The sequence below is a fragment of the Nicotiana attenuata genome, chromosome 4 (assembly GCF_001879085.1).
Source record: "Nicotiana attenuata strain UT chromosome 4, NIATTr2, whole genome shotgun sequence".
NCBI classification, from domain to species: domain Eukaryota; kingdom Viridiplantae; phylum Streptophyta; class Magnoliopsida; order Solanales; family Solanaceae; genus Nicotiana; species Nicotiana attenuata.
Window position 1 is genome coordinate 10248523 of NC_031992.1, and position 55116 is coordinate 10303638.

General features: G+C 36.7%; 3 protein-coding genes across 3 annotated transcripts; all 3 read right to left on the reverse strand.

Moving 5' to 3' along the window:
- Positions 16286-20246, reverse strand: LOC109224969. Its single transcript, XM_019389550.1, has 4 exons — positions 18772-20246; positions 18382-18577; positions 17569-17651; positions 16286-16651 (listed from the first exon to the last, which is right to left on the reverse strand). Exons 1-4 carry the CDS (start codon positions 19591-19593, stop codon positions 16577-16579), a joined length of 1176 nt encoding a protein of 391 aa, XP_019245095.1. The 5' UTR covers positions 19594-20246; the 3' UTR covers positions 16286-16576.
- On the reverse strand, positions 30904-35252 carry LOC109224970 (40S ribosomal protein S13). The gene is made up of 5 exons (XM_019389551.1): positions 35129-35252; positions 34983-35055; positions 34757-34895; positions 34228-34414; positions 30904-31285 (listed from the first exon to the last, which is right to left on the reverse strand). Exons 1-5 carry the CDS (start codon positions 35149-35151, stop codon positions 31252-31254), a joined length of 456 nt encoding a protein of 151 aa, XP_019245096.1. The 5' UTR covers positions 35152-35252; the 3' UTR covers positions 30904-31251.
- On the reverse strand, positions 37994-42382 carry LOC109224971 (probable calcium-binding protein CML13). Its single transcript, XM_019389552.1, has 2 exons — positions 41787-42382; positions 37994-38333 (listed from the first exon to the last, which is right to left on the reverse strand). The coding sequence occupies exon 1, from the start codon at positions 42237-42239 to the stop codon at positions 41796-41798; it is 444 nt and encodes a 147-aa protein (XP_019245097.1). The 5' UTR covers positions 42240-42382; the 3' UTR covers positions 37994-38333; positions 41787-41795.

The following is a 55116-nucleotide window of genomic DNA, read 5'->3' on the forward strand; positions in this document are numbered from 1 at the left end:
CTGTGAGCACGTGATTTTTGCCCTATATGAATTACTCTCAGAAACTCAAACAAAATGATTTCTTTCATTATTTTGCAATTTTGTGGATTTTTGTGACATGTTGCAGTAATTGTTTGCATTTTATTTGTGCATGATAATTCATATTAAAAATACAAAAAATACGCATTTGCATTTAGGAATTTAATTTCACATTTTTAGGTATTAATTTGTTTTAGAACGAAACATGAAAATCACAAAAAATAGTTCACTTTATGTTTTTTTTTTATTTATTGTTTAACTATGAAATTGTCGCAAAATAGTTATTAAATAAATTTTAGGCATTAATTAGTTTTAGCTTAATTGTTAGTTTAATTTTGCATCTTCGTAAAACTTAGAAAAATAAATACAAAATTACAACAAAAAAAACGAATTAAAAAGAAAATAAAAATACAAAGAGAGTGGTTTGAATTAAAGACCAAATTTGGGCCATTTTTGCACCCAACCCGCCAAGCGGTCCAGGCCCAGGCGAATGCCCAACCCGGTCCGGTCCCAAGAGGGACCAAACGACATCGTTTTGTGATCTATTAATCACGACCGTTGGATCTTATCAATCCAACGGTCCAGAACTGACTATGATGTTGGGTATATTAATGTCGGATAGCCCCCCCTACCCCTCAATTATCTCTCAGAATCCCTAATGCACGTCGGCGTAACGCCACCGTCTCCGCCGCTCTCCGTCGCCCGCCGCCGGCCGGAAATCGTCTCCGCCGGCGGCGTTCATCCAAATCACCTGAAAATTACACCACCTCTTCATCTCATCTTCTTCTTCACGAATCTAGCCTTGTTTTTCCTTGAACCCCACCCCAAAGCTTCGAATATTCGATCGAAGTTTTCCGGCCATGACACAACTCCGTCCAAACCATCCCAAATTAACACCCTGATACCCTCTCTTCTTCCTTTATCCAACCCCCATGGTATTCTACCTCGAATCTGTCCGGAGCGTCTCGAATATTGAATTGAAATTTTCCGGCCAAAGTCCAAAGTAACCCAATCGAGCCCAGATTAACACCATAAGACCGCCTGGTCTTCCCCTATCAGACCCCCATGGGCGCTTGGCTCAAATGTAACCGGAACAGTTCGAATATCGATTTCAAGTTTTCCGGCGGAACCCTAGATAAGTTTCTCTTCAACGTTTTCCTTTCTTTGTTTAATTTTTGTCTTTTTATGCATGTGTTTTTTCGTGTTCAGTCCAATTTCAACAATTTTTAGTCATCGATTGTTTTCTTGGTTGGTTGTTTTCTTCTTTTAATCAATCTCCTGTTCTTTTCTTTGTTAGTCCCAATACCTCTTAACTATAGTATAGCCATGGTTTGATAATTCTGACTTTTAATGTAGCAATTAGGTTAGTTTTAGTGGCAATGGTGCATAATTCTAATTTGGCTAATTCTAGGAGTTTTAAATTTTCTTTGCTTCATCATCCTTGATTGATTTGGTTTTGATTTTCTAGTTTAATTGTCACTATTTTAATCTTGATCTGATTTTGTTAAATGTTTAAATGATAGCTTAAGTAATAGAACTTTCTGTTATTTGATTAGTTTTAGTAATAATAATAATTTGTTCATGATCTAAACTTGTTAGAATTAGGATCTCTAATTGTTTTTATTAGATGCCAATTTGTTAGTTTAATTTCTGTTTGTTTTGTTAGTTTAATTTTGTTTTTCCTGATTAGAATTATAGGAATCCATTAATTGTTTTGATGTAGCTGATCCTTAATTAGGTTTAGGGGACTGCTGGATTTGGATAGTAATTCCTAGATGTTTTAAGGGTATTTTGGAAAGGGAAAAGGGTAGTTTAATCAGGTTTGGTAATTTCTGAAATGAGGTAAGGGTATTATAGGAATTGTAATGGGTATACAACCTTCTAGAATGGGCTGTAGTACAGATTTCAACAAAATAGGTGTAGTTACTTGTGTAACAAGCAAGAAAATAAGGGGTAAAAAATAGAATTAAAATGGGGACTAATGGGAAAGGTGAAAATCTGAAATTGGACCCTAAGTTTGCCTATAAATAAGCATTCATTTGCCTTGTATGCAAAAAGTTTTTTGGGAGCCCAAAATCCCCCCCCAAAAAATCCCTCTTCAAGTTTCAGATCTGAGAATTCAAATCTGAGATCAAAGTCTTCTTTTAATTCTTAGTTAAAACAAAAATAAAAAAAAAATGCAACAAAAATAAAAAAATAAACACTGTTACATTGATCTTTGGTTAATTTTGATCAACTCTCTGCTCTTCTGATTGCTGAGGTTCCTCTGAGGTTTACTGATTGGGTTTTCGAGTGGTTTTGGGTTTATTCAAATTGATTTTGAGTTTCTGTGGGTGTGTTCAAGCTGGTTTTCGAAATTGTTCTTGAATCTGCTGGTTTTTGAAATCATTTCTGGACTGCTGGTGTATTTTCTGAGCTGTTCTAAGCATCAGTGTGCTGCTGCCTATTATTCTGTTGCTGATCTCCTATTCTTCTGTTGTGATTCAATTCTCAGGTACACATTTTGAAACTGCCCCAATGTAACTTACGAGTTTGTGGAGATGAGTGAAATGCAGCATAGTTCCTGATAATTTTGTGTTATATCTCATGTAATCTCATGAATTTCAGTAGATCATGGTTTGTAATTAAGACTGAACTGTTATTTTGGACTATTTCGGATGGTTTGGACTATTTCACACTTTAGTATAACAAATGTAGTACAAATAGATTTAACGAAGTTGGAGTTGATTGTTTAAATCTCATTGTAGTCAAGTAGTTTCTAAGTTTCAGCATGTTGATGCAAAAAATGATACAATCAGATTATTAGTCAGTATGTGTATTGTAAATGTGTTTGATTCTATGATTCAGGCTTCAAAGTTTTTTTTAGTAATCACCTATAGCTTCCATATAAAATCAGGAAACATGCAAATAGCTGAATTAACAAATTCCCTTGTTAAATTGAATTGTCATTAGTGACTGTTTAGGTTGAATTCTCACAACTGAATGGGCTTGAATTTCAGAACGTCTATTGACTGAGTTAAACTATAAGTTGTCAAGGGATTGTGCCTTACTGGGCTCGACTGCCAGGTCCAAACGGCTGTCTGCAATTACACATTTCAGTCCAGGCCCATAATTGGCCTGCCCTTTGGGCGTATCTGATTAATAGTTTTTTATGAGGATTGCTTGCAAGGCCCAACTTGATAAGGATCTGTTTTCATGAGGGCACATGGACCCAAGTACAATAATTCTTAAACAATGTTAAAATAGGACTTTTCTTTTATTGATAGAGACGAAGCCCAATAGAAAATCATAGCCGTTTTAGGATTGACCTTTAAATAAATGATGAGACGAGCCTCGCCAAATAAAAATATAAATTGCGGGGCCCTCAATAAATGCTATAAAAATACTTAGAATTCGGGTGAACCGTTTAGCGAATTTCACGGTTTTTCCCAAAGATAATAAACGCGCAGTTGCTTTAGGAGCGTATTTTAATATTACCTTCCTAAAAGTGGGTGGACATTTATGTGACCCAAATCCAAATCTCAACGAAGTCGAAATGTGTGAACAATCACGGGTGCACTGGTGCGACGTGGTTCAAGATGCATTTTCACGACGTTGCAATTCTTATAAAAAATAAAAAAATAATAAAAGCGGTTTACTAATAAAAGCATATGAGTTTGGACATGTTTTGAAATCAGATAAAATCAAATACAACAGTTGAGCGACCGTGCTAGAACCACGGAACCCGGGAATGCCTAACACCTTCTCCCGGGTTAACAGAATTTCTTACTCGAATTTCTGGTTCGCGTACTGTTAACAGAGTCATAATTTCCTCGGATCGGGATCCAACCGGTGACTTGGGACACCATTAATCTCCCAAGTGGCGACTCTGAATATTAATAATAAATCCCGTTCCGATTGTCCTTTAATTGAAAAAACTCCTTTACACCCTTGCGGGTGTAGTAAAAAGGAGGTGTGACAGGACCTAAAGAGTACAATAAGTCTCTACCTGCGACACTACAAAGGAAATATGGGGATCTTTGCAAACAGCTCATGAGGGAACTACACAAGTAAAACAGTCTGAAGATAAACCAAATACTGGTGATAGTTCCATGATGGCAGTTGAAGGCGAGGAGATTGGATATGACTCAAATTTTGCTTTGATGGCTCAATCAGATGATGATGAAGACAATGGCAACAAAGAGGTAAACTTCAGGGATGTTCAGAGAAATCTGAAATCTTATTCTCCAAAAAAACTCATGTGCTTAGCTGATGTTTTAATCACTGCCTTTTGTAGTCTTGCGGAGGATAGGGATTCTTTGAGTTTAGAATTAGAAGAATCTGAACATACTGGAGACGACTTAGTGGCTGTAGTTACTGACCAAAAGAAAACCATTGAGATCCTTAGAAAAGAAAAGAGTGATTTGTCGGCAGAAATTGCAGACCAAAGGGAAACAATAGTGAAGCCATGGACTAAGTCAAAACCTGAAAGTTTTGAAAAAGGAAAGGAGATAGAAAGTGAGTAATACATTAGGCTTGAAAATGAGGTGAAAGCTATAAAATTTAGGATGTGTGCTAAAATTGAGAAAAACGAGCTTCTCCAAACCAATCTAGAAAGAGTAATGAATGATCTTGAAAAGTCTCTAAAGTGGACTTGGTTCTCAGAAGCTACCACTGCCTTGCTTACTAATGATTGTGAAAAAAGGCAGGGAGCAGGGTTCCAAAGGGAGAAAACTCCTCACAACCCTCACAGTAAGTACGTCACTATCTCTGATAACTGGCCTCACACCCGACGTGGGAACACTGGGCGCTTCAAGGAAGGTGTCCAGGCCAAGAATCAATCAGTTCAGAAAGACAAAGTGGTTGCTAAAACCGTGACTACAAAAGAGGTACCAGGTTCCACTCACAAAAAACGCACATTACCTGCATGGACTAAGAGAGCTCTTATTCATCCTCTTGCTTACTACAAGGGACCCAAACTTGCTTGGGTTCCTAAAACTAACTCATAATCTCTTGTGCAGGGAACAATGAAAGGAAGCGGTCAACAATGGTTCATGGATAGTGGGTGTTCGAAATACATGACTGGGAACACCACAGACTTTCTCTCACTAAAAGCCCTGCAAGGAGGGAGTGTACCCTTTGGCAATGGTAAAAAGGGATACATTCTTGGAGCTGGAAAAATTGGAAAGTCACTCACTCATTCTATTGAAAATGTGTACTATGTCAATGGGCTTAAGTACAGTCTCCTGAGTGTTTCTCAAATCTGTGATAAAGGAAACAAGGTGGAATTCTTGTCCAAAGTATGTACAGTCACTGACCTTGTGACCGTTGAAATCGTACTGGTGGCCAAAAAATACAAGAACATCTATGTTGCTGATCTTGAATCTTTACAGAGTGGTGATCTTAGTGGTCTGAAAGCTGTTGACGATGATGCTGAACTATGGCACAGAAGACTAGGCCATGCAAGCTTTTCCCTTCTGAACAAACTAATTCAGAAGGACCTGGTCCATGGTCTACCTATGTCACAATTCAAGATGCAAAAAGTCTGTGATGCCTGTGCTAGAGGAAAACATGTGAAGTCCTCCTTTAAGTCCAAAAGGGATGTGAGCACCTCAAAGCCGCTTGAGCTTCTGCATATGGATCTGTGCGGACCTATGAGGGTGCAAAGCAGAGGAGGAAAAAGATACATTTTCGTAACTGTGGATGACTACTCCAAATTCACATGGACTCTGTTTCTCAGAACAAAAGATGAAACTGTTGAAGTGTTTGTGGCCTTTGTGAAGAAAATCCAGGTGAAGATGGAGTCTAGAGTTGTATGCATTAGATCAGATCATGGGACAGAATTCGACAATGTCAAATTTGATGAATTCTGTAATGAAAATGGCATCACTCATAACTTCTCAGCTCCCAGAACTCCCCAGCAAAATGGAATAGTAGAAAGGAAGAACAGAACTCTGGAAGAAATGGCAAGAACAATGCTGATTGACAGTGGTATTGCAAAGAACTTCTGGGCTGAAGCTATCAACACTGCCTGCTACTTAGTGAACAGGTGCATGATCAGATCACTTCTGAACAAGACCCCGTATGAATTGTTGAATGGAAGAAAACCCAAGCTGACTCACCTAAGAACATTTGGATGCAAATGTTATGTTCTCAACAATGGAAAGGATCAGCTTGGTAAATTCGATGCCAAGAGTGACGAAGGAATATTTCTTGGTTACTCTTCTCAAAGCAAGGCTTACAAGATTTATAACAAGCGGATTCAATGCGTTGAGGAAAGTGTCCATGTTATTTTTGATAAATCTCATCCATCAGTTGAGAAGAGTGCTGAGGAAGATCAAGATGGAGAACCCTTACTCATCCCTGGTGAAGTCATTAACATGACAAACGGAAAGGCAGATATGATGAGTCAAGTAAAGGACCTAAATGAAGACAACGCTGCCTCATCATCAACAGAACCAAGCATTTCAATTACAACCGTTGAAGCTGAAGAAAGAGTGGTTGATGCAGTTCAGGGAACTCCACTAGCACCTGAGAGAAGGATAGAGGAAAATCAGCCAAACATACCTTCCTCCTCTCAGAATGAACCTCAGGCGTCGAACTGGAGAGATCAAAGCTCTCACCCTATAGACAACATCATCACTCCTCTAGATTCCGGAGTACAAACCAGGTCAAGTGCCAGAAATTCACTTGCCTTCTCAGCCTTTCTCTCTCAGATAGAACCCAAAAACATCAAGGAAGCCTTGAAAGATGCAGATTGGATTACAGCTATGCAAGACGAGCTGCATCAGTTTGAGAGAAACAATGTGTGGCACCTGGTACCTAGACCCCCAGATCGAACCATTATAGGAACCAGGTGGATATTCAGAAACAAGCTCGATGAACATGGAATTACCACAAGGAACAAGGCCAGGCTAGTGGTCCAAGGCTACAATCAGGAGGAAGGGATTGACTATGATGAAACATTTGCTCCAGTAGCTCACATAGAAGCTATCAGAATTCTAATCGCTTTTGCATCTCATATGGAATTCACCTTGTTCCAAATAGATGTCAAAAGTGCATTTTTGAATGGACTCCTTAAGGAAGAAGTCTATGTGAAACAACCCCCAGTGTTTGAATGTCATGAGCACCCTGAATATGTGTTCAAACTGGACAAAGCTCTGTACGGGCTAAAGTAGGCTCCTCGAGCTTGGTATGAAAGACTGTCAAAGTTCCTCTTAGAAAATGGTTTTAAGAGAGGGAAAATTGACAACACACTTTTCTTAAAGAAACGAGGAAGGAACCTGCTCATTGTTCAGGTTTATGTTGATGATATCATTTTTGGAGCAACAACTGACTCTCTGTGTGAAGAATTTGCAAAACTCATGGGAAGTAAATTTGAAATGAGCATAATGGGGAAATTAAACTTCTTCTTGGGTCTTCAAGTAAAACAGTCCCCAAAGGGTACTTCCATTTGTCAGCAAAAATACATCAGGGAACTTCTGAAGAGGTTTGACATGGAAGCATCAAAGCCAATAGACACTCCCATTGCAACTGCCACTCGACTTGACATGGATGAAACTGGATCTCCTGTGAATCAAACCATGTATAGAGGCATTATTGGGTCCCTCCTCTATCTCACTGCCAGTCGACCTGATATTGTCTTCAGCGTGGGGCTGTGTGCGAGGTTTCATTCAAATCCCAAGGAATCTCACTTGAAGGCTGCCAAAAGAATACTGAGATATCTCAAGGGAACACAGGACCTGGTGCTGTATTATCCATCAGGTGAAAGATTTAATCTGATTGGGTATGCTGATGCAGACTATGCAGGTTATCTTGTGGACAGAAAAAGAATGGCTCACTTCTTAGGTTCATGTCTTATCTCTTGGGGAACAAAGAAGCAGAATTCAGTGGCTTTGTCAACAGCTGAAGCTGAATATGTAACTGCAGCATCCTGCTGTGCTCAACTCCTATGGATCAAGCAGCAACTGGAGGATTTTGGGGTACTCACTAAGAGTGTGCCCCTTCTATGTGACAACACCAGTGCACTCAACATGGTCAAGAATCCAGTTCAACATAAAAGGAAAAAACATATTGGTGTGAGGCATCATTTTCTGAGAGATAATGTGGAGAAAGGGTTGATATGTATGAAGTTCTGCAGCACAGAAGATCAAATTGCAGACATTTTCACCAAGGCACTGAGTAGGGAACAGTTTGAAAGAAACAGAGTAAAGCTGGGACTGTTGAAGCCAAATTAAGAACCTGATTCCTCTTTGGCTGGCTCTTATCCTTAAGAAATAATTGGCTCAAAGTGTTTTCTGGCCATATCTAGCTCACTTCAATACCGTTGCAAGTAAACATGCATGATGAGCATAGAGGCGATAGATGCAGTGCATGAACGATAAAAGAGGATTGATTCTTTTCAAAAAAAAATTCAAGGACCAGGTTCTTGTACCAAAGGTTAGTAGTTCTGTGCATCCTTTTAATACACGTCTTAAAAAGGGTACAAAATACAACTGTCATGTCATCAACTTTTCAGATACTGCTGTCACGTCCCTTCATTTCCAAACGTTCCATCTCCCTCTAAAATATTGCAATTCTCCACGCCCAACCGCCGTTTCAGAACCGGTGCCTATTCCTCTCTCCACATAATTATTCTCTCCTTTTTAAAGACCCTCTCTTCTGCTCTTCTTAACCATAAGTCCTACACTAGAATCACCAGAGAAGACTTTCGATCTCTCTGCCTCAGTTGTAACTACCACTGATCAATCTATGGAACTTTTCGTTCTCACTGAGCCTTCCTCACCTTCTATCACTCCTACTGCTGCAGTCACACCTTCCCTAGTTTCCCAATCTCTTCCCAATTCAGAAACCCTTGAAACTACTGTTCCGTTCTCCCCATCGTCTGATGTTCCCACCAGTCAAACCCTAAGTGGAGAACAAGGTCAAAATAACGAGTTCACAAAGGGTTCTGTCATCGTTGCCAACAATTCCATGGTTGTGGAAGCACAGGTTGAAGAAGAAAAAAGGTCGTAACTGTGTTTGTAGTATCTGCTGATGGGGTATTGCATGAAATTACATCAAAGAAAAATGAGCACATAGTGTGAAGGAAGAAGGGGCCATTGTGGCTGTTGAAGGGGATGCAGTAGCAGATACTACTGGGGCATCACATGAGGAACCTGATCCCTCTCCGGAGGACCTAGGTCAGGGATCTCATCCCCAGGACAGTGTTGTTCCTGCATTCGATGTTGTGCCCTTGGAAATTCAAGCACCTGAAATGAGATCCAATGATGAAGAAGACCCAGATAATGTGGCTCTTGATGCATTCATAAGTAAGCGAAGGGTTATGTCCACCCCTGAGTCTGAAATCAAACGACCTACTACCAGGCTTCAAGTCAAACTGGCCTACGACTCTGCTCTCCAAAAGAGCAAGAAGAGTAGTAAGAAAAAAAGAAAAAAATTGGTGAAGGATGGTGTACCTATAAGTGATGAGGCTATCCATGTAGTCGAGGTGGAAGAGGGAACTCCAGAGGAACCTGGTTCACTTGTTAGGCGGTCCTCGAAAAAGACAAAGCCTGTTTCAATAGAGAAAGAGTCAACATCATAAATGAGATAGTGAGTGAGTTTTCCATGTTTGGTTAGGATGTACCAGTCAAGTCCAAGGGAAAAGGCAAAGTCAATGGAGAGAAGTTTGGGAAACGCAAGTCTGAATCTGCTGAAGAACCTAGTTCTATAAAGAAAATGAGAAGTGAGGTCAGCATTGGCTCTGAGCGCCTGAGGCATCAAAAGGTTCTGTTGGGTCGTGCATTTGACCCGCCAATCTCTGAGATGGCTGGAATGCGCCAAATTCTGGAAATGGTCGAGTTTCAACGTTGGGTGCATCTTTTTCACATGGATGCACCTAAAGTGTATGAGGAGGAGGTGCAAAATTTCTTTGCTAGTCTCATTCCAGTTGACACCGACCATGTTTGTGCCTTGGTCAATGGGGTGGACATCGTCTTTGATGTAAAATTGCTTGGAGAGATCTTAAAAGTTCCTAGCATTGTATTAAAACTAACGTATACATTGTATTAAAACTAAAAATAGAGGCGAACAAAAACCCCGACCCTTAAATCTTCTCCGGCATAGAAAATATTGCAGTATACATCGTCCATGTTAAAATATCCATGCTCTACCTGGATTATTCAGACATCGTTTTTGCTCCTCGCGCAGTGGCCCTAGCCTCAGAGCGATGAGCCCCTCCTTGCTATGGAGGAATCTGATTTTGAAGAAAAGGTTCGTCTTTCCCCTCTTTCTCCTAACAGTTTAGAAGTATTTTCAATTGCAGTAACCTTAAGGATTCGGCCAGAGAATTCACGATTAGAAGCAGGTATTTTGCTCAAAGAGAGACAAGGAAGAGAGAGAAAGAAGAAAAAATCTGAGAGAATCGTGTGTTAATTGAAAGAAAGAGAGAGGACAAACATAAATAGCATATTTCACGCCTCAATGGTAGTATATACCATAAATATCTATTTTGCTATAAAATATAAAAGGTGGCTATAGAAAATAATATTTTAAAATAATTTTAGTTTATAATAAATAGGGTGTATACTTTTGCTATAGGACGTAAAATTTCTATACTATTACTAACAAAAGATACTAAATTCAATACTAGGAATGATAATGTGTTGGATATCAATTTTTTAGTTTTGCAATGATTTAGATAAAAATGTATAACCTATTTTTATTTTTTCTTTAGTTTTTAGTCATGTAATTAATAGTATTTATTCATCATACTTATTTTACATAGATTACTACTTTTAGATTATGTTCGTTTATAATGGCTTATTAGTTAGCAATATTTATTTTTTACAATTCTATTATCTTTATTGTTGAATATTTTAGGATAATGCCATGACACATCTCATATTTGAATTATTTTCTTGAGAAAAACCTTATATAGTGTCGCGCCCCGTTTTTTCTCTTTTTGACGGGGAAGTCCGGGTTTCGACATTCATGGGGGTAATAACTCATTTCCTTTTAGGAATTGGGTATTTAAAGAGTCGCCACCTAACGGATTATGGTGCTTTAGGGCACCTAGAGCGATTAACTCTCAGACTAGTTTGCATTACCAGAGATTAGGGTAAGGGCTCGAGATAACCTTGAGGGGAAGGTGTTAGCCACCCCTCTCGGTCCACAATTGTGAGTCCTAGCGGAACTTATACTTAAGAATTAGTCCATTAATAGATAAATAGTTGAAGCAGATAGTTGCAATAAAGCATGTTGGGCATTGTATAACTCAAATAGTGAGACAAGAATTTAAACAAGTTGTGTGCATAAAAAAAGGAAAGTAAAGTTTTCAAGTAAAAGAGGATTTGGGAGAGAGTGGTCCTAGGTTGGTTAGCCTATAGGATCACATCAGTACAATGCCCGGTAATCACTCCTTAGAAAGGGGCTACGCGTGGCATTAACACACCGGTCATCATATCCATATCTACCCTTCCCACCCCTTAATGGTTATTAACGCGAGTGTTGGGTAGCGATCTCTATTGCGTGCTGGTATCCGTCCCTTCTTAATGATCCTGGAGGAAATTTAGGACCTCTACCTATAGGTGGTTCTAGACGGACCCTTAAGGTTTTAAGGAGAAAATACTAAGGCGACAAGCAAGAACACATAGGACTTTGGCAAATAAAAGCATGAAATAGCAGATAAGGGCTCAAGTTCCCCTCCACAGATAATGCACGTGAAACAGCACGACTCAAACACAAATAAAGGCCATATTGTTAATCAGTATCCTAGGACATGATATCTAAGCAAATATCAGAACACACGAGACATGTAGTTTATAAACTCAGGAGTAGGAGCCCTATCAATTTGCCTACCGATTTTTATGCCTGTTAGAACGACATTAAGCAGTAAACACAAAGAGGCAGTTTCCAGTTTTATAAGAGATTTGATTACCTAAGGCTTGCCTAGGCGTAGGGTGACGCACAACAATTATTAGAGTTATTAAAACTGTTTAGAAGATATTTTACCTAAAGCATGTTGTTCTACGTGTTGCAAAGATATACAGGATTATGACCGATTTTACTTAAGCAGGATAATCAAACGCGAGACTGTTTTTATGTCCTTTTTTCCCCATGCGTCAGTAGTTCAACTAGGTGTGACTGAGCGAGTGTGAGCGTGATCCTAAAAACAGGGTATCTAATATGCACATAAAATGCAGAATGGTTTATATGCAAAATTCCTAAAGCAGGATTTCTAAATGCCCAGAAAGTTACAGCATGATTTCAGGATGTGCAGGAGCAACAGCTTTATGTTAATGCTGTTATTTAGCCTAAAGCAGGATTTTTAAGTGATAAAATAATGTCAAATGAGATGCTGAAACAGTAAACCTAAGAACATGATATCTAATGCATGACATGCTTGGAATGTATTGGTCCTAGACATGGATTCTAATGCGCATATAGGAAATGTAAACCTAAGGCATGGTTCCTACCCATTGATATTGATAACATATATAACTACCCTCCCCTTTTCACTAGCCAACCCCAATATCGTTTACAATAATTATTACAAACCAGTATTGAGATGAATTACATAAGTAGAAAAAGAAAATAAGAAGTTACACTATAGAGAACCTGAAAATAGGCCCTGATGATTTTCCCAAACCTCCAAAAGCCTCACATGCCAATTTCACAGACAATATCATTGTCTAGGTGCGTCAGAGTTCCCTAAGGATCTCAAGGATCCCGGGCAGTACTCACACCTAGACTTGGTAACCAAATTGAGTAAGTGCAGTGTGGAAGGGCCAGCCTCAGTGTGCCAGAGTTTAGAGGGTTCTCAAAAGGATCCCAAGGCAGTACACACACTAGAGGGGGCAGAACCTAGGGCTTAGGAACAAAGTGAGAGTGCTTGACATAGTTTTGAAAGGGTTTTAGTAAGAAAACAGTGTTAAGACAGACTTGATTGAAATAGTTTTGTAAAAACAACAGAGATAGTTTTGAAAAGAGAGTAGAGTAACAAGCAACAGTCCAAACACAGTACCCAAAACAGGTTCATACATAACAAAGGAACATATGACCAAGGCAGATTCAGCAACCACAAATAGGGGTAATGGGATTTGGGACACATAGGTCACATAGGTGAACACATAGCAGTCATAAGTCTTTGGAATTGGTACAGATATGCTCAGAAACACTGATTAGACATAGTCACAGAATCAACAATGCATAAGGGGTTCAGTATAGGATCAACATAACTTAAAATCAGTCCAAAAATCATACCAATTTAGGAGTGCAGACTACATTACAAAGAGATTCATACCAGAAACCAGATAGAGCAAGATCACATGGAGATAGACCACATAGAGGGGGGTAACATGTTCATTCTGATCCTAAGGAAGGGAGTAGATAACATGCTAATAATGTAAACATATCAACTACAGGTTTCACAGCAAAATCATAAGTAAAAGCAGACTAGAAACAGGATGAATTGAAGTAATAAAAGGACCATATTGTTTTTGAAACTTGAATTGAAATCAGAACATACCAATAAAGAAGGTAGTAAACACAAAGTGAAGAGCAAGAGAGTAGAGTAATCAGCCTTGGCTTGCAGCCGGCTTACTTAGAACAAGAGCAAGCAACCAGAGAAAAGAGAGCAGAAGAGTATTTTTGTGTGATAGAGAGTTTTGAACCAATGTGTTCGTGTTTGTGTTAATGGGAGAGTGTGTATATATAGTAGTTCGAAACTAGGTAAAAATAAGGCAAGAATCATAATACTATAGTAATTATGGAACTCAGAATCAATTAGAGCACAATCAGTACAAGCACTCCCATAATTTAAGGGAATTAGTTCAAATGGTAAGGACAAGTAACAAATAAGGGAAGAAATCAATGTACGATCAATAAGGAAAGATTTCAAATTCAGTAAGTAGAGGGTAAACAATTAGGGCTAAGTTCAGAAAACTCTAATTAAGGAGATAGTCAGTAGAAATAAAATACCAATGCAGTCATGGTAGGTGAATCAATCAAATTGAGTAGAAAGGAAAGTGTTCAAGTCAAAACCCAGAAACAAGGAATTCAGAATCAATCAAAGAGAAGGTCACAAGTCATTATTCAGCATATAAATAGAGTAACATAAGAATAACCAGACATAGCAAACACGAAGGTTAAACAACACTGATAGAAAGAGGCAAGTCTTGAACAATCAAGATGAGCACAAGCATATAAAGGTGATATAAGTTAGGCTAAAAACTCGGTAAGAACATATTCAAGGCAAGATAGTCACAGAAACTCAAACAAGAACAAGCCAGTTACAAAAATCAAACGAAGAAACTTAGAAAATTAGGGCTTTCAACATAGACGAGTTAAAGATGTGATAAACTCATAGAATCAGTAAAAATAATATAAGAAATTAAACACAAAGAATCAGTTAAACAAAGTTTTAAAAGAAGTTCCGAAATCCTAATTTTTAGAAAAAGGTGAAAAACACTTGAATTCAACGATTCTTGTAAAAGAGTTCCAAGGACAGTGTAAAACATTAAAGAAACAAACTCAAATCGTTCTAGATCTGTACAGATCTAGGAGATATAGGCAGGAATTAGGGTTTCAGAGGAACCCATATAGAGATGAAAGAACCTATCTAGAATCCCAAAGATCGTAACAAATATAGCATGATTTTGCTCAAAATCACACTGGAGTAGCCAAGAACAGACAAGTGAAGAACCCTAGATGCAAGTCGGCATGGCTTTGGGCCCTTGAAGACCTTAGAGAAGGCAAGCATGCCATGAGAGAAGCCTTTGGAGGCTTAGGAGTTGATGGGAGATTACCGGAGAAGACCGGAGAAGAGAGGTCGGCGGTTGAAGGGGCTAGGGTTTGGTCGAGTTACTGAGAGAGGAGAGGAGATGAGAGAATACAGAAGCGGCGGGTTTGGGAGAATGAGTTAGGGTTAGGGTCGTTTAGGATTAAAAAAGGAAAGGGTTACTACGGGTCGTTGATCTCTCAGATCAACGACCGTGATTTAATTGGTTCTGGGTTGGGTAAGCGGGTTTAGGGTTTGGGTCGGGTAATTTGATTAGAAATTGGGCTGGGGTTGGGTTAAAAATTAGGGCTAAGATTGAAATGCAATCTGGCTATATTTTAAATAGCCAATTTATCCCTATATAATTTATAATAAATTGTAAACAATTTCTACAAAATAATTTCATGTACTAAAATGATTTAAAATAGATTTTCAACATTTCAAAAATATAGAAGGTCAATTTTATGCATACAAATATAATTATACATTAATAGGGCTAACATTGCAATTATATGCAAATTAGATTTAAAAAATGCAAATGCAATTATAAAAAACGCACTAAAAATACTTAAGCAATATTTTGGCATAAATATAGGATTTAGATAACTAAATTACTACAACAATAATTTGAGGGATAATTACTGGGGATTTCATGAGTAAAAAGGGGAGGAAATGAATCAATTTAAATCTTTAAAATTATAGAAAAAAATTATAAAACCCTTGTGCGTGCTTATATATGCATATATATGCTATTTTGAAAGTATTTATGCGTATAAAAAATATAGAAAAAAATTAGGTATCAACATATAGATGTATCTTACTAGGAGTAAAGAAATATTTGCGGCAAAAGTTATATGTTTTGTGCTATGAAGACTTTACCGGCAAAAAATCCGAAAAAACCGAAAATCCGAGAAAACCCGAAATTGAAAAATCTGACTTTTGTTAGTTTGGTTTGGTCTTTAGATTTAAAAACCCGACACAATTGGTTTGATTTGGTAATTGAAAAACTTGAACCAACCCAGCCTATGTACACCCCTAGTTGTAGTGATTTGAGATATGCATTAAAGTATCTACATTTATTTGTCTGTAAACCTAGTAATTATTGCCAATTAACTAGAGATCGTTGTAGAAGGGGAGTTGTCATAACTAGTAAAGTTGCTGCCATGTGACCAGAAGGTCACGGATTCAAGCCGTGGAAACACCCTCTTACAAAAATGCAAGGTAAGGCTGCGTACAATAGACCCTTGTGGTCCAACCCTTCCCCGAACCCCACGAACCCCACGCATAGCGGGAGCTTAGTGCACCGAGCCGTCTTTTCTTTTTAAATTTGAGATCGTTGTAGAAACCCATAAACTTCAAAATCCTGAATCTTTCTTTGTTAGTCACCTCATTTTTGTTCTTTTTTTTTCCCTGCAAACCCCACTCCCACTGTTCTCCTTTGCACCTTACAAAGGAAATAGGACAATTCAAGTAGTCCAAATAAAAAGCTAAAATCTGCATATTGGGATAAATGGTAAAAGACAGAAGTGGATGAAGATACTTACTTTTGCATGCATATTGACATCAACTCCTTTTACATCCTTGTTTGAGACGTACAAAAATCCCCAGAACTTAGAAGATCACAAAAAAATTCCAAAGCCATGCCGAGAATTCACAAGATGTTCCACTGCTAGGCTGGCTTGCCTGTATAATATATGTACTTCATATAAAATGCAGTGCATAATTTCAATCTTCACCATGACATACTTTATAGACATGTTTCAGTGGATGTCTTCGTGTGATTAATTGCAAAAAAGTAAGACTGCAGGTGCATCACTTCTAGCTGGATTCAGCCACCCCCGAAAGAAACTCAGCGTCTTTCCAAGGTATGAATGATTCCTTGTTGGTGAGATTCTAGCAACCACCAAATGAGAAAATACACGAGTAAATTTGTCAGTGAAAAAATTAGCATGCAACAAATAGAGCATAGTGAAAATCAGGTTGCTATATGATGGTTACAATGATTATTGAAATTCAAGCATGGGATTTATATCGTCGATCACTCATCCTGAAACTACTTTTACTAGTCAAATGGGATCAACACTCAAGCAACACATAACCCTTATATTCAACCTGTGTATGAATACAACAATAATACAACAACTTCATTCTTCTGAAGCTTCAACGGAACGAAGGTTTCAATTACCCAAATTTTCTGATCACGTGAATCACTTGAAAGTTTAAACATAGGTCACCGCAGAACTAGGACAAGATGCAAAAGGGCAATGGTGTTTTGTCTTCTCATATTAACACATTGGATGTTTCTCTGAAACTTAGTTCTAATTATTTATAATAAAGAAAAATCATGGGCTGGCATTGGCTACAGAAGCACGACACATGGTAAAGCGTTTTATGTTTTTTGCTAGTTCTGAATTTGTCATCAATGTAATCATTACCTAGTTTAGTGAAAATGCATAGGAAATTAGCCCAAACAAGAGTTTAAACTGAAACATTGTTACTTTTCATAAGGTGAGGCAATTAGGTACTTGCTGATTTCATAAACCTCATCATTCATTTGTTAATGTTGTTAATAAAAGGATTACAATGTTAGTACTTTTTTTATCCAGAATTCAAATTCTAACTAGCAACTTTAAGGTCTCGAGATAGCGTTAAACCTTGAATTTAAAACATACATCCATATAATAATATCTTTTGACCAACAACCTTCTTTCATTGATTAGCAACAGATAGATGTAGGTATATCAAGAACCCAAGCCAAAAGGAAAACATCAATGTATTCTTCACTAATTGTGCTGAGATGAACCACTCACCTGTAACCAAAAGAAAAAGCCACGCAAGATCTTCAACTTTTTCCTATTATCATTATCAACTTCTTTAAGTCTTTTTTGAAGGTCTGCAAGTATAATTTGAAAGATGTTCTATTATGTAGCGACAGTACAGTGAAATTAAAGTGAAACTCAAGAAGCATAAAGTTTGAATGACTTCATAGTGCCGAAACTGCAGAGAACTCAGAGAGAAAGAGCCCATAAAAAGTAAGATCAAGGCGATGATTGGCATTGATCTGAATACATCAAAATTGCAAAAGTAAGAAAAGGAAAATCTTCCACATCAGTTAATATTAAATTTGGAAGGTTGTAAAAACATCCAATAGAAAAGCATGAAACAATACAATGAAAGTTTTCACACCTTCCCTGGAGCAACTAGTCAATAATCAACCTAATTATGCTATGGCCTGCGGATGGTATAAATGAACAGAATTCCATTAAATCTTTTTGGATTTGTCATCCTTTATACTATGGTGACATCTTACAACATTTTGTACTATTCTTTTGCATTGACACCATACCTTACAGAAACTAGCAAGACATCCAAAGATGAGATCAGAGACTACAAATGTAAAGTGTTTTAGATAAACAAAGGAAGTTACTCCAAGCCATTTGAGTTCAATGACAGATGACAACCATTATCCAAATATTTACTAACGTTTGAGAGGATATAGAATTCACCTGAACTGACATATGCAGCAGAAACCACGCGAGGTGCAGTGGTACCGAAACTTTGAAAATACTGGAAATCATACTATTGAGACGATGAAAAGCTAACTTACAGGATGTTGACCTTACCTTCATGGTGATCCAGATATGACTTTCCCATTTTCTGTGTCCCATAAAACTTCACTTTCCCATTACGCAAGTCCATATGCTTTAGCACTGGTTTTTTAGCATTAACATCAGTCCATAGTTCTTCGTACTCATTTTGATTGTAAGGCTTCTTCAGAAGATCCATGACTTTCTGCCTGAACTTAGACCGCACATTTATCTGTGGATATGTATCCTCGATCTTAGTATTCATTGAAGCTCATTTAAAAATACAAGTATCATGAGGAACTATTTCCAGAAACTTGAAACCGAGCAGGTAAAGGCGAAAGAGAGAATAGGGAGGAGAAACAAAGGTCGGAAGAACATACTCTCGTGGTGTTTTCTTAAAGAAACTGTAAGGTTAAACCTTCCTACCTTGTTGAGTGTACCACCATTGTTGTAAAGGATTTCGACGTCATCTTCCACGGCTTCATATTCAATAACAGTACCGCTTCTTAACGAGGCTTTCAAGCCCCAATTCTTACATTGAAGATTTTCCATGAGTAACCTATAATCTTCATCTACATCGGATGCTTCTTCTTTGCCTGTAACATTAACTGGTCTACTCCCTTTTTCCATCATCTTCTCCTTACCTGACTTTATCTTAGTCTCGGATTTGCCCTGCCTCCTGGATGCACCATGTTTTCCCGTGCTACACTTCCGGCTCACAATCCCAATTTTCCTCTGAGAAATAGGATCGACAGGCTCAAATATCGCATCCACGTCTCCCATGGATTTATTGCTACTTAGCAAGTTTTTCTCATCCGCGGCATCCTTTTGCATCTCCATATCCTTCTGTTTTTTTCGATGCAAACATTCACACCCATGATTACACCCACACTCTTTTTCATACTTTATGAACACAGGAACGCCATCCTCTGAATCAACTTTAAGCACATATGACTTTCCATCAGGCTTAGCATTAGCCAAAAACATCTTGTACTGCGGGTCAGCTTCATCCTCATCCTCATCCTCAACTGCATCAGCGCTGCCATAATTTCCATGTTCATTTGTGTATGACTTAGAATTTATATCATAGTTGTAGAGAAACTTTAAAAACTCGGCATAATTTTCATCAACATTCTGTGATCTTGAAATATGTTGCACTAGACGAATATTATCACTAATATCTAATTTCGGCTGTTCACACAAATACTCCGCCGAGACACCACAGCTCCTCAATCCTGGCCGCCCCATTTACAATGGAATTCAGTTCCAACAAACGAACAGCCCAGAACAACAAAACCACTGCTCTTTCACCCCAATATAATTCAGAGACACAGAGATTCATTAAACTTCATGCCAGTATACTGCTGAAAAATCCAACGATTAGTAAGCAAAAGGAATAATCAATGTCCATAAAAAATTAGAATTCAAGAACTCGTGTGTATACATACATACATACACATATACATATTTATATGCGTGTATGTCTGTACTTAAACAAACTCTTCATTGCCTACAGCGCCCAGATGGGTATGACATAGGTATCGGGACTCTTTACTGATACTTCCAAATACACTATAAACTCTTTAAAAGTTGAACATGCTCGTACTACTCTTTGGGCGTTTTCCACCAAAGTCAGTGAGCCTTCTTTGGGGGTTCTGTTACTTTAATAAACAAATTCAAAAGGAAAATCAATGTATGTCATTTGGCATACACACACACTAGTGAACAATCCCAAGAAAAAAACTTGTAGTTTAAATACCAAAAATAAAGGGACAGGAGCAAAGAAGGGCGAAACTTACAGTGAAAGCAAGTAGAGAAAGAGAAACCACAAGTGTAAGAATGAAAAAGACAACAACCCAATTTCTATGACTATTGTCCTATGAAAAGCCGTCTCAACTTCTTTTTTCTTTCTTTCTTTACTTCTGTTATTCCTTTATCTTTCTATGAGTACCTTTTAATTATTGACTTCAGCTAGTAGTTATGAACATAATATTTATATTTCAAAACAACTTATATAATGGAAATATTTTACAAATTAATATTTGTGTAACATTTTTATTATATGGGTTTACTTGTCCATTTTTATAGTACAAGTAGCGTATTTCTTGTTGAATTTATTATAAGCCTACTTTACTCAATATTCAAACCACCTATATTGAAAATCAGATAAAATCCTTTTGTATATGATTTCCATTTATATTATGGTTTCTAGTAGTTGGTCCTGAAATAGAGAGGTATATATTTGTGTTAGGTTTTCATTATATCGGTGATATGATATACATATGAATGAATCAAATTATCGAAAGTGTAGGGAAATAAATAAAAAATTGAATGTTTTTCTTACTTTGTCTCTTCCACAGGTATAACCGTCAGAATAGCGAATTGGTGAAATTACTTTCTGCACTTCTCTTCTACTTTTCAGAAGTCAAGGTATAGCTCTAATTATTTCTTTTATTGTTTCTAGTATTTGTGTCTGTCAATATATAACCTTTTTATTATCTGAAAATATTGAGTCCCACGTCGGGTGGGAATTAACAAATGTGTCTTCTTGTATGATCTTGAAAATCTCCGTCAGCTAATTTTTAAAGTTGAGTTAGAATTAAAGTTTATTTTTTTAATATGATATCGGAACTCAGATTCATTCCAATTTACCCAATGTTAGCATCAACGAGGGTGTTGAATCTCACATCGAGTGAGACTTAATTAATAAATATTTTAAGTAATTCTTATCTCATGAGATAGCTTTTTAGTTGAGTTAGACTAAACATTTTCGTTAACAGAAAAAGATACCAACCATTTCTTTTATTGGCCAACAGAATGAAATGTCTTTTTCATTCAGTTGTTTTACTAATCCATTCCTTGTCATTTCTAATTCGTTTTGGTCACTGCACTTAATCATTTTCTGAGTCGCCAATGGCAATATGTAACATCAATATTTTTTTTGTTTTTTTCACCCGTTTTCCCACCCGGTGTCCGGTACTTGTAATGGAGTCCAACTATATTCGAATTCACATCGCATAGGGCCCATTCGGGAGGAAACGCTCACTACCAAGAATTTTTCCATACCCAGAGTTCGAATCCGAGACCTCTGATTAAGGGAAAAGCAGCTTTATCCGCTGCACCACATCGTTTGGTGGTACATCAATATTTGCTGTTAGTTTGTTATTTAAAAGTTTGGTAGTTTTTTCATGATTATTTAAACAAAATATTTATTCGCATGTATCTAATTAACAAAATTGCTTCTTAAAAAATTACATGGTTGTACTTATGTTCGTTGTCTATTATTGAGCTACACAATTTTGTATAGAGACTTTTTTCTTCCTATACCATATATGAAACCTTCTTATCAAAAATGTGCATAGTTTCATATTTACCTGCCATGTTCACAGTTATTCTACAAAATATATACCATTCATTAAATACCAATTATTAGGAGATGATTCCTTCCTAATTAGGCGCGCTACAAATCTGGAACTAAATATTCTTCCAGATATTCCTATTTAGGCGCGCTACAATTATGGAAGTAAATATTCATCCAGATATTTTCCACCATTGACAGCCATTAAAAAGCTTGAAAGCTTTGAATTCAAATTTGGGTTTTCAAAAATCATTATTTGTTTGGATTGGGTGTTGTTGAAAATAATCGGGAATATGGTTTGGAGTTTATATCTCAATTTTGAGGGGTTTTGGTGAAGATTAGAGTTGGTTTTGACTGAATTTCAGATTGAAACTCGAAGAAGAAGAAGAAGACATATTGCAGAAATTGTAGATAAATTGTAGATTATTTGTATTCTGATTGTAGATGCTTTATTTTCTGTTTTCACAAATAAAAAACGGCTAAAACTTCTACAAATCTTCTGGAAAAACGCAATTATGTCTAAAATCCCAATTATGCTACAATTGAATGGGAATTGGGATATTAAAAATTCAATGTACCCAGTTTGTAGATATTTTGTAGATAAATTATAGATTATTTGTATTCTAATTGTAGATGCTTTGTTTTCTGTTTTCACAAATCAAAAACGACTAAAACTTCTACAAATCTTCTGCAAAAAACGCAATTATGTCGAAAATCCCAATTAAACTACAATCGAAAGGGAATTGGGATATTAAAATTCAATATACCCAGTTTGTAGACATTTTGTAGATGAATTGTGGATTATTTGTATTCTGATTGTAGATGCATTGTTTTCAATTGTAAATGCATTTTTACATTCCTATGCCACATAGGAATTTTTACATTCTTCAATTGTTGTCAAGAAGATTTAGTTGATACACTAATGTTGTGGTTCTTTTACTTTATGACTTTAGACTAAAAGATAAACTGATAATTAATAATCCATAGTGGGAATATTAATATGTAATTAAATAAAGAAACAAATTAAATAAAAACTTCAACTTGTAGTATGCCATTATCGATTATGGAGAAATCAAGATTTTCTATATGGTTGTATCTTTTGAAATACTGTTAATCAAATAAAATTAGTATTCGCAATTTGTGAGGGTCGTTCTAGCTATATAAGAAATCTTTGATTAATAATAACATAATAAGATAAATAACTTACTTCAGAAATCACCACATGATTCGTTTTGAAACTGCGTGATATATTTGCATGCTATTACGGCACAATTTGTTGAATTTTGAAAAATTTATGAGCTGGACTCAATTAGGTGACATATTTTAATATGTTAACAAAAACTGCTCAAGGTGAGGATGCTAGCTTTTTAGGTTAAAATACACTATGATATAGAATTGGTAATTTGGTATACTAAGTGTAATTAAGTCAAACCTTAAACATTGAGGGTAATAAGGTTTCCTATGTGGCATAGGAATGTAAAAATCTCTTTTGTATATACCTTAATAGTATACAACAATAAAATAGCTAAATTACACCGTTATTGTTTCCTATAATAACATATAGTGTATATATATTGTTTAACCAAAAAATAAAATTTCAGTCAAAGCTTTATTTTTAGAAGAACTCGGGTTACTGATAATCGAAAATGAATAAAAGAAATTGATTTTGATAACAAATAGATAGCAGAAAATAAAGTAATCCAGTATATTCAGTTGATTTTTCGTGTCCTTACAAATGACTAGTCTTCTCCTTTTTATAGCTACCTCTAAGATATACGTTTTGCCTTTGTCATAATAAGGTAATTATAGTCAATTAAAGGCATTAAATGCTACGTTACATAATCATTGTAATTTAATACAGATTCTCTAACGTTTTCAGTATTTAATGCTTATTAAATACTGTATCTGTACTCTCTTGTGCTGTCAGATTCATTCTCCTTAACTTTTAGATTTAAATAGGTACGAGCATCGATCTTTTGAATATCTGCTCGTGCCTCTGCTTGTAGCCCTGCTCGTCCCTGTTGCAACTTGTGCCTCTTTGCTAATTATCACTCTTTGACCAGCCTTCATGTCATGACACGTCATCTTTCAATCACTTCAATATGTAAACTCAATTTTTCCCGATATAGATAGTCCCCTCACTTGCCATTTATTCATCAATTGAATATTTGGGGAGTGGATTTTATTAAAGCAAGAATATTTGTCGTTATTAATGCTATGATAGAATCGATGCTTCAGTTGTCACTTCCATTTAATGCTTGTTAAACGTGGCACCTTTTTGTTGGTTCTGCGACTTTGCAGTGCTTTTTAAGGCTCTTTTACGGCTTCACCAATTACGAAGCGACAGTTCCCACTGTACATTTTCCTTTGACGGTTGCTTCTTAATATAAATATAGTTCTCATCTTTGTCTTTCTCACATAAATTTCAAACGCTAACCCTAGACGAGTTTCCATTGTTGATAACCTTCCTCCTGCCCCTAGTAGGAGCAGAAGAGGAGGTAGACTACGTAATTTAGGGTCTTCATCCATACGTAGTTCTTCTCTTCCTTCATCTAGTTCCAGTCCTTCTTCTAGAACCAAAGGTTCTCTTTCTCAAAGATCTTCTTCTAGGGGTAAGGAACCTTCTGAACCTCTTCGTGAGCCTTCAATAGAGGAAATAGTTCCTGCGGAACTATCTTTCTATAATGATAGAGAATCCCTTAGAAATCAAGTGCCTTCTTTAGATCATGCTGATATCTACCCCACTCAGATTATTGAGGGTCTGATTACTTTGGTTCGCAAAGAATGCCATTGGAGTCATGACTTCCCTATTATAATCCCCAATGCAAACCAGAGAATTACTTCTTATTTAATTGGGTTTTCTTTTGTTTATACATACCCTTTCACACTAGGTTTCAAACCTGCTATTGATCCTGTTATCCTTGAATTTTGTCATTTTTTTGACGTTTGTTTAGGTCAAATTGGCCCTCTAGTATGTAGGGTTGTGGCCTGTTTAAGGCATTTATCTAACATGGCAGGCATGCCTTTCACCTTTTCTCATCTAATTCACCTTTATGCCCCAGACTCTTTCGCCAAGGTGTTTTTACCTTAGTTGCAAGGAGTAAAAGAGTTTTGGTCGATCCTGAAGATGACAAAGACCGTGGCTGGTATGCCAGGTTTGTTGCTGCCCCCACTGTTGGTTTAGTGGGTGATGAGAATGTTCCCTTCCCTGAGAAGTGGAATTTTGCACGGGAGTTTTTTTTTATAACTCTCTCGTACCTTTTTTTTCCCTTCAATTTTGATGATTATTATCCTAATTTTCCTTTTCTTTTCCAGCAACCATGGAAATTGTTGATAATATTCCCAATTTTCGTGGTTGGGTAGGAAAGCTGTTGAATACTGCCCCAATGGAGGGTAGATCTTGGAAGACTCTTTCCCAACGATTTGGTTGGAAAGTGAAAACTCATGGTAAGAGAGTTTTTTTTATATATTACTTTTTCTTGAACTTACTTTAATCCTTCTTTTTATCAGGATTTGCAGTTCGAGGGATTAGTGCCGAGGCGGTCGCGGCTTCTCGTATTTCTTTGGAACGGGTCCAAGAAATAATTTTGGGCTCTTCATCGAAAAGAAAAGCCGTTGATGACCAAGACTCTGAAGAAGAGGAAGATGGGGGTTCCTTGGTAACAAGGCCACGGGCTCGTAGACGTATTATCTCTGATGAGGAAGCACCCCCCCCCCCCCCGCCGTTCTATTCCTCTTACCGAGTCTGTTGAAGCCACGGTGGTGATCCCTGATGATGTTGATAATGTTCCCGCTGTTGCTCATGATTCTGTTGAGCAGCTTTTTAACCGCGGGTTTGGTAGTGAAAATTTTGGTCGGTTTCTGATGAAGCACCCCTGGCTTCTTTTTCTACTTCCGTTCCTGTGACTCCTTCTTTGCCGATCGTGGATGTTTCCGTTCCTCCCCAGACTGTTTTTACTGCTTCTACTGTTTCTCCTTCAACAATTCCCCATTCACCTGTTCATCATACTGAGGTTGATTCCTCAAGTAGAGGTACTGCTATGAGGCAAGTCACTATTGAAGTTCCTGCTGAGGGTAATCTTTTAAGGAAATCAGGTTAAGCAGACGTGTGGCTAAAGCCTTTGATTGGTCCAGTTGAAAGAGCTAAGCTTGATAGCCACAGTTCTTTGACCTTGATGAATGACATAGTGCATGCTTCTTTAAAGGTATCCCTTTTTCAAGCTTTACTTTAACCTCTTTCTGTTTTCAGAGTTATCATATACTCTTCTCTTTTAGGTCAATTTAATTGGCACGGAAATGATGAAAAGAGTTACCCTCTCAGAACAACTAACGCGTGACTATCAAATGGAGGCAGATAATTGGAAGGAACAGTGACAGTCTTCAAATTGAGGTGGATACTTTGGAAGAAAGTAAAAGTACCTTAGAGCAGCAGGTACGGGCTTTGACTTCAGAATTGGCAGTTGAAAAAGCTTCCTCAAGTCAAGCAAATAAAGAGAAGTTGCGTCTTGAAACCTCTTTTTCTGAGCAACTTTCCAAGGCCAGTGAGGAGATTAGAGAGTTGAAAGCTCTCTTGGGTGAAAAAGAAGCGTATGCTGGTGAACTCGTGCAGAATTTGACTCAACTCAAGAAGACCTCCGGGTATCTTCTGATAAGGTTTGTTCTTTAGAAAATTCTCACGCTTTTCTTCAAGCTTCTTATGAATCTGCCTTGGCTGAAAATGAAAAGTTAAGAAATGAAATTGCTGACTGGGAGAGAGATTATGAAATCCTTGAAGATAAAACTGCCATTGAAGTGAGTTGGGCGTTTCTAAATTCCCGCCATGATACCCTCGTTGAAGCTAGTGAAGAGAATTTAACTTGGAATCCGAGTTAGCCAAGATCAAAGAGACTATTGAGAAAACTCAGCAAAGACAAGATTTTTCTTCTCCCGTGGCTGAAGCTTCTAAAAATGTTGAAGATGATCGGGTATCCTCTCTCCTTCAAGTCAAGCTGAGCCCGCTGCTGTTGATGTCCCTGCTTCAGTTCCTTCAACTTCTCAGTGAAAAGTTTATGTTGTTTAAATTCCTTTGTTGTTTTTTTTCTTTTGATGGTATGTGGTGGAAACCCTTGATCTTTTTAAGGGTTTATTGAAAACGTTAAGTCCCCAGACCTTTTATGGGGCATTTTGTATAAACAACTTTTGGTTTATGACTAAGTTCATACTTGGTCTAAACTTTTCTAATATGAAGAAATTTTCGTTGCTGTTTGAACTTCTTTTTTGTTTATTCTTGCCTTTATTTTTTAAGGACTTACTGAATAACTTGCATTTTTATTTTTCAAAAATGCTTTTATTTTTAACTTCATGAATACTGGAATCAATCATGAATTTTATAATAGAGGGCCCTTTTATATTCGACACTTAATGAAGAAGACGTCTCAACTTCATAATGGTGTTAATATACGATAAAAGAAATAGGAATACACATGTTTCTTGAAATAATTTTGACAAGTTTTTATTTGAACTTTGTCTAGTTTTGGAGAATACTTTACACGTATTTGAATTACTTCTATAACTTTCTCGTAACTGTTTTTCTTATAACAGATTTCAAAAAAGAAAACGAACACAAGGTTTTTATTTATAACCCGTTTCAGTACATTGCCTTTACCCTAACTATGATAAGGTTTTTCTTTGGCCTTAGCTCGTGACTCTGCTCTGCACTTGATTCATTCAATGAGTGAACTTTTCAAGCTTGATCTTTGATTGTTTCTCAATCTTCTTCATTACCTTCTTAATACACGTGTCTATGTATATTATATAGTCCCCCAAGTGTTTGAGCATTGAAGTATGAAGCCTCGAGCACTTGATTGTTCCTATCATTTTGGTCCTTTTCCTGTAAAAGGAAAAACACACGGAACTCAGAGGTGCGATTATAGATGAAGACTGCTTAACTCATCTGAATTTCTATCAAAATAGTTGTAACCCTAGACCGGGAATTTTAATTTATTCAACGTGCCTTGCAGGTCGTGATTCATCATTTAGTACGGGCTAGCTTTTTGCCTATCATCTAAAATCGTTAGTAAAACTTTAATAATTCAAAAAATAGAATTTTAAAATGAAGATACCCGACCGTGGGTATTCGTTTAGAAATAGTATCTCTTCAGGTGAACGGCATTCCAATGTGAAGGTAATATCTTGCCATCCATTGTCTCCAGCTCGTATGCTCATTTTCCCGCAATACCATGAATCCTGTAAGGTCCTTCCCAAGTTGGACTCTCCCGTATTAGCCGCCTTCGTGGATTGAAAAACTTTCTTGAGTACGAAGTCCCCAATCTTGAATTATCTTAATCGTGCCTTTCGATTGTAATATCGTTCAATGACTTGTTTTTGTGCTGCCATTCTTATTAATGCAGTTTCTCTTCTTCCTTCAAGTAAGTCAAGGTTTATGCGCATCTCCTCTTCATTAGATTCTTCTGACGCTTGCGTACACCTCGTGCTTGGTTCCCCTATCTCAACCGGAATTAAAGCTTTAGCTCCGTACACCAATGAGAATGGTGTTTCACCTGTACTTGTTTTTGTTGTCGTGCGATATGCCCATAAAATACCAGGTAGCACTTCTGGCCAATTGCCTTTAGATTTTTCTAATCGTTTCTTCAAATTGTTGATAATGACTTTATTTGTTGATTCAGCTTGTCCATTACCCACCGGATGATAAGGCGTGGAGGTAATCCTTTTGATTTGCCAACTTTGTAAAAATTTTGTGATTTGTGCGCCTATAAATTGTGGGCCGTTATCACATACGATTTCTTTTGGTACACCAAATCGACATATGATATTTCGCCAAATGAAATCTCTAACTTCCTTTTCTCGTACCTGTTTAAATGCTCCTGCTTCTACCCATTTAGTAAAGTAATCAGTGAGTACAAGTAGGAATTTTACCTGTAGGCATTGGCTACAAAAGCACAAGACATGGTAAGTCTTTTATGTTTTTTGCTAGTTCTGAATTTGTCATCAATTTAATCATTACCTAAAAAGGGGCAGTCCCGTGCACTAAGCTCCCACGATGCGCGGGGTCCGCGGAAGGGCCGGACCACAAAGGTCTATATATTGTATGCAGTCTTACCCTGCATTTCTGTAAGAGGCTGTTTCCACGGCTCGCAACCCTGACCTCCTGTTCATATGGCAGCAACTTTACCAGTTACGCCAAGGCTCCCCTTCAATTTAATCATTACCTAGTTTAGTGAAAATGCATAGGAAAGTAGCCCAAAAAAGAGTTTAAACTGAACCACTGTTACTTTTCATAAGGTGAGGCAACTAGGTACTTGCTGATTTCATCAACCTCATCATTCGTTTGTTAATGTTGCTAATAAAAGTATTACAATGTTAGTAACTTTTTTTCTCCAGAATTCAAATTCTAACTAGCAAGTTTAAGGTCTGGAGATAGCGTTAAACCTTGTATTTAAAACATACATCCATATAACAGTATCTTTTGACCAACAACCTTCTTTCATTGATTAGCAACAGATAGGTGTAGGTATATCAAGAACCCAATCCAAAAGGAAAACATCAATGTATTCTGCACTATTGTGCTGAGATGAACCACTCACCTGTAACCAAAAGAAAAAGCCACGCAAGATCTTCAACTTTTTCCTATTATCATTATCAACTTCTTTAAGTCTTTTTTGAAGGTCTGCAGGTATAATTTGAAACATGTACTATCATGTAACAACGGTATAGTGAAATTAAGGAAGCACAAAGTTTGAATAACTTCATAGTGCCAAAACTGCAGATAAGTCAGACAGAGAGCGCACAAAAAGTAAGGTGAAGGTGAAGATTGGCATTGATCTGAACACATCAAAATTGCAAAAGTCAGTGAGCGTTCTTTGGGGGTTCTGTTACTTTAATAAACAAATTTAAAAAACCAAAATTCTGCAAAGGTGCAAAAACCGGACAAACGGAAGGCATGGTATAAACAAATCAATGTATCGTCTCAAAAAAATTAAACAACTCCTAAACTATACAGAATTAGCGTTCGTAAGATAAGAATAAACACTAGAGACGCTTGGTCATAATCTTTAGCAAATAGTTAATACTTCACAGTAGCTAAACGTTTCTTCAATTTGGCTTTTCCAATCTCTTCACGTAATTCCTTTTCCCATGTCTGTTTTTTCTTGTTGATTTGTTGTTCATCAAATTCTTCACACATCAACAATGAAATTTCTTTTTTTGTTTCGAGATCCAAAGCCCTTTTTATATTTTCTCTTTGGCCTTGTAACGTTAACTTTGCTTGTTTTATCTCTTCAAACAACTCCTTTTTCCACATCTCTTTATTCTTGAAACTACTCTGCTGCGAGTAAGCCATTGGAGAATAAAAACTTTGGACGGAGAAAGAAAATATCGAGAATGAAAGAATAGAGTAACTTTGGGCAGAGAAACAAAAATATATAGAGAACGAATAGTAACAGTGAGGAGCAATTTGGGCAGAGGAAGAGAATGAGAGAATAGTAGTAATAGTGAGGAGCAACTTTAGACGGGGAAAGAGAAATATATATAGACAATGAATTGACATGCTTTCCTATTCCGATCATGTATAGGAAAGGAAATTTTGATTCAATATTTTGGAGAAAACAATTGGACACGCTGAGAGCAATGACGTACCCATTCCCTGTTGACACGCTTTCTATTCCTATCTTGCATAGGAAAGGAAATTTTTGATTCAATATTTCGGAGAAAACAATTATTTCCTATTTCGTATAGGAAGGCTGAAGGCAATGACGTTTCGAAAATTTGTTCAACCAAAATTGTCACAATTTTATGTTTAATTTTGTGTCAAATCTCAAGAGATCTTAATTTTCACAGGTAAGAAATCCAAAAATTAAATACAAGATATCTTTGCTCAGCCATTTTCTTCTAATCAAAGCGTAGAAGGTCATATTGAACCATTTCTTTTAAGGTGACACCTTGACGTTGTCATGTTTACCAAATATTATTCAGAAGTCCTAAATGGTAATTCAGTTGAATCTTAACCTTTGACTTGTGCATTTTTACAAACTTAAACGTGATTATACAGAAGTCGAAAATTTTCCGAAACAAAAAGATCGCCTGCCTGAAAGATGGCTGCTCCTAGTATGCAATTCAAAGAGTGCCAGCTCCCCGTTCTATTTGTGATCTTAGGTGCCTAATTAACCATAGCCTTACTAAGCAAGGAAGAAAAAAGTAAATAAGTTTCGACTTTAAATAATTTCACTTCAAAATAGTTCAAGGAGTAATAGGACCACTGCAAAGTAAAGGTATGTAACTCAAAATCCAGATCGAGTTCAAGGGGTTTTTTATGCTTTTTTCCTAACATTTAGTAAAACTTGGAGATGTATCCAGAACTATCACCACAAGTATCATTTTCTTTATCAGACTGAGCTGATTAAAAAGAGCTATACCATAAGTAACCAGAAACTATCACCATAAGTATGACTAGAACAATTAAATAACAAAAAATGGACCTGACAACTATTCCAATACATAAAGATGACTTGAGCTGGTCAATTTCTCAAAGCTAATCCATCCCATGTCTCTGTCTAAGCTACAAGTGTACTCGCTGTTGTAGACTCACTGCATATAAGAAACATTCACAATCAGCAACGGTAAGGAGAGCATAACCAGGAATTACACTTTGTATGATCAGTTGGGCTACTGGAACCATGTAGTGAAGGCTTTCTTGGATAGGAAAAAAGAAAAAAAATACAAAACGAATGGATAAACGACGTCCGTAGAGATTTCAGAATAATGTATATCTCTCCGTCCCATTTAAGTGCCCTGCATTCTAGTGTTAAGATTAAAGTTTAAAGTTCGAGAAATTTAAGAAAAAGTTGATTTACAATTCAAGAATACAAATTCAACTTCCCTTCTAATGTACTTCCTGCAGCACAACATTGAGAAGATACTGGTAAGTGCAGGGAAATTACATTTGTTTCAAGAAAGTGACAATTTCGGCACTAGCTCATTAATTAGCAGAGAATAAAGGAAAGGTTAGCATTTCATAGATGGTTCTAATAGTCCTACGTCCAACAGATTATATTTGAAATGGTATATGGATCAGGAAGAGAGTCTAGCAGCAATGCAATCCAAAGATGCTATACAGCATAGCTCATACTGAACGATTAAGTTATAGCCTATATGGACTACTCGAGTCTAATTAGTTTTGGAATGTAACCTTACTTGGGTCAAATAAGAACAAGTGGCTCAAGAACTACACGATGCATCAAGGTTATGGAAACTGGAAAGGACAAAATATAAGTTCCTGGGAGAAGCCATGGTACAACAAGTTGTATAAGAACTAACATTACTTGACCCAAGATGGTGGATGCGAAAAGGACTACCTGGACAAGAGCTACATAGTCTAAGTGGAAAACGGTTAGTTATAGCAGAAGTACGCTGAAATAGTGAAATATTATGTGCCAAAAGTCATATTAAAAGTTTTCGAGTAACAACAAAGTGGTTTTAACCCAAGCACAAATCTAACACATTTGCTAACTGGTTCTAGGATGGAACTCTCAGGTGGATCATAATCAACACAAACCCATTAGCAACATGTCAAAAATGTAAATGATTGAGAGGTCTTCATTTGGTGACAGAAACATTAAAACTAACATCTCAGCTCGACCCCTCAAAAAAATCTCTACCAAGTGGGAGAAACTAAGAGGTACTCCATATCTTTGGGAAATCGTAACACAACTAAGAAATCAATGTTTCAGCTCAATTCTTCAAAAAGAAAAACTTTATCAAGTGGAACAAACTATGCATCAAACCTAGCCACTCATAATTTAGGGCCAGTTACACAAACACTCACAAAGGGAATTCAGAAAGATAGTACACTTTAAAAAATGTAGAGTACTATCTTTCTTATCAAACTATGCACCATAGCTAGCCACTCATAATTTAGGGGCCAGTTACCGAAAAACACTCAGAAAGGGAATTCAGAAAGATAGTATACTTTAAATAGTATAGAGTACTGTCTTCCGCATCAATTACTTTTCTATCCCTACGATTCACTCAAACAAATCAACCCCTTAGTCAAATCACAAACAGAAGCTAAAAAGAATCAATGGCACATAACCACAAAAGTTGTGCAGGAAAACTTTTCCAGTCTTGACTATAACCTAAAAGGATACATATAATTAGGAATACTATTTCCAAAATTGCAGACCTCCAGAGGCAACTAGATGAAGTGCAAAGTAAAACGGGCGTGGTTATTAGTCTAGAAAATCTGCGTCCAGAATGTCCATAATGAATTTTTATGCCCATTAATACCCTTTTGGAGTAAGAGGCGAGAGTGGGTTTAAGTTTCCAATTTCACCCTTTATGGTCATATCACCTAAAAAGTAAAAAGTAAAAAGTATATGTAATAGGTCAGCTAAAAGGTGACCAAAATTTCTTTTAACTTCTATTTTTCACGTTATTGCTTACACTATATTTCATGCGATATGTTTAACCCTATTCTTTCACACTACTTACGGGGTGCTTTGAGTAAAATACTCGTTTGAGTTGTTTTTTAATTAAAAAAAATGACCCACAAGTTATTTATCTAAAGGAAATAACCCTCTTCTAGGATTAAAGTATATTAGAGATTAATGATATTTAAGAATAATCTAAAACTAAATTCAAATAGTTGTTTAAACTTTTGAGAAAAAACACCGAAAAACCTTAATATACAAAAGGTCCCATAATAGGGAGCGGCAAAATTAGCCCATGGAAAAATGACCCACCAACCTGCCCAAGTTTGGATTGGTTATTGACCCGTCCATTTATTAACTCGGCTCATTTTCACCCGCAGAATTCAGCACATCTAAAAGTTGGCTGATTTTTAGCCCAAATTGACCCATGACTAACCTTGTCAAAATATTTTGAAACTAACTTTTTTTTGTTGATATGTTATATATAGCCTAATAAAGAGAAAAAAAAGTTATATTTGGTAATTAAACAATTAATAAGAAAACAAATATATTATTTATCTTAAGGAAATATAAGAAAGTAGGGATGTGAAAAAATAGAGTTAAAAGAAAGCAAATAGTCATTTCTAGTGGTTTCACCCATAGTATAGGAGCTTTTTAGTTTATACTCCCTCTGTTACAGTTTCTGTGAACCAATTTTCTTTTTGGTCCGTTCCAAAAGAATGACCCCTTTCTAAATTTGGTAATAATTTAGCTTAAACTTACAATTCTACCCTTAACGAGAAGCTTTTATACCACACAAATACTCTGGGCCCCTTTTTGACTTGTTTAGGACCACATATTCCAAGAGTCTTCATTGTTTCTTAAACTCCGTGCCCAGTCAAACAGGTTCACATAAATTGGAACGGAGGGAGTAGTACTTTTTTTTTACTTTTTAAGTGATTTGACAATAAGAGATAGAAATTTAAAACTTTGACTCACTCTCCCCACAAAAGGGTATAGTGGACTTAAAAGATTGTTCTGGATATTTTGGACACAGATTTTCTGGACAAGTAGCTTTTTACAAGTAAAATTGTCAAGAGAGGAAGAGAGAGAATTGCTTACTATTTCCAGACTGGTGGAAGCTTCTTAGTCTTCTTGTAATAGCGAGCCAAGCGGTGAATCCTACTCTCCACCAAAATCAAGCGGAACTTGGAATCCTTGTCCTTTCTGTTCCTCTCCAAATGCTTCCTGATGGCTACTGCCTTCTTAATTAGGTGGTATAGATCCTCTGGAATCTCGGGAGCAAGCCCTATCCAATTGCCCAAAATATTTCACATGTTAAATAAATCAACTGCGCCTTGATTCCAAGCTGGTTGGAGCTGTCAATACGAACTATTTATACACTTCACTCCATTGGGGCACATTTTGTTCAAATCGAGAGAAGTAGTAATTGATATGTTAAACCAGATTTTACCGAAGTTTAGTGGCACATTGGATTTTACACATACACATATACCACTCTATTGGGGCACATTTCGTCCAAATAGATAATTAATTGATATGTTAAACCAGATTTTCCCGAAATTTAATTGCAGTTGAATTTCTTGCAGCCCTAATAATTTAAAAAAAGATAAATGAAAAAGGTAAATACCGTGAGCCTTGAGGATACGCAAAATCTTGCTACCAGTGACACTCTTGACTTGGGCAATTCCGTGAGAATCACGAAGGATCACACCAATTTGTGAAGGTGTCAATCCTTTTTTTGCAAATTTGCAGATATTATCCTCAACCTAAAAATTTATGGAAACATAATCATATACGAATGTCAATATACTAACTTGTTTCAATATTTAAAAAAAAAAAAGTAGATGAATTACATCTGGAGCGGAGATCTTAAGCCAACTGGGAGGAGTTCTCTTATAAGGAAGAGCTGAAGCTGATATACCTTTACTGAAACCACAAAAACGCAAATGAGAAAATTAGAGTGATAATTTAAGTAGAAATATGGAGAAAAGAAACGAACCCGCGACTGTGCATACGACCCATGGTGAAGATGTGAGTGAAATGTGCTGCAGATTGTAGCTACGGTTGAAGGAAGTTGACAAACCGTAGGTTCCACCACAGTTAACTAGGGTTTATGAAAGAAGAGGATGTTGCACGTTCCAAGGGATTGGGCCAGAAATCCTGGGTCCAGTTTTTGACCCATCCAAAACATATCCCAACATTTGCACAAATAGGACAGTTTTGCGCCGTTATTTAAGTTTTGTCTCCATTTAAGGAATTTGTGCAAAAATAACCTTTCTAAGATTAACGAAAAAAGATTTTGAATACTGTAGACATCAAAATTTTATCGGATCAAATTCATATGAAATTCAGACTAAGTCCTAAATTTAAGATACTACAAGTAGAGTTTGTTAGGATTTCTTGGAGGCTACTCTACTTGAAACTCTAGCTTGGAGGCTACTCTACTAAAAACCTTAGTCACCTATAAAAGGGTCCATATATTCCCTTTGAAAGCATCTCGAAATTCCATAAAAATTCATGAAATATTCCCCAAGAGATCAAAAATATCAAATATTATCTTTCTCAAAGTCGCCGAAGTGATCAACGGATGTTCTTTCTTTTCATGGAGAAATACGTTAAGCACTCAAATCACAGAGAATGATCTAGAGTGAAAAATCAAGGGAACAAACAGATACCTATAGAGACTCATCAATAAAATTACTCATCTTTTATGTTTGTGATGGCAATTTTTGACGCATATCGAAATTTTATTGCAAACAAATTGGAAGGTCCGGTGGGACCAAATTTGCACTTCATCTCTTCCCTCACGATGAAAAGAATATGGTATCTTCTTTGCTGAGAAATCTAACCCCCCCCCCCCTTCTCCCATCCCGACAAGCCTTGAAGTAGGGGGCATTTGTAGACATCAAAATTTTATCGGATCAAATTCATATAAAATTTGGGTTAAGCCCTAAATTTAAAATACTACAAGCAGAGTCTGTTAGGGTTTTTTGGAGGCTACTCTGCTTGAAACCCTAGCTTGGAGGCTACTCTACTAAAAATCCTAGTTTATAAAATGGGCTACATATTCCCTTTGAAAGCATCTTGAAATTCCATAAAAATTCAAGGAATATTCACAGAGAGATCAAAGACACCAAATATTGTCTTTCTCAAAGCCGCCAAAGTGATCAATGGATGTTCTTCCTTTTATCAAATATATTCTAAGCAAGTTCGCATCATCCTACGTTCGACAAATATGCTGGTTAAGTCCTCGAATCACGGAAAACGATCTAGAAAGAAGAATCAAAGTAACAAACAACTTTGTACCCACAAAGACTCATCAATAAAATTACTATCTTTTATGTTTGTGATTACAATTTTTGACGTATGTCAAAATTTTATTGCAAACAATTACCCTCCTCTTTCCTCCTCCCTCATCCTTTTAACTCCCATTAATCATTGTGTTTCACCTCATACCACAAATGATTGCTCAATAAGGCATTATTGCCCATTAATATCTTTTTTTTTTGTTGGTAAAAACAAATACTTATTACTTAAAATTCCAAAATAGTCACAAACCAACCATATTTGGCCAGCATTGTTGGTTAAAGTATCATTAATATTACATACCGCATTTTTCTACTAAATGTAGTTCTTAGGATGTTTGTCCATATTGCATCATTAGCAAATATCGAAGAAATCACCAGAATTTATGTGTTGTCAAAAAGCTTCTTTTTAGCTAGAAGGTCTGCCACCTGGTTCTGCTCCCTAAAGCTATGGCTGATGACTGAATTCCCTAGTCGAGCCATCAATGACATGTCAAGCCACCAATGACATTCATTCAGTTATAATAGGGTTATAAGGCAAATGACCCAGCCTGTAACATCTTAGTTACTTCCATTGAATCAGTGTTAATGATAAGAGGAGTCAGTTTGTGTTCCATAGCTATTATAAGGCTTTAAAATAAAGCATTTAATTCAGTCATGTTATTAGTAATGCTGGGAAAGCCTTTCATGAAGCCAACAACCCAATCACCCATGTGGTCCCTGATAACTCCCCCTAACCCCCCCTATGTCCCTTGTTCCTGGGTTCCCAAAGGAGGAGCTATTAGTGTTGAGCCTGTATGCACCTCTGTCAGGGGGGTTCCCACTTTACCTGGATGGTAGTCCACTGCCGTTGCGAATTGTTTTTTTGCCACATAGTGATATTCCATTGCCCTGGCAATCACATTGTGGACTGGTATGTGGTCTTTTTGTTGTTGAACAGATTATTGTTCCTTGTTAGCCCATTAATATCTTTTAGTTATCATTATCTATCCAAACTTCTCTTTTTCTTAACTTGACCCAAAATACGAATTTATTTCAATAATATTCTCGAACGTTTTTATATTGTATAAGTACTTTTCTTAAAAGTTGTCTGTTATCATTGCTTTTGTCCCACTTAGTTAAGCTTGAACATACTTGATGACTTGATGTTAGTTATCAAGTAATTGCTAACAAATCACTATCGAACAAATTTGGTTGCAATCTTCCTATTTGTATTTTTGGTAGGATGTGAATAATTCTCAAGCTTAGACATTTGATCTTGAAGTTTCAAACTTCAGATATACGTGCCTGGCGTTGGAGATTGTCAACTTCAAATATTCAGATTTGAAGTTAGGCTTGACAGTCCCCAACTTTAGACCCGCGATTTTCAATTTCAAAAGTAGGAGAACTCTTTTTGTCAAAAACGAGTGGATAAAGCATACAACCACAAACAAGGGATGTTTAGTCTCAAAACAGATTCCTTTCTTTTTTTCTTAATGTTACAAGTAGATTGCTGCATCAATAAACACATAATTGATCATGGCTGAAGTTAGGAATTAATAATGGCCAAGAGATTCCACTACAGCAAGTAGAAGTATTGACGCATTGAGATAAAAGATACAAAGCAACTGTGCTATACACAATTGGTTCAACATTGCAAGAAGCAAATGTATTCCTCAAGTACCTCTACGTTCTACAAGATGTTTCAGAATGATGAAAACCAAAATACAGGATACAAACCAAAGACTTGAACCAAGAATTGTTCAATGACAGTGCAACAGAAGAAAACAGTAAAATCAACAATTAGGAAAATGGTTAATGGGGTACAATGAAACATGCAAATAAAAAGGCTAAGCTACCGAGGGGAAAGGTCAGGTCTTCTTTCATGCTATGAATAATATAGCCAAAGATGCAACTCACCTGCATGTGAAAAATAAGAAAAATCAGTAAAGTTGAAATATTTCACCCAATCCTATTAGTGATCAAAATTAAATATGATATTAGTTGTATCAATTGAAATTGTATTACAACAAGGGTTAACCAAGTTCTTGAAAAGCTTTTCAAGTTTACGGCAAAATTCACTAGGCTCCTCCTGGAAACTGTTGTAACATGAACATAGTTTGAACCATGTTTAATCCCATAGGGATAATTAAGCGTCCCACACACTGGGAGGAAAGTTAATTCTCTTACAGGTGATATCCTAAATTAAAGGTGGATTATAATCTCAACCACAAAATACTTCTTATCCTAGCAAGATGAATCTTCTGCTTTTCCAAAACATCGCAATGCGTTGACAACACAACACAAATGAATAAATGCCATCTCTTTTAACGTCTTACATATGCGTCTTAAAATCAGCAAAGAACTCACTTCCTTTCCCTCTTAAGTTTATTCTTATTGTTAAATATAGTAGGCTACAGGAAATAAAGGTCATGATCATAACCAACCTCCCAACATCAAATATTGTGGTCAAGTTAAGCAATTTGGAGGCAGCATTTACTCAGTTATAACTATGAAATTAGTTGTATGCCTTACATTTTGTCTATTTCTCAGAACCCAGAAATTATCTTAGACTTTTTTTTAACAGTGGTGATGTCCGAGCCAGCTCGATCATACCTTGACTATTCTGTAGGGTACTTGCTATCTCTAATGGGTAACTCTGCCACCAATGCAAGCAGATGAAACGAAATCATCAAGCATTCTTTGAACCCTGGTCTACAATGGTTTTCGTCCCACTTCATCGACCACCAGAACATACTTTTGTTGGCTTATAGTTATATTTGACTTGACTATAATCTATACTATTTGTTTTAATAACAACGGAGTTTGGACTAACTTGCGAGCACCTCGACTATAATCTATGCAAATTATAAAGGATTACCAATAGTGTTTTGGTGTAACTCAATTGGTCAATCATAGAGCCTCTAATAAATTTTCTTTTAAACAATGCAATTTAAGGGACCTTTTACAGAAGTACAGAACAGTGGTTATATCCTTCTAATTCCAGTTTCCAACTTTATCACTACTTATATTTTTGTTATTTCAAATGCATTTTTTCGGCTCATCAAAGTTAAACCACACATCATTAATGCGCCTAACCCCAGTGAGTGCTTAGCAAGCCGATTATTAATCACTTAAATGAATTACTTCTCAGAGTTGTGACTTGATTTTTTAAAAAAATGATAAGGTTGTGACTTCAAAAAACAAGATCAGAGGATTGTAAGTTCACCAACAACCTCCAGATCTGCATTTAGTTTCATTGCAAAAACCAACACACATCACATTTACTCTCTCAGCCTACGACTGAAGATAAATACATATTTAGAGAGAAAGACTTTCTGAAATCCTCTACCCCCCCCACCCCCCCCCCCCCCCTAAAAAAAAATGTTTTATGTAGAAACCCTCAATTTAAACCATTCTGCTCTCCTGAAAATGTCAAAAAGTGAATCTCCTCTTCATAATGAACAAAAAACTTTCCAAGCAAGAGCAACTTTGATGATTTTTAAATTTATGGCATATCAAAAGGAAGTTATATCAAAAAAGTTTTGAGCCTCTTCAACCTAAACCTGATCAGCTACTATCTTGCAAGACCCATATACATACACCTTCTCTAACTCACCAAAATCAAAATTATTCCACCATACAAAGGGGCACAAACCTTGTGCTTTTACTGTCACTCTAATTAAATGTTCTAGTTCTATAAACCAAGTGCTACCATTTTACTACAAATCCTAGATACAGATCTTAAAGTAAATCACTAGTTCCAGAGGAAATGCTGGACAACAAAACAATTCTTTCCATCTTCTAAGAATCTCCACTTCACTGTGCAATAGAAACTAGTATTATGATTTCCTTGGAGTTACTGATCTGGAAGACCAAAGACCTCTAAAAGCTGTGGCAGTAAAAGCACATCATAAGTAGGTTGCAGTCTTGATGTTTCCTTAGCATTCACAAGTAACAAATGAACTTGCAAAAATACTATGGAGAACCACGCAACTCACAGGTGAAGCTTCAACATTCACCATATTCTCTCTTTACTAAAATGCATAACCTTAAAAGATTCAAGTAGAAGCAATTTAAAGTTATTGTTCTTCTTTTTTTTTTTTAAAAGAAAAAAAAAACAAATTGTGGTTCCCTTAACGTCCACATACAACATATTAAATTTCAGATGTATTAAGGAGAACATCACTCTAGCTTCATATAACTAAGCCACATGAGTTGCAGGAAAACCATGCAGCTCATAGGGTGAAGCCTCCTCTCTTTACCTTATCAAAAAAAAAAGGATGAAGCCTCCTCACACGCTAAATTTTCCCTCTTCACTAATATGTAAAACTTCAAAAAAACCAAACAGATGCATACTATCTAAAGTTGTTCTCTTAATGTTCACGCACAACAAAAGAAGTGCATATGTATTAAGGAGAACGTCATTCTAGGTTCATGTCGCAACATCACATGAGCAGAAGGATAACGATGCAACTCTTAAGATGAAGCTCATCTCTCCATTTTCCAACTTGACTAAAATGAATAACCTCGAGAGATCCAAATTGATGCTTATCATTAAAAGTTAGCCATATTCTCATTCGCTCAAAACACACAAGAAGGCTATCCCAAGATCACCCATCTATCCACCTCTTTCATTTTAAACAATGCCCAATATTAGAAAGGAATACTTAAGGAATTAACTAACAAGTTTGGCTCCATACTTAAGGAATCAACTACTAACTTTGGCTCCCAAAGATTTTTGACACAGAATATGTTTCGACATGAAATATTAATACTAAAGTGGCCATTGACAATCAATCCTATAAGGGGAAAGATGGATATAGGAGAAAAAAAGGGGGGTTTGGAGGGGGGGGGGTGGGGGGGTTTACGTTATACAACTTGCACCTCATAGTTCAAAAGACCTATGATCAAGAGAAGTTTAGTTCAGGCTCATCTAGTTGTCACACTCTTCTTTCAGGATACGGGTAGTCTCGGAGCTAGCTTGCATGCTTCTTGACTATTCTACCGAGTACATGCATCCTTTAGCCAGCACAAGTACGTTAACACTTATTTCCTCTATCTTTTTGCTTTCCGGATATGAAAGTGCAGAGTAGGTACCACTTACCAGCACAACAACGAAGGTCTTAATTATGCAAAGATAACATCGATTCTAATCATCGAAGATATCATTTATGTTTTGTATTTCTTCAGAAACAATAATGTGAAGCACGAACGTTAACGAGTACATTAAGTGTTGATTTTACACAAACTGGTATACATAACCCACGCAAACAACATGAGTAATAAGCTTAAACAAAATACTGGAACAAACTCAAAGTATAAAACTTTCAGGGGGGTTTTCATCAAATGCTAAAAGATAGAAGGACTCACATGCAAAAATCACTTGGCAACCATCCTAGCAATGAAATCCTCATACCGGATCTTCCCATCGGATCCAACATCAACTTCTCGGATCCACTCATCAAATTCCGCAGGTTCAAGCTTCTCCCCAATACTCGTTAAAATATGCTTTAGATCCGAAACGACGACGAAACCAGTGCCGTCTTTATCAAGGACCTTGAACGCGTCGCGCAATTGGCGATCAAATGGCTCCGGTTTGAGGTGTTTTGACATGAGATCTAAAAATCGGTTGAAATCGAACGGCGCAGTGAGTTTTTCCTCGGCGATTATTGATTTGAGTTGGGCTTGGGTCGGGTTACCACCGAGTGATCTCATTAGGATCCCTAGCTCCGATGGAGCGATTTTGCCGTCGCCGTCGGTGTCAAAGAGAGTGAATGCCTCCTTCATGGAGGATATTTGATCGTTGCTCAGATCTTTCACCATGGCTATTTGCCTTCTCTCTCTCTCTTTGCTTTTCTCCTATGTTTCTCTTTCTCTGTGGATTTTGTCAAGACGAAATGGGGATTCAAATTTGTGGGCATAAAAAACTTGAGGGGCGTTTCACTTATTTTTGAAAGCTCATAAGCATGTTGGTTGCCTGTATTAGGGAAAATAATAGTATATGTATTAGCTTGTTATTATTAATTCTGTTATGAAACAATAAAAGAAGAAGAGTATTGCAGAGAAAAGTAGAGAGAGATAATTCTTATTGATTTTTGGGATGAATTATAATGGAATAGAACCCTCTATTTATAGGGAGAGGTTGACTTAGCCACCAAGTAATAAACCCTAGAATCTCTGAATATGGACATTCACCATAAATAGAATTCTATTTATAACACTCCCCCTTGAATGTCTATTCAACAGATAATGTGCCTCTTTAAAACCTTAACTAAAATAAAACCCAGTGGGAAAAAAAATTCTAGTAAAGGAAAAAGAGTACACATATCTAACAATACGCCTTTTGGTTGCCTCGTTAAAAACCTTGCAAGGAAAACCCAGTGGGACAAAACCTTGTAAGGGAAAAAAGAGTACAACGCGTATTAACTACCCCTAATGAGAGCATCAATTCACATCTTTAAGCATTTGTATTCCAATCTTGTGCACCAGCTTCAAAAAATCGTTGGTAGAGATTTGATAAACAAATTAGCCATATTAACTTGAATGAATATATTGCACCTTGAAATCATCATTCTTGATAGATATATAACATCTTCATATAATGTCGTGGAATGTTGTTCAATATCTCCATAGAGGTATTCTCGTTATCATCATGCTTATAGTTATAGCAAGATACATATGTACACAAATTGCACTTAGGATGTGGTACTTCAAGATCAAAGAATTGTAATNATGCTTCAAGCAACTAAAATCCTTCATGGATTGTCATATAAGTTAAGTCATATAAGCCATCTAAAGAGACTTTAGGTGCATATCAAGTTTCCATGTCATGCTAGACATATAAGATATCCAAAACTGATTGCACATATCATTGACTTTATAATTTCAGGTGTTTGACGTGTAGGTCCAAAACAACATGTCTTTCATATGAAACCAATTCTACTTGAATTGTTTCTCTTGACTTAAGATCCTCATATATATATATATATATATATATATATATATATATATATATATATATATATATATATATATATATATATATTTAGCGTTATTATCAATGTCGTCGACAAGCATTTTATATCAATTTCAATATTTTTTCATAAAGACATAACATAGAGATCTCTTCATTCATAATATTCAGGTACATGAATCTCTCATGAGATTTTATGAAGTGTTATGTCATGTGATCTTCTAGATCACTTGCCTCCTTTATTATGATCATTTTGATCATTTGCTCATCTTCTTTATCAAGAAGTTTATTTGAAACCGATTGTCTATACGCTTTAAGCGTACTATAGACTTTGTCCTTTTAGGACTTAATAGGAGCATTTGCAATGAGAATATAGTTACTTTATTTGGGTCAACAAATGCGTTTGGCATGCTTTGCAATATATTGCAAATGAATTATCCTTTTATGAACTTCAAGTTCATATCTTATTCGAGGATCTTAGATGTACACATGATAATTCATTACACGTAACTTTTTCTCAACTGTTTATCTTGTCTCCCCCTCATGTTAGAAAAACTAACTTGTTTCCTCAACTTTGAGAATCCATCTTTGTGCGTTATGGTGTTAATCAAAATATACACCGCACATCAATAATAATAAGATGGAATTATTTGGTTCCTTACCCTGAAACCACTTGTGAGGGGAGAAAATAATATACTTTCGTATATAATGTATATCAAACTGATATATAACTTTGTTGTCATAAGCAATAGTTTAGCTATTAAGTGGAGGCACTCAATAAGTCATCTTGCTAAACCCGTTGTGATGTAAACCAACTTATCAAGATAAACTATCTTGAATAAAAAATCTGGAAATTATGCTCTAAATCAAATGATTGAGCAAGTTATCTCGCAAACACCATGTTGCGGGTTAATAATAATCGCGCATGCAACCATCTCATAGATGTATCTTATGTGGTATACATGGCAGATGAATGGGCCCATATTCACCTTTGATATTTTCAGCATTCATGGGATTCAATCCCAATTTTAGTTGGTCATTTAATTAATGAGAACAAGCAATATAAGAGAATTCGTAAAGAACTTTCTAGTTCTTTAATATTTACCCATGTGAATTCTCTATTATTTCTGCACATCATACTTAAATTGATATGGCTAAACCAATTATGCCAACTGGATAAATTATCAATAAAGTTCAGGTTTACACCATGACGTGTGCAATTATCAATAAACTTCAAGTTTATTATGATATGGGTTTTTATATCAATAAACATCCACTTTAGTATGGTATTGTTTTATTTGTGTAGTACAAACTGGAGAATAAAGCGGGTAACTTTTCACATACATATTACCCCGCTACAAGTAGTGGTAATAGAAGATATTAAATCTTTCCTTTATTTATAGTCTCAGTATGACCAACCACTTTCGCGAATACTTTAGAAACTGAATAAGTTTCTTTGAGACTTACTACAACACAATACCTTGTTGGTAATCAATTGTGTTTCTCCAAAATAGTATAATTGGCTCTTGCAGAGTTCTCAATTAATTTTGTACTACCACATATTCATCAACATCCATATGGTGAATATCTCTTTTAAAGAGAAAGTTATACCATTATGGTTATGGTCAAAATTATATGCAAGATATGTTTCTTGCATTAATGTTATTCTTTAATAATCACATTACCAAAATATTTTGGCGTACAATAGGTACGTGACCAATGACCATTCATGCCATAATAATGACATTATTTTCTTATATCATCTCAAACCTCCTTCTAGAGGTGAGTGTGGTATATTCATTACCACTAGCACGTTCATATTCTTCCAAGAATGAATATGTATTTGTAAACTAGATGTTGTCAAATTCACATCATGTGGACCATAATCATCTATATGTGCTTTATAAAATCTCATGTCAAATCGATGACAAATAATACTTTCATAAAGTGAAGAATTATTTAGAGAATCCTTATTGTTCTCATTACCACAATGATGACGATTATAATTTCGTCTATTGCCACGTCCATATCCATTGATACATTCATAGTAATAATTTTGTCTTCTTTCAGACTTATCACATACTGCTATCACATTCTCTTAAGGGAATGAGAATGGAGCAAATTCAATGGGACGGGTTTTCACTTCTTGTAGTCACGATCATACATGACTTTAATCATGGCAAGACATAGAAATTTTACCACTTCGAGTGGTTGTAGCTTCTTACAAACTCCATTAGAGTTATAATCAAAATTTATTTTCTTTGCTTGTATTTAAAATCAAAGTATAGAATATAAGAGAAAAATACGGTAAAATACTTACCTTAAATCCAGAATTTAATCATGAAGGAAGTTCATAGAACAATGGACAATCATTATACTCAATCCCAAAGCTTCTACTCAATTGGTTAGAGTCTCGTGCTGATAACGTGTTATGAAACAATAAAAGAAGAAGAAGAGTATTGCAGAGAAAAGTAGGGAGAGATAATTCTTATTGATTTTTGGGATGAATTACAATGGAATAGAACCATCTATTTATAGGGAGAGGTTGACTTAGCCACCAAGTAATAAACCCTAGAATCTCTCTAAATATGGACATTCACCATAAATAGAATTCTATTTATAACAAATTCCTATTTGATACATTATTTTTCAATTTATGTATAACCAGTGTAGTTATATATTAGTTATACAACCTAATATAAGTACTACTCTTATGCATAGTAATTATTAGCAATCTCATGATTTTTAATACATGAATAAGCATGTATAAAGACATAATTGCCATTTCAAAACTTTTCCCATATTCTTTCCAATGTTTTTGGAGGGTATTTTGTAAATAAATAGTTTTAAGAAAAATATGCTATGCATGTTATTTTTAATACACCAAACCATATAGTCGTTAAGAAATAATCTCAGCATAACTAAATTTAGTATTACTAATACTAGTGTTAATAATACATAATATTCAATACTATTTTTATACACCCTACCAAACGATCCCTAAATAGTTATTTTAACTAAGATTTTTGAACAAGTTTAAATTATGAAAATGTTATCTCGTGCTTCACATTATTGATTTGTGTAATCTCAAATCTAAACTGCATGAATTTAAAAGAAAAAACTTGGATGCGTAAAAGTATGTTTATTTTGCTGAAAATCTAGCTTGTATTGCTAACTTGGTTGCTGACATGGAAAAACTAATAGAGGAGTTGGGTGCTACAGTGAGGGGACGTTAGGGTTAAAGGTAATTTTACACATTTTGTTAATGGTAGGCTGGATCTGGATGAAAAGTATATCGGGAAAACTCTGACCATTTTTCCAAAATATTACTATACTCCACTTGAAGGAAATTAGCAGTGGCATGAATTTGGAGTGAGGGATGTGTAGGCATGTAAATTTTATTGGAATTAAATCCGTAAAATAATTTGGGCTATATGTTAAATTCAAGTTATATTAGTTCAAATAAATTTATTGGGCTAATATAGTTGGAATAATTATAAGGCCAATATATATGGATTAAATAAAGGTCTTAATCCATTTGGCTAGCCCATTTAATTGGACTACAAGTGATGAACCCACTTTATTAAGCCCGAGATGACATCTTCCTAGAGGTCCAATTTGGTGCCACATGTCAAATGACGTGGCACGTCAAGTCAAACAGAAGAGCCAATAGGATCATGCCACGTGTCAAAATGACAAGGCATGCCAAGTCAAATTAAAAGGCCAGTGAAATTGCGCCACATGTGCAAGTGACATGTTCTGGCCAATCAAAAGCGGCATTATCACACTTCAATTTGATTGGTCGGAAAGAACTTGTTCTTATCATAACTCTTCCCTCCCACAACTATAAATAGGGGTCTTCATAACCTAGAAAAGACACCAGAAGTTATAACAAGAAGCAAGAGAGAGCTCGTGGATCAAACGCCGCAAATTTCACTACAAGTTTCAAGCTTCAAGCAATCTAGTTCAAGTTCAAGAAATCAAGTTCAAGTTCAAGAACGAAGAACAAATCAAGATTCAAGGAGTACGAGTTCAAATCAAAGTTCGTGCTAGTTGAATTCAAGATCATCGTTCGTGAGAACAAATATATGTTCAAGATCAAGCTCAAAGGCCCTTGAATTTATATTGGAAAAAAAGTAGAATCAGAGGAACCATAGAGATTGTACACTCAATTATTTGAAATAAAATATTATGATTGTTGTAATATTTTTCGGTCTTGATTTTATTTTCTTGACGCAATTTTATGTCTACAAATTCTGGCACGCCTAGTGGGACCAATTCCGCCCTTCATCTCTACCTCTCATCTCAACTTTTCAATCACCAAAGTCAAAGAACGTCGAAATGGCTTCAAAGAAAATCAACTCCAGTTCAATTTTCACCAAGGCTGCTAATTCCAGGTTCTATGCTATGTGGAAAGCATCCTCGATGTTACCTTTGAAAGCTTTGGACCAGTTACGAAGAGCAAAGCAAGCTCATTAGGACAACAAGTACCCCAAGTGACTTCCGCATTGTGAGCACGTGATTTTTGCCCTATATGAATTACTCCCAAAGATTCAAACAAAATGATTTCTTTCTTTATTTTGCAATTTTGTGAATTTTGTGTTAATTGTTTGCATTTTATTTGTGCATTTTAATTCATATAAAATACAAAAATACGCATTTGTATTTAGGTTTTAATTTCATAGTTAGTATTAATTAGGGATTAATCTGTTTTAGAATAGGATATGAAGAAAATGACAAAAATAGTTCACTTTATATTTTTTTTTTATTTTTTAACTATGAAATTGTCGCAAAATAGTTATTAAATAAATTTTAGGCATTAATTAGTTTTAGCTTAATTGTTAGTTTAATTTTGCATCTTCGTAAAACTTAGAAAAATAAATACAAAACTACAAAATGAAAAAAAAAGAAAAAAACGAATTAAGAAGAAAATAAAAATACAAAGAGAGTGGTTTGAATTAAAGACCAAATTTGGGCCATTTTTGCACCCAACCCGCCAAGTCCAAGCGGTCCAGGCCCAGGCGAATGCCCAACCCGGTCCGGTCCCAAAAGGGACCAAACGACGTCGTTCCGCGTATTTGAATCTGAGCCCCTCATTTCTCCTGATCCAACGGTCCATAACGTAATTATAAAATTGTCGGATGGATTTAATAAATCAAAAAGACCGTTCCTTTCCTCCTCGTACAGATTCTCTGAACGGGCGACAACGCCGGAACCACCGCCGGCGGCGAACGCCGCCATGGCCAATCCATCCCAAAATCACACCCCAGATTCTCTTTCTCTTCCTCATTCCAAATATCAAGTCAGTTTCCCTCGAATCCTCCCATATCTCGTCGAATCTACATCAGAAGATTTTCCGGCCAAGTCGCCGGTTACGCCAAATGGTCCCAAATTAACACCATGGGACCGCCTTGACCTCCTCTACCCAACCCCCATAGCCGCTTGGCTCGAATATGACCAGAACGACTCGAATATCTATCTCAAGTTTTCCGGCCAAAATGATAAAATGGCCAAAGTACATGTAACTGATGTCAAAGGGCCCCTGGACCTCCCTCGTAAGGAATGGATCGTCGATAAAGCTCAAATGACCCTAAGCATGGACGAATTTGGGAATAACACGACTAGCCGGAGTTTCTTTTTTCTTAGTAAGTTTCCCTAGGTTTCTTAACAGTTCTTTGAAGTGAATTAATTGTTGTGTTAATTAGAGTCTAATCGTATTTGTTTTGTGTCTATTTGGTTCAATCTGTTAGTTTGATTGATATAATCCCTTTCATCTTACTTAGTCAAGTTTAGGATATAGTCTGATTGTTGTTTCTGATTGAGTAGCATTAATTCAAAAGATGTTCTTTAGATTTTCCGATTTAGTATTAAACCCTGTTTTAATTCGGGTAGATTGAATATTGATCAATTAAATGTGTAGGTTTATAATGGTTTTAGATTTTTAGGCTTCATTTAGTTCTAGGTGATTAAATTAGTTCTTTGGTCTGTTAATTGTTCAGTTTGCCTGATAGATTGGTCTGCTTATTAAAGCTTGGTTTAATTGACCTAAGGCGGGTAATTTTAGTTAGGAAGATGGGGTAGTTTGGGGAATAAACAAGAGAAATAAATTCAGACTAGGGGAGGTTACATGTGATGGTAATTTAGGTCTTATTTGGGGAAGGGTAGGTCATAGAAGCTTCTAGTATGTTGTTCACCTATAAATAGGCATTCATTTGCCTTGCATAAGAAGTTTTTTGGGAGCCTCTTTACAAATTCCCTCCCATTGTTCACAAGTTTCAGACCTGAAATTTGAAATTCAAACTCCAGATCTTCAAAAATCAAAAACAAACAAACAAAACAAAATCAGAAAACAGAAAAGTCAAAAAAAATTATTACGATTTCATTGCTTATTCCAATCAAGTTTCGAATTCCTCTTTGGTGTTCTTCATTTTCTGCTCTAAGCTCTAGTTCTAGAAGTTTTGGAGTTGTTTAATGGTTTGCTCGAGTGATTTGTGGTTGAATATTAGAACATCTGGAGTCGTTTGAGGTTTAATCCAGCTGTTGTTAAGTGATTTCGACTGTTGAATGTGATCTATAATTTCCTGGGTTGATTCCAAGTAGATTTAAGGCATTTTGGTTGATTTTACTTCTTCCTGGGCTGTGTATTGTTGCCGTTTGATCATCTCTTGGTCTACTGTTGCGCTGCTGTTGCTAACTCATTCCCCTTTTCACTACATTCTGTTCTCCAGGTACACACACTTGAACTCCAAAATTGATGTAGTATCGAGATTGGGCATGAAACGAAAATATTCAGCTGATTGTTTGCTAGACGATGCATTTGTAATTAAGTAGATATTAATGATATGTACTGCATAATGAAGTCTGCTTAAATCTATGTTTAAATGAAACTCAGACTGTGTAATTTGTACCTAACGGGACTGTTTTGGACTGTTAATTTGTGGCGATCAGCTGTAGAATTAGTATAGCTTGGTACTGGTTTCAATTTAGCACTTTGTTAAATATAGAAAATCAGAACAGGTTTGAATTCATAATTAATTGAGAGATCAGCCCGTTTCAATCTCAATTTCAAAGCTAAAGTGTGCTTTTCAAACAGTTTTTGTATCACAGTAGTTAATATCAGCATACTAGTTTAGATGTCATCTCTTTCGTTTCCTTAAGCTCATTATTTCAACATAGGAAAAAATAATTGCATGTCAGTAGTTAATATCAGTAGTTTTACTTAAATTTAATCATGCATCATCAACTGGACTGATTTGAATTAATTAACCCGTTTGTGAGAGTTCTTAGAGTTGTATAACAGCCTATTCCCAGGACATTTGGGCCTCAAGATGTCTGATACGAGGGCCCAGGTCCATGCTAAGTTCCCTCACGTTTGGACTTGGGCCTAGGCCTGGACTGGCAGCTTGTTAGTAGAGCATGGGTACAATACTCCTTCGTTGGGCTCATCTCAGAGCCCAATGGGTGGCCTTGACACAGAATTACCATTTGATTTATTTCGGTTCAATAACAAACTTTAGGACTTTTCTTGTGCTATTAGAGACGAATGAAAACATAGTTGCTTTAGGATTGCCCTTCAATGAATAAAAATTACACGAGCCTCGCCAAAATAAAACAAACAAATTGCGGGGTCTTCGATAATGGTTTATAAAAAACTTAGATTTCGGGATAGGCCGTTTAGCGAATTTCACGGCCCTCCCCAAAGGTAATAACGCGTTAGCCCCTTTAAGCGCATATTTTAATAATGTTACCTCCCTAAACTCGGGTCACATTTATGTGACTCAAATCCAAATCTCAACAAAGTCGAAATGTGTTAACAATCACGGGTGCACTGGTACGATGTGGTTCGAGACGCATTTTCACGACGTTGCAATTCTTGTTAAAAATAGAAATAAAAGCGGTTTACTAATAAAAGGCACACAGGCTATAACATGTTTTACAATCAGATAAAGGCAAATACAACAGTTGAGCGACCGTGCTAGAACCACGGGACCCGGGAATGCCTAACACCTTCTCCCGGGTTAACAGAATTTCTTACTCGGATTTCTGATTCGCGGACTGTTAACAGAGTCATAATTTCCTCGGTTCGGGATTCAACCGGTGACTTGGGACACCATTAATTTCCCAAGTGGCGACTTTGAATATTAATAATAAATCCCCGTTCCGATTATCCTTTAACTGGAAAAACTCATTTATACCCTTTACGGGGTGTAAGTAAAAGGAGGTGTGACAGCTCTGGCGACTCTGCTGGGGACAAGAACCCAGAACTTTGGTTCAGGGTTCACAATTCGAGCTTAGATATATTGTTGTATTTGGCTTTATCTGATTTTCCTACATGTTTCATGCTAAATGTGCAAAATGTTGCTTTTTACCGCTTTGATATTATCTGAACTGTATATAAACTGTGCCGAAACCCTTCTCTTCTCACCTCCGGGGATGTGCTTACTGGTTGAGACTCCCTATTCTGTTAGTGTCAATACCCTGAAATAAGAAAGAGGCCGGACAAGTTACTAAGCCGGATGGCCTTTTGGTTCCCGGTTCGTAGCCCCCTCCTCGACTCGAGTTGTCCGCTCGGGTACACAGTCTAGAACCTATACCCAGGTTTTGAACCTAGAATAACTTGACCTCATGCCGGATCCCTAGTAGGAACGCTTATCTGCATCATGTGCATTTTGACTTAGGGGACTCAACACAGGGGTTAGGTCCGTCTAGGACAGGTGTACCCGGAATAATGGACCATCTTGATGCATCCTATTTGTGCATTTATCTGTTTTGGACTCGCATGCTGACCGGCTTTGAGTATCTGGGAAATATTGAAAACAAAGAGAAAAAAAAAGAGAAAATAGCAGTGTAGTTAATTACTTATGTCCAAATAGTGCTGAAATGCTGCCGAATTTTTGAAAATGAAAGAAAAGAAGAGAAGTAGTTTTTTTTTTAGTTTGTTTTGTTACCAATAGAAAAAGGAAAAAGAGGGTTTTATTTTCAAATTAGCCTGTTTATTTGCCACTGAAAAAGAAAATATAAAAAAGAATCTTGCTTTCAGAAATAGTGTATTTGCCAACAAAAACAAAACAAAAAGAGTCTTGTTTTCAAAATAGCTAGATTTATTTGCCCGAACTACGCTGGTTTGATTCTCACCGGATGTGAGATACGTAGGCAACCCTCATCGGGTCCAACCTCCCCTTTTTCAAAAATAGCCAAAAAATGCCAAAATTTTTACTTTCATCATGAATAAGTCGGGTGCCGCCATTCTTGTTTAAAATAAGCCGAATGTCCCCAAAAGGGCGCCGGAAGGCTGTTTTTGCAAGAACAGCCACCTTGAGTCATTTTTTAACGGTTAGCAGGCACAACCTTAAAATCTTCTATATGAAGTGCTGAAAGGCCGTATCCGCAATACCTGCTGTTTGTTTAAATTGGAAATTTGAACAGAGATTGTGCCATTATTCTCTTTTAGGACAAAATAAGTGATTAAAATCACCTTAATAAATGTGCAATATGAGCACGACTCAAAATGAATTATTTTCAATCATGCATAAAATCCCTTTGGAGTTACGTCTGTGGTGGAACGATTTAGGCGGAGAAGGGCAAGATGCAGTCAAAAAACATTTGAAAGGGCTTACCGGTTTGCTCGATATTGTGCCTCGGGGAGATATTATTAGAGCACTGGTTACATGTTGGGACCCAGCACATAACGTGTTCCACTTTTCGGATTTTGAGCTTACCCCGACATTAGAGGAAATAGCTGGCTACATTGGAAAGGATGAGGTTCCGTTGAGGCACAAATACTTGGTTGCCCCCAGAGTTATAGCCGTGCACAGATTTCTAGACTCTTTGAAGATAGTCAGAACCGTTCATAACACAGATCTGGCAAATGGCTTTTGTACTCTGAACTTCATATATCATCGATACGGCCATATCGGGGGGTTCAACAACCCAGAAAGTAAGATATGTAGCAAAGGAAACCGCCAGAAGTGGGAAGAGCATCGATGTTTCGCTTTTATGGTAGCTTTCCTGGGGCTTTTGGTGTTTCCAAGGAAGGATGGGAACATTGACATAAAAATAGCTGGGGTCGTCAGCACGTTAATTACTCAAGCCAAAAGTACTCTTGCACCTATGATATTGGCCGACATCTTCCGTGCCCTTACAGCCTGCAAGGGCGGGGAAGCTTTCTTCGAAGGGTGCAGTCTGTTGTTACAAATGTGGATGATCGAGCATCTGTGTCATCGTCCTCAGTTCTTGAGCTACGGGTCTCCAGAAAAAACATGCATAGAAGAGTTTTACACAAGGATAAAAGGGATCAAATTGCCAGAAGGAGTCACGGGTTGGACAACATATTTTCGGTCCCTCACTGCTAGCCAAATAGAGTGGACGCTGGGATGGTTACCCGTTGATGAAATCGTATATATGCCGGCAGCCCGACCAAATTTCCTTCTGATGGGGTTTAGAAGCATTCAGCCTTACGCCCCGTATCGAGTGTTGAGGCAGCTGGGGAGATGCCAGATAGTACCCAAGGACGATGATCTTAGTTTGCAAGTGGTTGAGATTGGCCCTGATGGCCAATTTCCTGAAGCAATGGTCCGCCAAGTCTGGAGCGAATGTCAATATTTAGCGGCAAATACTTGTGTTCGAGATCGAGCCAAAGGAGAAGTGTCGCCTGATTATCAGGCATGGTATAGAAGGAACGTTGCATTCGGAAGATCGGCCAAACGACCTCACATCCAGGAATTTGTTGAATCGTCGCAAGAACAGTGGGCTTAGTTAGCTAAAGAAAATGAGTGCATGGCTCGCATAGGGGCATTGGAAAAACAGGTCCAAGACCTCCGATTTGAAAGTAGCTTGCAAGCCGCGGCTGACGAAGGTGAGAAAAAACAATTGGCCAAAGATAATGAAGCCTTATGAGCCCAAATCCAAAAAATGAAGTCAGAAGCCGATAACCCTGTCAGGAGTGCCAAAGATGCAAAGCTTATAGCAAACCTAAGGCAAAAGGTGAATGACCATTGTTTTGACCTCAACAAAGCGGAAAAGGAATTAGCTGGAGTCCGGAATCAATTGGCTAAAAATGCGGAAGAACAGGCCCGCATGATTAAACAGCTAAAAGAAGAATATGACAATGAGGTCACAGGATTAAAGAAAAAGGTCATTGCCACAGAGAACCGAATGATCAAACAAGCAAAAGAATTCAAAGTAGAAAGAGAACATTGTTACATGGAGTTGGCACAGTTAGAAATGGACTTGCAACAACTCCGGGAACAAAGCCAGGCGGCTGAGAAGACTTTGGAGGCTAGGACCCAATAGATAGGGCGGTTGCTTCAAGAGAAAGGAAGAAACCGAGAGAGAATCTTAACCGTTGCTCATTCCATTACTAGGAAGTGCCAAATGTGCGAGAACATGACCCGTACCACCTTCTTGGCATCCGTGATGATATTTGTGAAGCAGATAATGAACGACCTGGACAGACTTCAAGGGGAACTTGCATATAGGCCCGCGGCGAGACCGAATGATGTCCCGCGGGCACCAGGAGCTTTAATGTATTCATGATTGTCTTTGAGTCTGCATTCCTTTTCTACTAGAGTTTGTCTTCAGAGTCTGTATTTCCTTTTAGGAAGTTAGGTCATTTGAGTCTGTATTTCTTTTTACCAGAGTCTGTATTTCTTTTTACCAGAGTTTGACCTCTCCGGATCCAAGTGTTTTGCTGTGAAGGAAGATGATGATGCTTCAAGTGATGGATCC

Excerpts from the sequence above, each read along its gene's own strand:
- LOC109224971 (XM_019389552.1), bottom strand. The coding sequence starts at position 42,239 with ATGGTGAAAGATCTGAGCAACGATCAAATATCCTCCATGAAGGAGGCA.
- LOC109224969 (XM_019389550.1), bottom strand. The coding sequence starts at position 19,593 with ATGGGGCGGCCAGGATTGAGGAGCTGTGGTGTCTCGGCGGAGTATTTG. Across the intron at positions 17,652-18,381 it reads ATATCTGGATCACCATGAAG|ACCTTCAAAAAAGACTTAAA; the intron begins GTAAGGTCAACA and ends TTATACTTGCAG. Across the intron at positions 16,652-17,568 it reads GCTTTTTCTTTTGGTTACAG|AATCTCACCAACAAGGAATC; the intron begins GTGAGTGGTTCA and ends GGTGGTTGCTAG.
- LOC109224970 (XM_019389551.1), bottom strand. The coding sequence starts at position 35,151 with ATGGGTCGTATGCACAGTCGCGG. Across the intron at positions 35,056-35,128 it reads GGTCGTATGCACAGTCGCGG|TAAAGGTATATCAGCTTCAG; the intron begins GTTCGTTTCTTT and ends TTGTGGTTTCAG. Across the intron at positions 34,896-34,982 it reads TTAAGATCTCCGCTCCAGAT|GTTGAGGATAATATCTGCAA; the intron begins GTAATTCATCTA and ends ATAAATTTTTAG.